This window comes from Phasianus colchicus, chromosome 5 (genome assembly GCF_987193195.1).
Source record: "Phasianus colchicus chromosome 5, bPhaCol1.hap1.1, whole genome shotgun sequence".
Classification (NCBI taxonomy): Eukaryota; Metazoa; Chordata; class Aves; order Galliformes; family Phasianidae; genus Phasianus; species Phasianus colchicus.
Window position 1 is genome coordinate 52,705,231 of NC_143440.1, and position 60,948 is coordinate 52,766,178.

The 60,948-nt window shown below is 44.7% G+C and overlaps 1 protein-coding gene across 7 annotated transcripts; it reads left to right on the forward strand.

Moving 5' to 3' along the window:
• Nucleotides 1–22,040: 22,040 nt before the first annotated feature.
• On the forward strand, nt 22,041–60,163 carry LOC116228803 (inverted formin-2-like). Of its 7 annotated transcripts, none has more exons than XM_090141722.1 (24): nt 22,053–22,165; nt 23,114–23,291; nt 37,142–37,550; nt 39,062–39,177; nt 39,660–39,819; nt 40,537–40,570; nt 41,553–41,694; nt 41,810–41,951; nt 42,424–43,320; nt 44,172–44,317; nt 44,405–44,466; nt 45,058–45,160; nt 45,245–45,330; nt 46,084–46,184; nt 47,413–47,483; nt 47,601–47,708; nt 48,332–48,402; nt 48,963–49,083; nt 49,575–49,739; nt 50,481–50,583; nt 51,123–51,281; nt 52,322–53,035; nt 54,007–54,066; nt 57,712–60,163. In XM_090141722.1, the coding sequence occupies exons 1-23, from the start codon at nt 22,071–22,073 to the stop codon at nt 54,063–54,065; spliced, it is 4,242 nt and encodes a 1,413-aa protein (XP_089997848.1). In that variant the 5' UTR covers nt 22,053–22,070; the 3' UTR covers nt 54,066; nt 57,712–60,163. The 7 variants fall into 7 exon arrangements, with proteins under 7 accessions (XP_089997853.1, XP_089997848.1, XP_089997849.1 ...); XM_090141723.1 differs by having other exon boundaries at nt 22,054–22,165; nt 54,010–54,066; XM_090141727.1 differs by lacking the exon at nt 23,114–23,291 and having other exon boundaries at nt 22,041–22,165.
• The last annotated feature ends 785 nt before the right edge of the window (nt 60,164–60,948 follow it).

The following is a 60,948-nucleotide window of genomic DNA, read 5'->3' on the forward strand; positions in this document are numbered from 1 at the left end:
ACTAATGCAGCCTTCAGGTACTGACCAGCACTCCCACTCCAGTACCACCTGAGGACTCCCCCAGTCTGCTCCAAACCATTAGAGAAGATGTTCATCAGCATCAGTTCCAGTAACAAGTCCTGAGGAATGATCAGTTGCTGGCTGGCTTTTCCCTTGCCCATCCCAGCCTTTTGCATCATCTATTAGGTGATGTCCACAACAGCTATGACATTTGCCATACTTTGTCTAAAGAGCAGAACAGGAGCCTCTGCCCAAGGTCTCAGTCTGTCCATAGGACAGTGCTATGCTGAGGAATTAAAAATCACCACCAGGGCCTGGTCCCAGGTAATTAGCTCACCCATATCTTGGGAAGATGGATGTTTCTTTGGGCAGCCCCTAACAGTCAAAATGAGCCCAGGTTGTCAGCATCGTATTTGCCATATTGAAGCGGCCAGCCCATTAGGCCAGTTCTCTGGCAGATCTGAACATCTATAATTCAGTTATCTTTTTTGGGAGTGGTGCAAAATGCCTCAGAAGGCAGGTCTCACATAGTTGTCTGTGCCTATCTGCATTCATGTGCCATCAGCCAGGTCTGCATCCTCCTGGACCCCACCAGCTGCAGGGGTTCAGCATTACCCAGCATCGTGCTCATTTGGTGTTCTGAATATTTTGTTCAGCTAAGAAAATGCTCTCTGATGGTCTCAGACACACACTGAATGGCATTTGGAGTAAACACCTGCAGCTGTCTTTTTTTTCCTGGTCTCCTTTTCCTGGTAACATTATGTTCTCTCAGGGAGGAAAAACATTATCTTGGTGCTGGGATGATTCAATTACTCAGCAGTAGGTCAGAGAAAAAAACAAACACTGAATGCTGCCTCTTACATCCTCTAAGAAAAGCCTTGTTAAAGGACAAGGGAACTGGAGTTTCAGACAATAACTTACTGGGAAGGAGCACAGAATCATAGAATAACCAAGGTTGGAAAAGACCTATCAGATTATCCAGTCCAACCGTCCATCTATGATCAATATTTCCCACTATATCATGTCCCTCAGTACAGCATCTAAATGTTCCTTAAAACACCTCCAGGGTCAGTGACTCCACCACCTCCCTGGGCAGCCCATTCTGGCACCTGACCACTTTGTTAGAGAAGAAAAATTTCCTTACATCCAACCTGAATCTCCTCTGGTGCAACTTGAGGCTATTCCCTCTAGTCCTATTGCTAGTTACATGGGAGGAGAGGCCAACCCCTACCTTAGAACCTATGCCAACCAAGTGGATTGTACCCTTCTTTAACACCTTTCACTGAAAAAAGAAGATTGACAAACAACCTGTGGCTGTGCATTTCTCTTCTCCAAAAACAGCTGCAATAATTAGCCTTATTACCAGTCCTAACTGTTTGTAACCCACCACCTGGAGGGAAGTGTGAAATTCAGTTAGCACTCACAAATCCCAAATTTCATGAATGACTGTATATACTTTTGGAGAATCTCATTCTTCCAGCTAATTTTGGATAAGGGAGAGGCAGCTACAGATGTCTCCTGCAACACCCTTCCTGGAGATTGACATAATCATCACTTCCCATGATTTCCTTCAAAGGAAGACTGTGGCAGCATTTGTTACCTCAGCTTTACACTTTCCCTGGATGTTGGCACACACAAAGAATTGCAAAAGCTGGTGAGAAATTGCTTTCATGGAAACTTTCATGCCAGACGTGTCCATGCTGTCATCACATTGTAATTGGAGACAAGAAGCAAGGAACAAAAGTGATGCCCAGATAATTAGTCAGAGTAGAGGAAAAATGAAGGGAAAATAACGCACTTGTAAGAAGCATGGCAGGTTGGATCTTGCTCGGGGCATGAGCACATGGAAGAATGTGGCCACCAAAAAACCCTTTTGCTGAAGTGTGCCTGCAAAGTGCACTGAGGGAATAGTCTGAACAGAATCCATCCTGACTGAAGCTGCTTCAGAGAAGTCTAGACTATTCTTATAAACCCCTAAACTGTCAGAGATAGTGACACCCCAAATATGTCTACCTGAGCTGTATCATAGAATCACTGAATCATTAAGGTTGGAAAAGATCACTAAGATCATCCAGTGCAACCCTAACCCATCCCTACCATACCCACTGACCACGTTCCTCTGTGCCATATCTCTGTTTCTTGAACACCTCCAGGGTCAGTGACTCCCCCAGTCCCCTGTGCAGCCTGTGCCAATGCATTGCCACTCTTTCTGAGAAGCAATTTTTCCTAATATCCAACCTGGACCTCCCCTGGTGCAACTTAAAACTATTACCTCTCATCCTGGTCCTGCGATCTGTAGCAAGTCTTCCCCAAAGTGTTCTTCCCATGGTTTAAAGTAGCTCAAGTGATGCCCAATCTGCCACAGCTCCAAGACCTTCTATTGTTCTGGCAGTACCAAGGATGATAATCTGTTCCTTCCCAGATCTCCTGCAAGGTGGGTTTCTGGGTGAGTTGTCCATTTGCTGCTGTTGTCCATCTGCTTTATAAGATGCACAAATCAGTCATTGCATTGGCTTATTTCCAGCACAGGCCCAGTATTGCAGTCCCTTTACTGATTTGTGTATGTACTTCTGGAGAAGGATAAGCTAAACTATCTGGAAGCTCCCAGATTGCAACCACCTCTCCTCTCCTTTTGCCATCATGCTCTGCTTACACAGGAAAAATACACCAATGCATTGTTCAAGGGACAAGTGTGGTCAAGAGGCCCAGGACCCTGGAGTAATGAAGCAGTGTCAGTGGATGTAGCCTTAGATATCTATACCAAATATTCATGTGTGCTTGTTTGTGATAAGCTGACTCTTGGACTGCTTTGATTTTCTGTATGGTGCCCAGATTGGATTCCCTTCAGGTCAACAGAAACCTTTTCAAAACTTTCAGTGGGAACTGAGTCAACTTCAGCAAAATTTTTCAACAGCAAAAAACACAGAGATCATCAGAAGTATGGTATTTTTAAGAAGATCCTAATTTCTACTTCCTTACTTGTAGTTTTAGAAGTGGAGAAAATATTTCCTAAGGGAGGAAACCAGCCTTTCAGGTTTCCTCAAGAATCACAGTGGAGAAGTGATAGTAATGTTGAAATTCAGCAACTGGTGGCTTATTTTGCTGCTATCACATCTTAAATCAATTGAGATAAGAACAGAGGGAAAAATATTGTCTGAGAACTGAGATAGCTCCTTCTGTTTGTCTGCCAGCTGTTTCAGTGTGTGCTTTGTAGGATTTGCAGAGATGGACTATAATCACATCAGTGGGCTGGTGTCTATCTGCAAGAACTGGCTTCTGAATATTGAGCAACACTGTGCTGTGAACTGAAGCGGTTTGGCAAGATGGTTCAAGGAAGGTTGTTCTGTGATAACCTTGGGTTTTTTTTCCTTTAAACTTTTCAGATGGCTGCTGTTTGGGCTAAAGTTTTATCCACTGTATACAAAGGCCAAACACACGGAGAGCTTGTCTGGTTTTCAGAAACGTGTCAGAAAGGAATTTACCCAGCAAGGCAAAGGTGAAGGAGATGTTGCTTTGCTCATGCAAAAATCAAATCAAATAAAATAAAATTCTTTCTCACTTGGTTTAGGAGCAAGACCCAGAGTTAAATGGTGAATAAACTTTTAGGTCATGACCATGGGTTATCTCAGGCCTTGAAAACAAGTCTAGGTTTACTCTGGCTTTACTGGTGCTTGCAGAGGGACAAGGAGATAGAAGGAGGAGAGAGAACATCCACTCATTAGGAATTTGAGCACAGTTCCAATTAGCTTTATCTCTGCCTGAGCCATGCTGTACCATATAAATAATGCTTTCAATGAGTAGTCACTGAGTGCACAGTCCTTGTCCCCCAGGAGCTGCCTGGGGACCTTGGAGCCCGATGGGCAGAAGAGCAGAACGCTGCCAGCTGTGCCACCACTTGGAGAACTGACATGCTTTCAGCAGCTGAGCTTTTGCAGACAGTTGCCTCTGAGCATCTTTTACTGGAAACCCAAAAATGAGAGGAAGACAATGGTTTTAATCTGAGTACCCCCAGTTAGGTTTGCCCTGCTTTGCTAATCATTGCACTCCCTCATCCCAAGCAATCTGAGGAATCTCCCAACCCCAAGCTGCCCAGAGGAATTTTCAACCTAAATTAAACTTCTGGATGCACAAGATGACTGTGGAGTTGGCCTAGTTTATTTGGGGGAAAAGAGCGAGGGAAGGAGCATTGTGCTGACCTTGCAGCGCAATGGCAGCAAAGTCTTGCTCAGCCACTCAGTGGTATTCTCCATGGGAAAGACCTCAAGGTCTCTGGCCTCAATTAACATTGTTCTTTGCTTACCCTCAGAGTTCCTTAAACCCTACTTGAAGCTGTAGTGGTGAAACCCAAGATCCTGACAAAAAACACCTGAAGAGACAGGAGAATACATGGAAAGGAAATCTGGAAGAAAGGGAGAAGATGGAAAACCTGAAACATTTTCACCTTAGGAGGTATTTCTGTTCCAAGAGGGGACATGGCACAAAGCTGGGAAGAATCTGAACCCATTGCCCAAGCATTCAAGATGAGTTGTCTCCTTCATCTAAGGAAGCTTTGGGAGTCTTGGGGTGCCAAAGAGGCAAAGAGACAGGAATGTTTCCAAAGCAGAAGCCATTAGCAAAAACAAAGCAAACTATGAGATTTTATTAATCCACATTTCAGAGCAGAACAAATTACCTCCTTAAGCACCTGCAAATTTAATTTGCCCAAGCTGGACTCCTGATTTTGTTAGAAATCTTGTCTAAATCTGAGCTCATGCCTTGTTGCTGCCAATCAAGTGTGTAGGACTTGATCTTGTAAAAAAGATAGAAACAGAAGGAGATATATGCATGTAAAACACCTCTCTGCTGAAGTACATTTGTTTGTTGTACTAACAGCACAAACACCCAGATGGGGAAGAGCACCACATGTCACCACCTGATCCAGGGTGGGTACTCTATACTGAGGGGCTAGAAGTTTGGAGGATGTATTTGGGTAATATAGGGAGGACTGACTGCTATAGTTCCTCTTCCTAAGTTCATAGTAGTGCAAAGCAGGTCTGATTCATGCTCATTTCAGGTCAACTGCCTGTTGCCCATGATGCTGTCTACAACCAGGCCAGCCTGCACAGGAAGAGCATTTAGTATGCAAGTATCACTTCTCTAAAACCCTACAAGAATCCAGAACTAAAAATGTGATTCACAAAACCAAAACAGAGCAAAACAGAGCAAAACAAAACCCTATGCACAACCACAGAACCATACCCACATGATAGGAAGGTGGTGTGCTGTCACCAAGCTGCCTCTCAGCAACTGTTGGCCATGGGCCCAGAGCAGAACCCTGCACAGGTCTGCAGTCTTTGCCCATATAAAGAGTGTTTGCATTGACAACGCCCAAACATACAGAAGTCTGAAGTTTTAGCAGCAAGATATGAGGACTCATTGGGTAGACGTGGAATACACCTATCCTCATGTTCTGGGATGGGGAGCTGGTGTTCCAAAGCCTGTGTCTCAGTGAATTTCATTTAGAGCTCCTGGATAAATGCAAAGTGACAGCAAGCACATCTCTTGCCCTGGTTGGGGCACATCCTTTGTATCTGACAGACATTGAAAGGCTCTTACAAAGCATCCTCCTCTGAACGTTTGGTCTTCTGCCAGTGTAATGTTCTTCAGTGCAGCCTGATTTGTTTCCATTCAGGTGGTTTGGGTTGGTGAAATCCAGAAACAAGACACAGGACAGAAAAGGCAGACACTGACAGCAGTGGTTGGGCAAAGTAATGTGAAGGAGTACTGCCCTGGTCAGTATAAGGAGTTAATGATCTTGCCATGGTTGTGGTGAATTCATTGGCACCCCAATAACTGATACAAGGCAAAACAAGAGTTACAGGCTTGGTTTAGAAGATCTCAGCTGGGGATGCAGACACTGAGCATTGCAGGCTGCCTAAAGGAATGCAGCAGCGACAGGGAAAGCTCACCTAACACTAATAAATCAGCCCCTGCAAGCCAGACTTGCAAAGATTAGAACTTCACTGCAGCATCTCCATGGAATTCAAAGGAAGCCACAGAAACCTGTTCAGTGCAGGATGATGCAGTGTGCTACAGATCGTTTCACAGTCAGGGTGAGGTGATCTGGGACAGAGCTGTGCCCACATGGCCATGGTATTGTTTTCAGGTAAAGAGCAAAGAACACACGGCAGCTAGGAAACGCGAATCAATTATAAGCCAGAAGATCAAACAGCAGTTCCATCTGGTATGATCAGTGTCATTCACTCCCTGTGCACAAACCAGGTGTAAAGGACAGGGAAGTCAAACATCTCTTACATTATATCCCCATTTTAAACAAGCTATGACTAAGAAGGGAAGAGGTCGTTGTCACCTCCTCTCCAGTAACTTGGAAAAGGAGAGGGTTTGAAGGGGAAAGTACATTTGCTTCTTTTTCTGAAGCAGCTTGAATGATCAGCCAGCCCAACCTGGGACACTTCTGTAATACATCTCATAGCCCAAGAAAGCATCTTCTTGTCTGATGTCAGTACTCCCTTACAAGAGTAGTTTGAGTAACCAGCTAGACCTCCATTCATTGCTTTAACAGAGCTGACTTCAGTGGAGCAGGGCCAAATATGAGGGGCTGCAGTCTTATACTGAGCAAATACATTGCAAGCAAAACCTGAATAAGCCTCTATCTATTTGACATATCAGGCACTTGCTGTTTAATTATACAGATGAGTAACACCAATGAAAGGGTGTTTTTTCTTTGCAAATTTGTTACAGGGGAATGAACATGAATTAGGTTGTAAAACAAAACTGTGGTGTAAACAGTGTAATTGCTGTCTTCTCATCTGTGGCAATCAATGATCTGTAAGCCACTTTACATGGCTGCCCCCAGCCATTTCACCATCTTGCAGTCTGGGGTCAATAAATAACATCTTTAAAATGAGAGAGAGAAGAATATGTACTCCAGAGCAGCACCCAGAGAGAGCTGTGCTACATCAACAGAGACCTCAGCCACATGGAAAACCATGTGGGAAATCTCTTACAGAGGAAAGATGGGCAGAGTGAGGTGCTTTTGGTAGAGGCAGGCCTTCATTCTCAACCTTATTAATTAAAGCCACAATCTGTGCCAAACTGCCATTTATTAGAAGTATACTTAACTGGGTCTTACTCATAGTTAGAAAAACACTCTAGCTCTTATGTATGTCAATTAGGCAAGAACTTTAAGCGCAATAGGACTCAGGGACCACAAAGAGGTTTAGGTGATTTGCAGGGAATATTTTGGAAGTGGGGATGTTTCTTGATGGCAGAAAAACATCTAAGGATACAACTGTAAACCCCCCCCGGTACAATGTCCTTCCATGCATCACTCCCTCCTCACGGAAGTTGTGCCTTATATACATTTATAACAATGTATGTGTTTTAGATCCTGATTGCATAACTTTCTTAATCAAGTAGTCTTCTCAACCACTGCTGAAAGAGTCATCCCCCAACCCTCATTCCTCCTTCCCTTGGGTGCAGCCATGTTGCACCTCACTGGTGCCCAAGTGTCCCCATACCTATGCAGCCATATTGCACAGTTGTTGAGGAGGATGGCCAAAATGAAACCTAGTGTGCTGAGCAGAGCTGTCCCAGCAGGTCAGAAGCTGAGAAAATGTTTTTTCAGTTGCTGCTCCATAGCTAGGGACCTAGCTTGAACCTTTCCCAGAAAACAGAGAAATGAAATAGGGCTCTGGCTCTGACACAGAGTAGCACTGAAGCAGACCTAATCTTTCCTCTTACTCAGCTGAATGTCTGAGCTTCTCCATGCAGATCCATTGCCCCACACAGCTTGCCAGCGTCCATCTACAGCATGACTGGCTCCAGCACCATGACCATGGTAATGTTGGGATGTCCCTGGAGCCTGAGATCCTTCAGACAGAGGGTGGCTGAGGATAGCAAGCTGGACTGGATGCTGGGAGGTGTTCCTATAAGACACTGATAATATATTCACAAATGAGCAGCAAATGCAGCATGTAGCAGTGTAAATCTCTGACCTTCTAAGAGGACATTATCTAAAATATCTGACTTATGGCAGAGCGGGGGCTGATTTAGGAGCTCTCTATATCAAAGTGTCAGGAGGAGACCGACCCTCATTGTAAGAAGCACCAGAGGCTCTCACCCACCTATAGCCCTGGTGCCTTGTGAGACCTGCAGTAAAAAAATCATGTCAACGATTATTTGTTTCCCCTGGGGCCTCTGTGTGAATGCAGAGCTCAGTGTCAGCCAGATTTTATCGGAGAAAAACAACAGACAAGAGTCTCTAGGACACCTCCTCTTCCCAAAGAAATGGCTCTCCTTTCCAACTGCATTTGCCATGTGGTTACTGGAACATGTTTTGAGCAACAGCCAATCTGATGGCACATATCCAGCTGCCCAGCCAGAGTGCTGGAGCAAAACTGCAGGAGAGAAGGGGAGATTTGGTTTCTCAAACCCCAATTATGCTTTTTAGCATTCCAGACCTCTGTGGGGCAACTGATCAATTTCATCACCTTGTTTAAAAACAAAAGTAAGAAGATGAGGTGGGACAGGCTACAGGGCTGCAAGTGTGAGAGGGTCAGGGCTTGAGCTAACAGTGCAAAGCAGCAGCTCTGCAGCAAGCCACTGCAAAAACAACCACAATCAATGCAGAGCAGGAGGACAGATCTCCACTTGTAACACTGTGGCCCAGTCACAAAACCTCCTTACTTTCATCTTCCCTTTGTAACTACGCTTTCTGCACTGTGGCCACCGCTGTGGTGCCACCAAGAAAGCCACCAAGATGAAAGGTGCCTGGCAGGCAGTCTCACCTCTTTCCTCACAATCCCAGCATAGGCAGCCCTCTCCTAATTTTAGCAATTTATTTAGCAATGGCCAGAAACCCTTTTATATCTTCCTGAAAATTCAGGTGTCCAGTTACCGAATGGACTCTGAAAACAGCCCCACCACCATCCAGGTGCAGAAATGTGGCCAGATGTTGGGTCTCCTGGTTGTCAGCGTGGCTGCACCGCATTAACACCTTCTACTAGATAGAGTTAGATAGTGCTTCCTCCCTGAAAGGTGAAAACCTTGAAAACCTTCATAGACGTCTCTGCTTGTGATCTCTATCAGCATCTTCCTGTGCTAGCAGTGCTCCAGTTTCAGCAGCACTCTGTCCCCCTGCTGTGGTGCATAGCTCAGTGTTTGCATGATTCCCTTCTCCCAGCAGTTCTGCTGTTCTCTGGTTTTAACTAGAGCCCACATTTACTCCCTCCACACTCATTCCTAATTCTATAAGTGGCCAAGATTCATATATTCCTCTTTGCCTTCTTGGAGTGTAATCTCAACTACAGCAGAGAAAGTATAAACCTCATCATCCTCCATGCAAGACACTGCTTTTACCCACACAGAACTTCTAACAGTGACTGCCCATTCATTTCACACCGTTTCAGACATTCTGCATACATGCTGGTTTCTGCTTCCTTTTCTTCATTTGACACAAATTATTCTCTTTTCTATATCCTGTTCTCACCAAACGATCAGTTTCAGTAATAAAATTCTACAGGGAACTTCTCTTCTGCTGTATTCTCTTGCTGTGTGTTCAATTCCTTCTCTCCTCCCACCCTACAGGTGACCTGGGCCTTTCCACACTTCAACTTTTTCCAGTCAGAAATCTGAAGGCAGCTGTCCTGCTCCATCCTGGTCTGCTATCAAGCTCCATCCATGCAAAGAGATTGGAAATTTTTGCATGTTCATAATGGTTCTAGTTTTGATTAAGTGAAATAAAATTTATATTCCTCCTCTTTGTCTCAGGCCCACAGGAGTCTGAGCTCAGAGCAGAAGCAGTTTTTCTCCTCTACTTATGAGTAATGCAGGTTTGAACTCAGTTCTCAAAATACATGTCTCACCATCTCGGATCTGCTTGATTCCAGTTATTCTTAGCCCCCAGGTCGCTGTGATAAGAAGCAAAATTAAACTGATTTCCAACACAACAGCAACAAAAATCATACTGAAATGAAAATATTTACCATAACTGTTTCTGGAAATGAGAAAGCTTTCTTCATTTTCAGGGCAAACAACATGATGATCCTTTAAGAAATCACTTCAAGGCTGATACTTTACTGGTCTGGACCTTCTGGAGTAAAAGATGAGTGCAAAGTGTTTGCAAGAGACCCTGCCTCCATACTCTCTTCTCCATGATGGAGAACTCACACATCAGGCACGTGGGATCCCAGAGGGCTACTGCAGTGACTGCCCATGAGCAAGCTGTGGGTTCAGGGAGACGATGGAAAGAAGAAGTCAAATGGGTAAATCCCATGTCCAGCATGTGAGATGTGACAAACCTGCTGTTCTGACCTGGGAGTGTCTTATGCAGCCATAGACATCTCCAGCAGGGTGAGATCAGTGGAGAAGCAGCCTCTCTTCTGGAAGAGCTGTTGGTGCGGGTTGGAGATGTGAGCTATGTATTTCCCATTCATTTTCAGCTCCATTCATGGCACTGGAAAACATTGCTCAGCTCCTACACCTCTCTCCAGCTTTTGTCTTGCAAATTTTTCAGATAATGCCACGCTGAAGCTTTAGGTTTTGTCTTTTTAAAAGCTGACAGCTTTAAAGACCAGTTTTCCTAAGCTCTTTGTGAATGTTGTAATAAATAAACAAAAATTGAAGTTAGTATTAAAAGCACAAAGATCTCTCTCCCTGCCTATCTCATGCTGTTAATGTCCTTACATCATTGCTTTTGCTACATGAATATTCAAGGAGTTCATGGCAGCATTCAGCAGCACCTGCAGGATTTGGTCTGACCTCCTATGGAACAGCCTTTGGGATTCAGGTCTTCTTGATCCCCTCCATCCCTGTCTGCTGGACATTCACTTAACGTTTAATTTAGAAGAGAGTGGGAGAACTGGACCAACAGATCTGTAACACAGACCTACAGACTTGTCACATCTGTGATGAGTTTCTCTGGACCACACAAGTGTCGGCACTGCCTTGGCTTTGCAGCTGCCAAAAAAAAATCCCATTGCAATGACATATTTCTCACTTTGGGTCTGGCCTTGTGGGGAGAGGACTGATTTGTCCAGCCCCAAGGCAATTCACTGCACAAAGCCAGGGTCACAACCACGATTTTCAGTGTTCATCTAAACAAATGAAACAAGCACATAGCAGCACTGATAGCAGGGAAATGAGAGTTAGAAAGTGATTTGAAGGCTCACCAACAAGCAAGGTATATCCTGCCCTACCCTAAAACCGTCCTTTCAAGCGTTATGACTCAGATGCTCACCATGAATCACTCGCTTTTTAGTTTCCTCCTGCAACCAAGGGAAGCTCTTAATGCTATCCCGGGGAAATGTGCCACGAGAACCAAGTGTGGGCTGGGCCAGCTGTGGGCTGAGGAGTCATCAACACAGGGCAGACATGCAGCTCACCCGAGGGGACACGCAAGCTTCTGTGCTGCCCAAAGCCCAGGCTGCAGGACTAAACTGCTGCTTCCTGATGTGAATACAAAGCGCTGGGGCTACTGAAGCTGTTACAAGGCTGAAAGGAATAAGGGGTTAGGAATGTGGAGGCTCATACTGCGCCAAGCAGTGCGATGGGGAAAGCTGTTGATCCTCCTTATCACACCCTCCCAATAACTCCAGCTCTGCCTCAGCTCCACTTATTCAAATTCAGCTCAAAATTAGTCTTTTCTTTGAGTAGTTTTCTGATGAGTAACTCGGTTACATCAGTGGCTGAGTCACAAAAAGCAAACCTTTATGCAGCAGGAGAAGCTATGGAAACTCCCTGTCGCATCAGCTTTATGACTGCATTGTTCAGATGGTTCAGAGAAAGCAGCTTCTCTATACCAAATTAGCTCAAAACTTGCCAGTGGATGGGAATGAATGTTTTGAATACGTTAGCAAGTGATTAAATGGTACCTTAATTGAAAACAACAGAGCCAGAACTGCGCACAGGAGAGGACACTGGTTTGCCTGGTCTCATGGGATGTAATATCATGGGGAACAGATCTATGTGCATTTGCAGATTCTGTTGCCATCTTCCTCTTTTACCTTGGGAAAACTGGAGTTTCAAGACTTAGTACTAATCTGAAAGAAACTTAGCACCCAATTTACCCAATTTTTCAGCTAGGGGGAGAAAAAAACACTGAACACTGGGACCATTTACATCCTATACACAATATGGGACTGCATCCTACCTTTGAAAGTAATGAATGTTTAGGCAACAAGGACGTGGCATACTAATCCTACTACTTTCCTAATCCACTTGCAGTTTATGGGCTTTCTGATCATTGCATCAAATCTTCATAATTAATATCCCCAATTAACTTTTTTCCCTTGAATTTGCCTAACCACTTTCCAAAGCCATTTATTCTTCAGCATCTACACCAGAACAAGGAGTTCTACAGTTTACAGCCAGACTGTGTAAAGAAGTAATTTCTTCTTTCTCTTTGTTTAAAAGCTGGGTTGTCAGGAAAAAAAAAAAAATCATTTTGAGAAAACAAACAAACAAACAAACAGGGCTCTATCATTTTTTTCTTTATTCATCTTCTCCATCGCACTCATGACAACACAGCCCCTACCACAGCCCCTTTCAGTCATTTCCCTTGCCAGCCATTACAAAGCATTCTCAAATAGGAGCAGTCCTATTGCTTCTGCCATTCTTGTTGTCATTCTCCATATCCTTTCTACTTCATCTTAATTGTTTTCAGCAAGAGAGTTAAGAACTGCATGCACCATGTGTGCAGCATCCCAGGTGTGAAGGCAAAACGTTTCTAGAGGAGCTTGTTTTTTCCCCTTTTGTGCCTTCTTCCTGTTTGAACAATACCTACCATCTGATTTGCCATTTTCTCTCTGCTGAACATTGAGTTGACATTTTCATAGGGTTATATGTGATGAGTCTAAGCTTTTCTTTCTGAGTGGCAATATCTAATTTTAGACCTCACTGCTGTGCATGGTTAGGATTGTTTTTTTCCTTAAGTACATGAATTGCATTTGCTATTTACCATTCAGCCAATAAGCATTATGAGATCCTTCTGTTATTCTCTCCTGTCAGTTTTAATTTTTATTATTCTCTGTAAACTCTGTATCATCAGGAAGTGCTGTCATTTCCTTACTCACTTCTCTCCCAGATCATTTATGAACACACTGAAAAGGAGCCCAGCACATACATCTACAGCAGTTTATTTGTCCGTTCTCTCTCAGTTGTGAAAAGTTTTTCCTTAGTATGCTTTAACCAGTCATTAGTCCACGAATGTGGCTTCCTTTTATAGGTTGAGTGATGGTTCCTTTTATATCTGGCCTTTTGACCACACTGTTATCCTCACCTACCAATTTTCCCAGGACAGTCTGAAGCTACCCAATCTTCCATACCCCCACCCTGAAGGACTTGGCTGTTGAGTTCTCCAAAATAAAAACAAGCCAATTTATAGGAACACCACAAAGCCTCAGCACTTGTGGTAGTCAAGTATTTATGTATTTAGAGGCAGTGCAATATACTGAGTCATATATGCCACCACTCTCCTGCTAGAACAGATCTCCGTGTTCTTGGCCCAAACAGTGAAACATACAAAATTCTCAAGTTGTTAGAGAATGTTTACGTGTGGTTATGCCTTGTGATGTACATAAGAGACAAGTCATTCATGCCAAGCACTGACAACTGCCACTGTGAAAACCCTTGCCTAATGATAATCAGTGGGCTGAATGTGATCAGAACGTCCAGGGAAAAAATTTTTCACCCATTAAAACAACTTCTGATTTTGAAAGAGTCTAATTTGGATTGCTTCCTTCTCAGTTACATTCAGTTATCTGAACAAAATCTCAGATGCTTACACTGCAAACACACTGTGCCTTACGCCAGCAATTTTCTGTGCTTCCAATACAGCAGCCTAAATATTCTTGGCATTATGGGCATAAATCACAAAATGAACTGAGCAAATAAGTTACATCCCCACAAAGCTTTGTGGACAACTTATCACAAACAAATCTGCAGGCAACCACTGCCATAAATGATTAAGCAGGTGCTGCTGTTCTATTGTTGGAACAGCTTAGGCATCTAAGGATGGGCTTGGGAAGCTGTATCTTCCCCTGTCTACACAAGAAACAGAAGTGTAAGAGTCTATCCATTTACTGTAACACGGAGTTCAAGTAACCTATAAAGATGAATTTCTTCTTTGGCTACTTGTTGTTGGCTATAAGGAGAACAGGAATTCAGTCATGAAAAGGTCCTAAGAAGTTACAGGGACAAGAAAGACAAGTTTAGAACTAATACAGAGCTTTCCTCTACAATGATGGCAAAATCTTTCATTTCTTTGTTGATGCACTTGAAATGGAAATCCTGCTCCCTCAGAGTGGACATTAGTTTGGCCAGGGGAACAGAGACTCAAAATAAACATTTCCTTGCTGTCAGAATGGTAGCAGACTGGTTACATCCTCACACTGGATCCAACTATGACCCTTTCTATTTACACCCAAGCATGATGTATGCATGTACAATAGCCAAATTAACAAATATTCCAAGCTATTGTTCAGTACAGATTATGGAGTCAGCTTTTGTTCTGCTGCATGCACCAACTTTGAAAGAGAGCCTTTGTAAAAAAAAATGGCCTGCTGTTTGTGTCAGTTTCCCTACCCAAAATGAATTCTGCATTTCTCCCAAAAACACACACTAGGCTTAAGTCTCCCTCTCACAAAGGCGCTCTGTCTGGGTGCCTTCACTTAGAACACAGATTTTATTTATTAAAACTGAGCATGAAATTCAGTGCCATGTTGATACTTACCATGCAGAATATGCTGCTTCTCAGCAAGGTAGGATGGTGGAAATAGTGATGGCAGGCTTCCTTCTCCTGCCATGGAGAAGGTATTGCAATGGTATTTTCATTCTTCCACCACCTTAGGTAACTCACCACCATCTTAGCACCTAAGTGCCTCTGAAAATGAACAAAAAAGGACCCTTCTATGCTCAAAATCAGAACAAAGACTTTCTGGGGGGGCAGAAAGGGGGGCAGTAGGACAGTCTATTGAAACATCATATCAAAAAATAGATAGTGAAATGGGATTTGCAGATGGTGGGGGGCTACCTGCAGCTCAAAGAGCAGGTGGGAAGAAAGCTCAGAGGAATAAGAGTAGATGTACTAGGATTCACCAAAGTCTCCATCCAACTAGCCCCACATTTAGTCTCTTAAGTGGCCAAACCAGATGCCCCACACTTGCTAGTCCTGTCTTAGTACAGCATATAGTGATACACACCCAAATACCTCCCTAGCCTGCAGCATTTTGCATCTTAGAGACTTCCAGATCCACTGGTAATGTCTTAAGCCCTCGGTCTTTTTTTATTCCATGAATTGGTCTTCAGTGATTTTTAACATCCACAACATCCTGCAGCAAGACATTTTACAACTTAATCTCATTTTATGGAAGAATCATCTCCTGCTATCAACTCCTGTCTCAAACTTCTCTTCTACTAGTTTTCTCTGAGGATTTTAATTCTTTTATTGGAAAAGACAGTAAATAATTGCATTATGCTGAACTGGATCCAGCCAGAACACCCAGCCATTTGTAGGTACCAACTATTTCCAAAAATCTTTTTCCAGAAACATAAAACTATTTTTGCTATAACTACACCTCCAGTATTTTGAGCAGGGCAAAGAGTTCAAAGCCATGGCATTTAATGCAGTAATTTGGCAATAATTAGTTCCTGCAACACACACCTTAAGATAGTTGCTTTTTATTCATATGGCTGTGTATTGTCCTCCAAAGGCTGATGGAGTTTCCATCACAAGAGATGATCAAACCTGCAGAGCCCACAAACCTTCACCTTTTGTCTCAATGTGCATGAAGTACACTATTCATACACACACTGAGAAACAAGGAGGGAACCATAGTGAGGGTGACCTAGGTACAGGTACATCAACCAGAAAAGGAAAGTCCAAGAAGGTGGACAGGCCCTCTCCTGATGAGCAATACAGGCAGGCTGGTAACAATGGACAAGGAGAAAAATGAGGTACTCAACAACTATTTTACCTTAGTCTTCACTGGCAATTGCTCTTCACACAGCCCTCAAGTGGATGGGGTGGAAGGTGGGGACTGGAGGAGCAGTGTTGCTCCCACTGTAAGCATGGATCGGGTTCACAACCACCTGAGGAATTTAAATATTTATAAGCCTAGACTTAGTAAAGCTTTTTATTCTGTCTCCCACAGAGTTCTCCTGGAGAAGCTGGCAGCCCATGGCTTGAATGGATACACTCTTAGCTGAGTAAAGGACTGGCTGGGGGGCCTGGCCCAGAGGGTAGTGGTGAATGGAATTAAATCCAGCTAGTTACTCATCACAAGTGGTGTTCCCCAGGGGTCAATACTGAGGCCTGTCCTCTTCAATATCTTCATTGATGACCTGGATGAGGGCATTGATGCACCCTCAGTAAGTTTGCAGATGACATTAAGCTGGGAGGAAGTGTCAATTTGCCTGAAGGTAGGAAGGCCCTACAAAGGAATCAGGACAGGCTGGATCGATGGGATAAAGCCAATTGTATGAGCTTCAACAATACCAAATGCCAGCTCCTGCACTTTAGTCATAACAACCCCATGCATTGCTACAGGGTTGGGGAAGAGTCTGGCAAGCTATATGGAGGAAAAGGATCTGGGGGTCAACATCTGGCTGAACATGAGCCAGCAGTGTGCTCAGGTGCCCAAGAAGGCCAGCCACATCCTAGCTTGTATCAGACAGTGCAGTCAGCAGGACAAGGGAGGTGATCATCCCTCTGTGCTTGGCATTGCTGAAGCCACACCTCAAGTGGTGTATTTCAGCTGTGACACCACCATAGCAGCTGTGAAACAGAGGGTCACCTCTGCTGGTGCAGATTTTTATGGTCATCACTTGTGAAAATGCATAGCTTATGGTGGTGATTATATTGAAAACCAGTGTTTTTTTTTTAGCTGAGAATTTTCTCTATCAAATAGTGTTATTGCATTGTTTGTAGCTGTTGCAGTTCCCATGAAAATAAATAGAAGGCATTACTTTTGGATCAATCTACATAAGAGCAGCTCTCCTTGGTCACCACCCAAAATGGGAGGGCAAAAATGTGTATCACAGACTTTCTTCATTTCTTCAGATTACAAAGGGATCTGTGAGTAAAAGGAAAGAATAATATGAGACCAAAGCCATGAGTGGTTGCTGAAATTGGCTTCTGCTATTGCAAGCAAACCTCTCATCAATTGCTTTTCATACAGCAATGAAGCTCCCTTTTAACTTAGCCTAGTTTTTTTTTTTCTTTCATCTCCTGACAGAAATATCACTTTTCTGACTACTAAAGAACCTCTTCCTATCTCCAGAGTGACTGTGTTCGTTCCTCATGAACACCCATTTGTTCCTGTGCCAGCACAGTTCACAAGCTTCAGGAGGTGGGGGGATTTTGTTCCTGCATGGCACAGACACCTTTCCTGAAATGCTTTTAGATGATCACATCCCCTCTAAACCTTCACTTTGTTACAGTCCATCAGCCAAGCTCTTCTAATCTCACACTGCAAAACACCACTGTCATTCCTGTTCTCTTCATCTATTTCACTTTACACTGACCATTCTGAGAATCACTGAGAACTACCCACAGCATTACAAAGGATGCTCCTAGCTGAGTTATTAGCAGTGGGGACATGAACTCCAGCGAGCTGGAGATAAAAGCAGAAGGCTCTCCTTCCAGAGCTGGAAACATTTCCAGGCTGATGAATCTTAATGCAACCATCCTATAAGTTAGGGATAGGGAGCTCACATTGCCTGCACCCACAGTTTGGTGAAAGATATCCCACCAGTGGATAAAATGGGTGTATAGACCATCTGTGAATGTCCTCTTCTGGGTTTGTAACCAGTCCCCTTACCCAAAGCAAATGACAGAAAGAGTGGCTTTGTTGTACTTGTACAAGTATCAGGCACTCAGAGTTAGACAGATTTATAGGGCAGCCAGAGCACTGACTCAGTACAAAATGATCATAGAATCACTAAGGCTCGAAAGACCATTGAAATCATCTTGTCCAACCATCAACCCATCATGACCTGTTGGCCCATATTTTGAGAAGACTGTTGTGGCTGAATGCATCAGTGCCAGGACCATGGCACTATAAAGTCCCATTGCACAGGAAACATATCTATTAGTCCTATACAATGCACTAGGTTGAGATCATGTGTATTATGTGGGAATCAGGAGGCTTTAATCATCTTGTTAAGTGCAGTGGACTTGTGTTCTGGAAGCTTTTAGCCTCTCTATAATCACAATCGAGATGTAATCATTGTTGCTGTGGAAATAAACAAGATGGCACATAGAGAAAGTAATGCTATCAAGTGGAGATGAGGCAATGGGAGCAGATGAGCCCTTATGGAACAAAGGGCTCTCGTTCTCCTAGCATCGTGTCTAACAGAACAAAATATGAGGCAGTGACTAAAAACACCTTAGAAAAATTGACTGTGCTTAGCTACATTATATAATAGGACATCAGCAAGTCTTTATCTAAATTACACAATCGGAGGCATATCAACCATTCTGTGTCTCCAGCCTTCATAAGTGTTCTTTTTCTTTTTAATCTGCCTCCCATTACAGCATCTGAAAACGTCTGCCTAAATCCTCGTGTTTATGTGCACCATTATTGACTTACAAACACTAGATTGCTCCCCAGTGTTCTTCCTTAATCTCCTGTGGCTCAGGGAACACGAAAACACAGAGATTATCGTGTATTTGATATTACAGATAATGTCTTCATCTTCAAGGCTCTAAACCCTCCCATGGCCTCTCTGTCAGGAAAACTCAACACTTCACAACTCAAAACCAGAAAGCACTTCTCTTCTGCGTCCTGACCTTTGCTGTAACCATTGCAAATGCATGGAGTGGAGAGACAAAAAGATCCCAACTCCCTCCGTGCAGCACATACTCTTAACCTCGACCGCTGCTGGAAACAAGTTCTGCTTTAATCCAAGCAGGGACAAACACAAAAACAGCTCTCGTCATGAGACCTTGGGACGACAATTCCTGCAGCTGTGCAGTGATGACGTTCTCAGCACAGCAGATCTCTATTTAAATCCAGCTAATTGCCACAAAGAAGAAAGAAGAATGTCTGCAGAAACATTCACTTATCACAGGCATTCCTGAGCTCTTCTGCAGCTCTGTCTCCATGTCAGGAGCCCTAAATGTTTCTGCTCTCCTGAGGATGGGGCATAACCATAAGTAAAACATGAGGAACTTGATGTGGGTCCCAGAACAACAGGAAGCAACAGCTCAGGGGAAAAAAGATCCAAATTTTGATGTAGATAGTGCAAACACAGAGGAGGGAAGGCCAATCACTATTGGGCAGTAGCTTGCTCCACTGAATTATTTACTTTTTAAGAGCTCAGTCATGCTGCAGCCATGTTTCTCTTAACCCTTTCAACCTTTTTTGATGTGGCAATGAGCAACAAGGGGCAGCTCTACTACAGGGATGGGAGCATAGGCCACTCCCCACCAAGATCAGGTACTTGACTCAGGCCATCAATTTTTGGCCTGAGTCAAAGGAAAAAAAATGACCAGTAGTGGATTGCAAGAGAAAAAGCAGCTCACAGTCACAGCAGTTTTGATGTAACCGAAGGGAGACGATGCACATAGTGGACTTCACATGTTTAGGACAGAGTTGGAGTGATAGGGCTAAATGGAAATGCCAATACAGACACGTAAAGCACCTTTGCTGCTCACACCCCCTCTAGGCAGTGTTGAGGAGCCCAAGGTCATGCTGCTTTTTGAGGATATGAGATTTCAAGGTGCAAAACACATTGAGATCCACAGAGCCTGCATTCCCTCGGCCACACCACGCCTACACCCAGCCCTGGACACACATGCACAATGTGGCTTTATCCCCACAAAGGAGCATTTTTGTGCTCGCTGTTCGCCCCCGTGCTCATATCTGCTGCGGTCATGTTGGTGGAAACAAGGAGCTTTTCCACAGAGTACTATTTTATCTCCTTGCCTTGTCTTTGCTCTTCACTCCTGCACAGTGGTTGTTATCTTCCACAAGCAAGTTCTAGGATGATGATCACCGTCCATTTCATGTCTAGATGAGGAAGCCTAAGTGACAGATGTCAAGCATGAGAGTAAGGGTTAGTTAAGCAGCAACATACGGGGAGAGTCAGACTGGATATAAAGAAAAAGTTGTTTATGATAAGGGTGCTGAGGCACCGGCACAGGTTGCCCAGAGAGGTGGTGGATTCCCATCCCTGGAGACAGCCAAGGTCAGGCTGGACGGGGTTCTGAGCACCTGATGGAGCTGTAGGTGTCCCTGCTCATTGCAGGGGAGTTGATCTAGATGAGCTTTAAGGGTCCCTTCCAACTCAAATGATTCTACGATTCTATGAAAGAAAACAAGCTGTCTTGTTGACTTTTATCTACCCTGGGTATAAGGCCATGAAGAGATGGTTTCCTGCACACAGCACTGAAGCCTCCCTGCTTCCCCATGGTCATAAGGACGAAGCTGATAAACAGAGTAAATGATCCCCTGCCCAGCACATGCAGACACTGGGTAGGAGACCAGCCTCCAACCTGATGCTGAAAATGCCCTAAGTGGTCTCATGCAGGAGGAAAAAGGAGGAGAAAGATTCATGGGTCCCACCACAATGTGAGCAAGGCATCCTGCCTGCTCCCTGTGCAGCCAACCCCAGCTGTGTGCCAGGGCAGTCCCAGGAGGAAAAAGGCAGAGCAGAAGAAAAGTGAGCTCAACTATGAAAGATCTGTGGTCCCTATTTTTCTTCATGCACTGAAGTAGCAAAAACATAAAGAAGAGAGATGTTGGCTAAAGCAAAGACAACAGAAGCAGCAAAAGATAATCAGTATTTCCTAAACAAAAAATAACTCTTTTAAAATCAGGATAAATCCTCAGAGAAAGATTCCAGGGAACACATCCATTTTTTCTGCAATGCAGATTTGTAAAACAAATTATGTGCCTGAGTATCACATAAGATACTGGTTGGAAACATTTCTTTTAAGTAGAATAACTGATGAGCTGTATGTGCTAACTGCCATCCTCAATAGATGCAGCCTTTTCCCATTTCTCTCCTCTCTCGCTAGAAACAAAGCAGCATTTAAGAGTAAAATCTTTGGTGTCATTTTCCAATCTGAAGACTCCGAGGCGCTCATCACTGTGTTCTTCCCCTGTAACTATCCTCCAGCCTCCCGTAATTGCACTCAGCAGTCTGAGGCTTGGCACTCACCAGCTTGCAGCAGCTCTCTGCAGCACACTGATCAGGATTTTCATGTCAACTCTCCCTTTCTTCCCATCCATGATTTTTCCTGCTGGATTTCTGTCTGGATGGCAAAGCCACCCCCGCATGGCTGCCCCAAACCAGCACAGAGACAATATGAGAGGCAGCATCCTGACCCACAAAGGGAAAGGATCTTTGCCACCAAACTCTCCCTACTTGCCTGATAACATGTAGGCTTAGCTCCAGCGTTACACTGCTCATCTGTAGAGCTGGAGCACTTTGTAAAGGCTGAGGGAGCTGGGGCTGTTCAGCCCCAGAAAAAGAGAGGGCTCCAGGAAGATCTGAGAGCAGCATTTCAGTGTCTAAAAGGGGGGCTGTAAGAAAGAAAGGGACAGACTCTTCAGCAGGATCTGTTGAGATGGAACAAGGGGGAAAGGTTTCTAACTTAAAGAGAGAGACTTAGACTGGATATAGGGAAAAAGTTTTTTACAGTAAGGGTGCTGAGGCAGGGGCATAGGTTGCCCAGAGTGGTGGTGGATGCCCCAATCCCTGGAGGCACCCAGGGTCAGGCTGGATGAGGCCCTGGGCATCCTCCCCTGAGGTGGGGGGCAAACAGTCCATGCAAGAGGGTTGGGGCTGGGTGGGCTTTAAGATCCCTTCCAACCCAAATCATTCTATGATTCCATGATTCTCAACGCAAAGCCACCCCTCTACTCTGTACAACCATAGCAAGGAAGCAGCCCAGCAGCACATACCGGCACGCACGCTCCCTACCCGAGGTCCCGGCCGTGAGCAGGGCCAGGATGGAGGAGCTCAGCCTCCACAAACTTCCCCACCAGGACCGGAGCGGACCCTCCCTCGTCGCACCACCTCCGCCCCGCCTCTAAACCGGGCGCGGCCGCCGCGGCGGGCGGATGGGCAGAGCCCGGCGGGTTCGTGCTCTGGCGGAGGTTGGTTGTCCGCTGCAGGCTGCGCGACCGCCGCCCCCCGTCCGCAGGAGACCGCCGCGGTAAGAGCATCGGGACCGGGGGGGGGGGGGGGATGCTCGGTAGGAGCCAGTGAGAGGAGTTGAGCTGAAATTCCTATCCGTGTGTCGCAGCCCGGTCGGGAGTCCTCTCCCTGAACCAGATGGGCTGTGAGCAAGGCGGTGTGAGGGGAAATCCCTCCGTGCCCAGTCGGAGGCATCGCTCAGCCGCGGGGGAGCTGCAGGTGCGATGGCTCTGCGCGGGGATGGGACGCGGCGCGGGGTGCGGGTGCTCCGTTCCACGTACCGCCGGTGATGGAGCGGGGAGGTGGCGGCACGGGCCGGTCGCAGTGCTGCGGTGGGTTGGTCCGGATTGCAGCAGGTGTGAGATGAGGTCCGCTGGGGCTGCGGACAGCCGCTGTCTGTCCCGGCTTTCGGCTTTTATTTTGAAGCATTCTTCGGATTTTGGGCAGGGTTTCCCAAGTCCTGCATACTTCCCTCGTTCCACGTCCTCCCTTTTGCTCAACAGCTCTGCGCTGATGAAGTGTTTTCTTGCAACATCAGCACTGGGAACTAAATTCCGGCGAGCTGGGGGCGGAGTAGGCGTGCTGGGGTACTCTGATCTGCGAGAAGTACCCCAAAATCGTGCCCAAAAACGGTGCTGCGAGCTGTGCATCAGCCTGCTGGGGCTGGGAATTGCTTTGAGCATACATTGCAGGCTGTACTACTCCCCCGGCTGTCTGTGGGGGAACTTCTAACTGGAGTCGGTTATAAAGAAAAGTTGGAGTCAGCCGAGTTGCAGTAAGGTCGCAGCCATCCAACGGAGCACAGCCTAAGCTCCCTCATTGCTAATCTCATTTTCTCTTCCATCCACATCAGTTTGGTTTTCCACTACGCAGCTGCCAAAGTTGAGGTGGCGTCAGGGAGCTGCAGGCAGCTGGGAGCCTGGGTAATGCCTTTTGGTGCTGTTGTAAGTGAATAATCCCCCTCCAGGCTGCTGTCCAAGAATTTTGCTTCAAAAAATGCGAGCACTGTACAAGAGCCATTGTGTAACAGATCGTCTGAATGTGGGACAGGAAGGGACCTGGCAGGTCAGCAGATTGAGCACCGAATGATATTACACCTTATTGCACACCGCTGTGATTCGTTTCTCCCTGCTCTCCTGGGAAGGGCATGTTTCAGAACTTTGCTGAACAGATAATATAACATTTCTTCCAATATCTTTCTCTCACTTTATATTGGCACTGTGATTATTTAGTTCTCCTTACTGTGCTCTTTTCCTCTCTTATCAGTATAGAAATAGTTGCTTGCTTTGCGTTGTACAGTGGCAGACAAGCTAGGACTTGCTGTCTGCTCCCATAAAACAGGCTTCAGCTACTGCGGGTCCCCAGCAGCCCCATGCTGTGTGTCTGGCTTCTGAAAGGATGTGAGTGAACTGCAGGGTGAGTCGGGTACCACTCGTGCCATGACTCCTAATCTGGAGATAAATCCCTCTCCAGTAGGCGTTGCAATAAACTTCCTCCTTGGGCTCTTTCAGTCCTGTAATGGGAATGGGAAGCTGAGATTGCCATCCCCAGGTGTTCCCCTGACCTGTGTGTTCTGCACGCAGATCTTTTACTCCAGCCCTCTTATCAATCCAACTTTTATGGCATATCCCCATGCTCTGCACTGCTCTCCTCCAGCTCTTTCCTGCTTTCCTGCTTCTTCCCATGACAGTGCTGTAAAGGAAGGTAGGACAGGGTCTCTCCCACTTTCAGTGCTGACCTCCCCACTGCTTCCTTCCACATGAGTGGCTGTCTGTTCCCTGCAGATATGTACTGTACTTATTGCAATTGTTCACCTTCCGTGTCTTGGCTCCCAGCTTTGCTGCAAGCTGTGCAGCAGGTGGCTGTGCTTCAGAGGTGTTGGAAACTGAACCCTACCCCTTCCTTGTGTGCCAGCTACGCATGATAGATTTCTCAGAGTGACCATGTAGAAAATTTTTCTTATCAGAGCAAACTCAGTTGCATATTGTCCCTCTTTCCCCACCATTTACTTCCATATCTCCAATTATATACTTTCTCTGCAACAATTATTCTGCTGATGAAGGATTATTAATCCATCATTGCAGAGTAACCAGCCATGAGATGGAAGGAGCTGGGCAGTGGATAGCAATGCAGTGCAATAGGTTAGGCAGCAAACATAGAGTCACTAAGGTTGGAAAAGGTCTCCAAAATCATCTAGTCCAACTGCCAACCCATCACCACCATGCCCACTAACCTGTCTCATAGAGCTGGAGCAAGTCATGCAACTTCAGACAGTCTCAGGGCTTGTATCCGAGCTCAGATTGAGTTCCCAGTTAAATCCTTGCCCTTACTATTTGCAGTAAGATCTATCAATAATGATTCAGTGGAAGTAGCACCCGCTGAATCAACACAGTTAACTCATAGGATTGCCCAGCGGCGCCGAGTAAATCCAGCTCCACACAGTGCAAAATGCCACAGTGGGCAGATGCAAACAAGCCCATCATAAAGAGATATCTGCATTCCATTTGCTAACACTGTAACATTGTGTGCACTGTTTTATTTAACTAGGTGAAAATGGACTAAATGTGCAGCAGCTCGGTGCAGCCTTACAGCCCAATGCCCCTTGTGCAGGAGGAAGGCTCCCCAGAATGCTCAGTGCCTCAGGATGAGTGTGACTAGGTGCTTCTGACCTAATCCATTCTATCCTTCTGTATTATCTGCCAAACTCAAGATTATTGCAGTGTTTCTCAGCGTTGCACCTTCAACAAAGCAAGCGGGCAATTCCCTATTTCATTGAGAGCTCTTGGGTCCCAGGCTTGCTAAGACCAAATTGGGAGAAGGAAGAAAATGAGGTTAAGTTGTGAGCCTCGGCTTTGTCCTTCTTCCAGCAGGTAGGCACCTTGCTGGTAGGGCTGTTGTGAGCTCAGGTGTGGGTCTTGTCACAGCATTCCCATTCCAGCTGTGAGGGAGTGATGGAAGGAGGGGAACAAAAAAGCAGCAAGGAGGGGAACAAAAAGCAACACTTTGCAAAAAGGGGTCACCGCATTTGTGTGAGGAAGGTTCCTAGTCAAGGCTGCGTATCGCCTGGATCTCTATTCCTAGGAAAAAAATAACCACTGAGCAACAGACAAGCCTTGTCATTGCTACCAGATGTCATTGGCGGTAGACAAGGAGCCGATTTTGTGGAACTGAATGTAGAAACAAATAGGGTGTGTGGAATTCATGAGCTACTGAGTCATCGCCTGTGGCGTGCAGGAGTGGCTGCAGTTAGAAGGGATTGTACATTGTGGCAGGTTTGCTGCTGTTTTGTCAATGTATCCCTTCTGATTTGCAGAGAGCTTTGAGAGAGGGTTTGTGCTTAACAGTTTAGTGATTTTTCTGTTTGATGTAACCAACGGTGTTCAGCTGTTTCTGGTAGTTTGATACCTGTGCTGACATTTCACAGTGCTGGAAAAACTGAAGCTACAAATCGATGAGAATCTTAAGTAAGCAATGTGTTTGCAGAAAGCTCTGTAGCATTTTTTGGTGTATTGCTCTGGGAAACCTGCTGAGCTGATAAAGGGCTGCCGGCAAAGCCAGCAGGACTGGGACTCAGTGGGTGACACTTGAGCTGCAGGATTGAGGCATTCAATGGACTCCAGGGTGTTTTAAGCACCCAGAAAGTAGCAGCTCACTTCCGAGGGGTCCTTGTGCCAGCACTGTGTCCAATAAAAAAATAAAGGCAAGTGAAGATCTGCCAGCTCTTGGCATAGTGACACAACCAACTTGGTATGGGTATAGTGGGTGTCACCAGGTGGTGCTATTTAGCATTGACTTCTTGTTTACTCTTACCATGACCATTATTTTGACTCATCTGAGTGTTATGTGATATTAATTTGGGAACATGCTTAAAGGCAAAGAAACCACTTGCTTTTTGCAGTGCTGCTTCATTGGAGCCTGTAGTACAGGTGTCCTTGGTCAGTCCTGTGTGCTAGGAGAACTTTCCCAAAAGGGATGCAAGAGAAACTCCAGCTGACAGGTTGTATAGCTGCTTAGAGCACACACACCTTCAGTGACACTCACGTCCCCCCCATCCAAAGCCTTCTGCTACCTTCAAGATAATGGTGAATGCAGCAGTGAAGATGGGATGCTGCTGATGGCCAAAATGGGACTGCGTGGGTCTCTGTGCTTCCAGCTGGGAGAGCTGAGTCACATTTTAACGAGAGAGGAGAGCTGGGGAACTTGAGCTGTACTGGGATAGCTCCAGGAAACTGTGGGAAAGGAGGTACCCTGACACTATAAAAACCTAAATTTAGTTCTCGTTTAAATGGAAAATGTTTATGATTTTACCCTGGCGTGGGTCAAGCAAAGCAGGAGCCATGGGGTCTGCTCCTGTCCAGCCCTGGGAGCAGTGGGCACATGGGCATCAGCCCCATCAGCCCCATTCCCCCTGCTTGAAGCAACGGAAGAGGATGGCATCAATTCTGTTTACCTATTTATTTTCAGTTTGGCCCTGTTTCTGTTGACGCAGCTAAGGAATAACTTTGTTACCCCCTGCTCTGGCAGTAAAATCACATTATTTTCAATAAGGCAGCTATCTATGCACTGCTTCTGTTGTGCTGGTTTCTTCTATCTGGAAACTATCTGCCTCTCATCATCCTGCTTTTGCGCTCAGCCATCGCAACGCGTGCTCTGAAAGCAGTGAGCGAAGCGTTGGCGTGAGGTCCTGATGGAAGCCCCAGGTAGTAACACAAGTCCTTGCCCTTTAGATATTTATAAGCATTGACAAGATCCCGTCTCCGTCTTCTTTTCTCCAGGCTGAACAGTCCCAAGGCTCTGAGCTTTTTCTCGTACAGGAGAGGTTCCAGGCCCCGGTAATCTTAGTAACCTTCTGCTGGACTCTTTTCAGCAGTTCCCTGTCTTTCTTGAACTGGGGAGCCCAGAATTGCACACAGTACTCCAGATGTGTCCCAACCAGAGCAAAGGGTCAGGAGGATCTCCCTCACCCTGTTGGCTATGCTCTATTTAATGTACCCCAGGGTGCCAATCTCCTCCGTGTGCTTCTAGCTCAGGAAGAGTTGATTCATTTTCTGAAGCAGATTAATTATTTCTGCTATTTAAAAGAAAAGAAATCCTTTAGAGTAGTCAGCTTAACACCACGTGCAGAGTGTTGTAAAGAAAAGCATTCCTAGCCCAAGTAAAAAGGTCTGCGTGGAATAAGTGAGTGTGGGTTGCAGTGTTTACCAGCAGTGGGCTCTGTAATTTGTGAAGTGAGCATGTCTTGCTCCTGACTTACATGACAAACAGCGTGAACTTGAGCCTGCCACGGAGGTGAGGCTGGGAGCAAATGTTTTTATTCGCTGATGGACGTTAATGACTTGTTTCCTTTCTGCTTTACATCACAGTGATGTGGCACTCTGCTCCCCAGCAGCCAAAGCCTGGTTGAGCTGCACTGCCACTTCCTCAGCTGGCTGCTCCCCAGCCTGCTTGGCTCCATGTGCTGTTTATGCACTGATGCACTGTAGCTCCAAATTTCAGCACAAGCTGTCCAATATTCATGAGTTATTTTGTGTTTTTCCAGTTCCTGAGGTTTCTTTTAGAAGCCTGGGGATAAATTCTGGGTTTTGTTATTTCTATTACTGGGAGTGCACTGAACTCACACAGCTATTCCCAAGCCCTAAACATGGCCTCTGTTTAGCTGGGAGGAAGGTAGGGCAAAAGACTGTGGCAACACTGAATTGATTTACAAGCCTGCAATTCCTAAATTTCCATTCTGGTAACACCTGTAAGCAAATGTGAGAGCAAGCCTTGTAGAGATTAATTGCATATAAAATGATATCCTAACATTTGTTGTGTACTTATCTATCAGAAAGAGTGGTAATACAGTGGCACAGCTGCCCAGGGAGGTGGAGGAGTCACTGTCCATGGAAGTGTTGAAGAACTGTGGAGATGTGGCACTGAGGGATGTGGTCAGTGGGCATGGTGAGGAAGAGATGGGGTTGGACTGGGTGATCTTATTGATCTTTTTCAACTATAATGATTCTGTAATTTATTTTCAAAGAAAAAAAGCAACAGTATCAACACCTTGTTGCTAAAGCGTTTTAAATGATTTCATTAGAAACACTGAAAGAGATCATAGAATATCCCAACTTGGAAGGGACCTATAAGGATCATTGACGAAAGTGTTAGTGTAAGATACCCTACATTTATGTTACGACTGGTTATGTTATTATGTTAAAATATATCATGGGACCATTTTGTCCCCATCATGAGAGTATCTCACCACAAACCTCCAGGTGGTTGGAGCATGTTAAAATCCCTTCACATTAATTACAGGAATGAGGATTAGAACTGGTATAAGAGCTTTTAGGAGGGATAGCTTTAGTTCCTCTCAAAACAGTGCAATAAGGGGTTAAGCTATTCAGTACACTGGGATTACTGCTTATAAAAGAGACGTCAAACTTTTTCACCTAGCAATGGAGAAAATAGTCTGAAGGGATGTTTGGAGTGATTAGCTTTGAAATAATGCTAAGCCAGTCTCCTGCTCTATTCACAGATTTGTTTCAAATGCTTAAGTTTTGGAATTAGCACCAGGGCATGTTCTCTAGTTGCTCTTAGTAACATCCACAGCCATATGGCTCCCAGGCAGGCACCTGGGGCCAGTCTCCTTAATGTGTGTGGTGTGTGCCTCTGCTGTGCAGTTAGGAATCCTGGCTGAGATCAGCCTTATCAAAACAAAAGCACTCAGGATGTTTGCTCTTGGACTGATGGCTCACTGCAATGCCAGCCACATGGATCATGAGCTGTTCAAATGGAAAAGCCAGTCTCCATAGGAAGGAGTCACGTTTGCAATCTGTGTGGGGAACACCTGGAAAAACGCAGCCTCCTTAAGGACCCTTCTGGTGTCCCCATAGCTTTTTTTAGTGGATGTCCTCAGACCTTGACATGGATCCAAGCAGCTCTTTGGCTCAGAAGTGCATGCAACCTCCTGCTGAGCTCTTCCCTTCCTTCTCATGCACTGCAATGTATGTATGCAAGATAAAGTAGCTGAAAATGTAGCCAATGTGAGCGCATGCATCCTTTAGAGACACATGCATGGGTCTGTGCCATTTGCTCTGGGTAAAACTGCTGATGCAGGGTTATTTATTTATTTATTTATTTATTTATTTGCAGAAAATGTGGTCATCTCCTGCTCAGTGAAGCGTGGAATTCATGGTGCTTCCCCAGCTGAAAGCACCATCCCCAAAACAGGATGTGTGTTGTTATAGGAACTTCCTAGAAGAACTGTGGACTGAATGTTTTTGACATTTAAAATAGATCTACCCCATTAGATACTATGTTCCAGGAAATATGCACGTGCTGGCAGCAGAATGGTCCTTAATTTTCATTATCTGAAGTATCCATCAGATAGATACTTACTTCAAAAGGCCTTTTTTTTTTTTTTTTTTTCCTCTTTACCATCAACTTCAGCTAATGTATTTCGCAGAAAGGCAGCCAGAGGTCAGTGTCTTGAGGGCTGGAGGTATAATCTGTTCAGTTTCTGAGGAGAGAATTCAGCCAGCAGAAGAGAGGGCAGCTCCTTGTGAGGGTGCTGAGATGTCCTCCCCAACATCTCCCCCACAGCTCCTCTGGACCTGCCTGCCCCATGGCAGAGGATCACCATACACAGGACAGGCGCTGACATCAAATTATCTGCATTTCTTACTGGCACCTTCATTTTCCCCCAGAGACCCCACAGGCACATGCCCATTCACCTGCCTTTGCTGTGGCACCCAATAAGTGGTCGCAGAGAGCTGCTCCCCATTGCCAGATCTGGGGATCAGTGCTGGGGGCTTGCAGAAGGCCTGTAGTTCTGCAGCTGCTTTTCTGCTTTTGTAGCCTGATTTCACTGCTTCTGCTCTTTGTTATTATTATTGTTCTTTTCTTACATGGGAGTGAGTGCAGCCTTTCAGAGAGCAAACATTTCTGGCATATCTTGCAGGTCCAGAGTTCAGATGAAACCTGATGGCAGCTGATAGCCCTTTAAATTCCTTCCCTTGGCTGCCAGAACAGGATTTTGTAACACCAGTGAGCCTTTCCTGCAGGATTTTGTCTTTTGATTCTTCTCTGCAGTCCTGCTGTGTATCCATCTCCTCCCAGTAGCTGGGGCAGTGACTGATCGAAGGGCTGGGAGCTGCACCTCAGGAGTGCACAGCAAAGTGAAACTCGTGTGCTGATGTAAAATCCATCACGGAGGAATGTTTATCTTAGACTGTAATGCTTCCTACAGCAGGACGGAGAACTGTGCTAAGTCATTTCCTCAGCATTGAATTGTTATGGCGAAACTGCCTTAGTTAGAAAACACAGGGCAAAGGCTTCCCTTAAAGCAAGCTGGATGTGAGCCTAGGGACAGGTGGATTGGTGTATTCCAGGGATAGGTTGGATAGGGCCCTGGGCAGCCTGATCTGGTGCCTGACTTAGTGGATGGCAGCCTGCCTATGGCAAAGGGTTGGAACGAGGTGGTCTTTGAGGTCCCTTCCAACTCAAACTGCTCTGTGATTCATTTCTGATGCAGCCAGAACTGGTGCAGTGGTGCTCCTGGACACAAGCACTGAGTTTCTTCATTAAAGCAGGGAGCTTCATCCTGGGGGTGATTTATTCTGGTTGGAGGACCCGTGGAGGGAAAGAAAACAGCTTTTGAAGTATAATGGCTGCCACGAGCCAGGCATCAGGCCACTGCCTACATGGGCCGTGCTGAAATATTCACTACTCAATAACAGCCAGCTCTCAGCGAGCACCTCCCAAGAGAGTGAATGCAGCCATTTCACAGCTTTGTGAAAACCTGACCAGAAGCACAACAGAAAAGGTTTTCTATTAAAATGAGTTATTAAAATCCTCAGAGTCTTCTTGAGCTCTGACCAAGCTGATGCATAGGGATGTAGGAGAGCTCAGAACAAGTAGCATTCCTAAAGCCACAACCCTGACATGGAATAATGTCTGCTGGGTGGGCAGCTCCAGAGGAGACATCACCCCTGAGTTATGCACCTCCAACACTTTGCTGACTTTGCAGTGCTATAGGACCCAATGTCACAAAGCCTTGCAGCCAACAAGGGTGGAGACAAGGATGGCTCTCTATCTATCCCACCCTAGCCAATTCCATCCCACCTTGGCCAACTTTTTTCTTCTTTTCTGGTTTTATATATATATTTTTTCACCATTTGCCAGATCATTTTCCTGCTCTGAGTCACCCCATGTCTTTTGTTTAGAGCCCAGAGACTGTGCACAGATCCCCTTCTCCAGCACAGACTGAATGAAGGGGGTGACAAACGACATGCAAATGCCTTTCCTGAAGGCTACAGGAAAATTATTTGCCTGCACCATTTGGCAGACTGATATTTACATATTATTAAACGCCAACATCCTGTTGAACTTTTTTTGCAGTGTGTGATTTGCAGACAGTTGCTAGTTTGGGGATTTAGACCTTAATGACTGAGGGCTGGTTGGCAGAGAACACGAGCTGGATTGGGAAGTGTGGACTCACAGGGCTGTTTGGAGAGGATCCTTTTAGGTGAGAGAGACTGGAGAATAATTTGGCTTGAGCTCCAAGGTAGGAATTCATTTTTTTGTCCTCTTGGCTTCCTGTGGAGGTGCTTAAAAGGAGAAAAAAAAAAAAAAAAAAAGCAATTGCAGAAGGTTTTTGGCTCTTGTAGTATCTGTTTGGTTGACAGCTTCCCGCTGTGAGCAAACCGTGAGAATCTTAGAAAGTTATGACTGCGCTTTGCATGTTGCTGGGTAACAGTTTCTGCCTCTCATGTGGCCACCAAATCATCCTCATGAATTGCATCCTAAAATGCCAAATGGTGCTGGTACTGCTGGGACAGGAGCTGTGGTGGCTCCAGACATGCCATAGAGCCCAGCAGAGTTTCCTTGGGACCTGGAAAAGAGCCGGGATGCCATGAGGAAGCCCTGGTGATGGGATACAGCATCATGCTGTGGGTTGTGTTCAGCACAGGTGGGAGTGCATCCCCAGTGTGCATGGAATGGGTGCTGGCTGCCATGTGGCATCACTGACCCAAAACCTGCGGTAGCAGGTGAGGATGCTGCAGGGCTCTCATCTGCCAGGAAAAGCTTTTAAAATTGGTTTGGCAGACAGGGGAGGATCAGGTGTTGATTCTGGCTCTGTTTACTCAGTAGCAGTGGCCATTTCTGACTGTTGCACTGATTTCTTTTAAACCTTGCTTGCCAGGAGAAGGGATATAGGTTACTGAGCATCTTCAGACCGTGTTACTGTTGTAACTCTTTCTAAACCCATTTAAATCTAAGCAAGAGCAAGCTTTAAATATAAATAAGAATTTCAGTGTCTCTGAAGATACTATCACAAACATCCTTGAGCATCTTACTCCAGTGTGATTTGTGCATGGTTCCTGCAGCAGACTAATGATTTATTTACTTGTTTGTTTGCTGGGAAAGAAGCAGGAACAGGTGATTATTTTTTAGTAGTGTAGTTAATCCTGGCTTAACTCCATCATTGCCAATCCATTCTGAGTGGACACAGTAACCACTTGTTTCTGCAAGCTATCACGTGATACTGTAGCTTATAGCTGGCCAGGAGAGAGAATCATAGAATCATTGAGTTGGAAGGAACCCTTAAAGGTCGTCTAGGGTGCAATCAACAGGGACACCTACAGCTCCATCAGGTACTCAGAGCCCCCTCCAGCCTGACCAGAGTGCCTCCAAGGACAGGGCATCCACCACCTCTGTTGTGCAGATCTTGTCTCTGGCTGGCATGGCTGACCTTCCCACCAGATTCTTAACGTGAGCTCCCCTTGTTCCTACTGACAGCAATTGGTCCTCTCCAGGGGTCAAACTGTGCCTAAAATAGAGGTGCCCCACTCTTTCAGCATGTGGGAGGATGATTTCATTAGTTGGCGTGCACCGAGCTGCTCAGACACCGCACAGGAAAACACAATAGTGCAAATGAAAGCAGGAGGAGGAACAAACCCATCAGGCTTTCTGAAGTGTTTGTAGAAAGTGCAGAGCTGGGATGTTGTTTCTTTATACTGACTGAGTAGACTGACATGTTGCAAAATACAAAGGCTCTGCATATTCCCAGCAGTGGTGTGAAAACTGGAACTACCCAGAAGCAAAACCTATCATTAGCAGGCAGCCAAGCACAGCAGCTTCTCCAGCACCAGGAACAGGCACAGAAGGGAGGGAGGGCCTGAGCAGCCCCAAAAGAGCTTTTCTTATGGCCAAGAGTGTGCAGCAGTCTCGTTGAGAGAAGTAAAGAGCTGTGATTTAACGAAGGCAGTGCATGGAGTCTGCCCTCCTCAAAGGACATTCTCATCCCAGTAGCATCTCTCTGTCGAGCAGTATGGGCATTGGGTCTGCTCCCAAAAAATGAGTGATTCTGAAACTGTTACTTTTCTCACTTTCCTTCCCACCCAGTCCTATCAAGCTGTCCTGAAAAATTGTCCTTTTCTTGTCCTCCTGGGTCCTTGCTGTGATCCATGACATCCTGGAGGCGTGTAATAATCGAAACTGAAATCTGTGCTGTGCACTCTGTTCTCTCCAGCAACCCAGGGTGGAGAAAGTATTGACATGCCCTGATTTATCCCCTACAGATGTCATCTCCCTAGGAGCTGGCTTTTATTTGGAGGAAAGAGGGGCACACAGTGTTGCAGAAAAGCATCTGATTCAGAAGGAAAGGAAGAAGACAGTTTAAAGGACTAGGCTGAATGGATGTGCGGAGCATCACAGCTTTCCAAACCCAATGATCTAAGCAGTTAGCACCAATGTTTCTGTTGCCAGGAGCAAGAGGATGAGCATTTCATTTATGACGACTCTCCTCAAATTTGACTGCTCAGGAGGACTTTTGCATTCAGACTTCTGCAGATGTCATTCCCCACCACCAGGTCTAGCCCAGATCCAAAGATGAGAAGCAAGATCAGCAGGTCACTGCGTTTATCCCAGTGTGAGCTGTGGGTGTCCCAATGCAGGGAGCAGGGATGGCACCAGGACATGTCTGAGGGAGCAGCAATGATGCTGTCCTGAGAGTGGAGATGGGGAGGGCACTGTGCTGCCAGCCAAAACTTGGGGACATCACTTCCACCACTGCACTGCAATGCATTTTAATCTCGTATCTATCTCCACTACACAACCATCATTTACCTGCTGGTAAGCTCCTGTGATCAGAAATAAAAGGTGAAGCCAGCAGCCCTCTGAGGATAGAGCTGTGCAGCTTCACAATACTGTGCTTCATGGAAAACAGGGGAAAATGCTGCATTCATAATATATCACTCATATCCTTGTTTGTAAACAGATTTATCACACCATCTGCAGAATGGTGTTGCAGACTCCATATTTATTTTCTTTCCATTTATATAGCACAGCTCCTGCCTAATTAATTTCATTTTTACAGTTATATACATTAGCAGTCTCTTTTTTTTGTCTTTCCCAAAAAAAAAAAAGAAAAGGGAATACACTCTCTTTGTATCAATCAAATTTGTTCAGCTCAGTGCAAAATAGCTCAGGCCTTTACTGCTCTGAGATTTACCTGCCTGGGTTTGCTTCTCATCTCTTCACATCTGTGTGGGGCAGCTGGGGGGGAAAGGATGATTTAGGACAACTCTGCTGGTAAACAGGATGCGCTGTTGGTATTTCCTATCTCCTGTTGCACTGGGCTAGCTTAATTTTCAGAAATCAGCAAAGCTTAAGGTCAGTGATCCTATTATAATCTCTCTGACTTTCTGTAACTGATACTGTATATAAAGATGTATTTGTCCAACTGGGAGAAAAAAACCAGTCTGTTACGTTATCTGGTTTGATAAGAAAGGTTTAGTCATATGCAAATAAAAAGGTGATTTATTGAGTATAAAAAGAAGTCACTGAAAGAGAGAAGAAGCTTGCAGTCAGCAGCTGTGCAACCAGATTCTCTGCTTGGTGTAGGTGCATACTTTCACTCTGGGGAGAGCAAAGAGCTGGGGCTTCAGCTGAGCCAAGAATAGGGACAGGTCTCACTCAGGGCATTGGGGTGGTGATGGGGCTAGCACATGATTTCATGCTGATTGCTTTTATAGGAACAAAAATGCCTGGAGTCCCAATTGCCTGAGTCAAAGGGAAGGCAAAGGACCTTGAGTTGTGGGAGCCCACCAAAGGAGGGTCTGGAGTGGATAGGCTGTGCTTTGCCTCATGCAGATGCAGCCTTGGGCTGTGGATCCGTCTTGACAAACAGAAACTGGAAGAGGACCCCTGGGGGCAGGAGGCTTTGATTCCCTCCCTCTGGACAGGGAGGATTTCTGTTCTTCTTTGCATTGTGCCTAGCCCAAATTCCTGAGCTGGAGTAGAGAAGGAGCTGGAGGTGACTAACTCCAATGAGACTTTTGCCAAGAATGAAAAGTGAGTAGGCTCTGGTCTGCAGACACCGATGACAAATCTTAGAAACTCAAGCCAATTCTTTGGCAGGAGAGTTGTTATTTTTTTGTTTCTTTTTTCCTTTAGTGGCCCTTTTTATTAGTTTTTAGCTGTACAGTATGTTCTCAGATGGTATATTCACAACTTCACGTTTTCCAGTCATGGCCATTGCCAACTGGGTGCTTGGACAAGAAAGTGTTTCTCCACAGCTCCAGAAGTGTGTTAGAATTTTCTGTGACCATATCCAGCCAACTCTAAAACCCTCCAACCCTACTTCTACACAGCCTTTAATGCTGTGAGCTGTTTTTTGAGGTGTCCTGCCAAGAAGTGCTTCCCAACCCTTTGCCCTGAGGGAACTGTTTGAGCTATCTCAGATATCCCATCCCACCACACTTTGCATCCATCCAAAACCATGTTTAAGTCCATAATCATGCTCTCGAGCCTCTTGTGGATGAGTAAGCAAACATTTTGGCTGCAGAGCTAGAAGCTCTTGTGCTGCATTTGGTAATGAAGGGCAAGATTCTCCTGGAATCCTTCAGTCTAGCAGGTGCTGGGTTTGGGGGATAAATGGCACCTAGGTCATTTTGGTCTCCATGTGGGCTCACCAACCCAGAGAAGCAAAGCTGCTGGTGGCATAGTAGGGAAAGAAGAAGCATTAATGGCTGGCTTTGGGAGCACACAGGCCAGCCCCAGCTTTGTCTTCCTTCTGTGGAAGAACTGTCCCCTCTGAGAGTAATTCATTTTTAAAACTATTGCATTTAGTTTTGAAAATTATTTGCATTGGATAACTAACCTAAATCATTGAGGATCTGAGAAATGAGCACCTGGTTCAAACATAAAATCTAGTGTAAAGGGTTAATTTGGCTTGGCTTTGATCCTTCGCTGTGATGAATCAACTCCTCGCTCTCCTTGCTGCTGAGACAGACCATAGGAGATGGACCTTGAAAGGATGTCCTTCATCTCCAAAAAGCTGTACTGCTGTTTTAATAGCCTTTCCCTGCAGTCCCTCTGCTTGCAACTTGTTGGGGTCTCACATTAGCACACATAAGCACCACATTTAGCAAACATATTTGCTGCTACAGCAGATGGGAAGAGATTGAGTGAGTGTTATAAAATTAACCTCTGCATCATTCAAAAGAAACAAAAGCAAGAAAGAAATGACAGGGTAATTGGATGCTTATATGAACAGGATATGCTCAAATGACTTCTACATCCCATTACAAATACTTAGAAACTGCACAGCATTTCCACTGCAGTGAGATTTCAAAGTGGTTTAATGGGCGTAAGGAGTTCAGAGCTGATAATGCTGCTTCCAACGTTATCCTTTCACTGCACAGAAATAGGTAGTAGCTATTGACTGGTGGAAATTGACTACTTTTAAAGCTGTATTTACTGACTTAGAGGTGCTAAGAGTTGCAGGGTTTTCAGGGCCTGAATATAATGTGTGTTGTAAGGAGGGGAAGTATTTAGTTTCTTCAAAAGAGGACTGGTTCCAGTGTGTGCTGGGCGTGCAGGAGAGCTGGTATAGGAGCAGGAACCTTCTGCGGTTGTGCTTTAAGTTCTGACCCTAGGAGAACCATTGCTGGTGTGGGGTTGGTACTCAGCCCAACTGGACTTCTCATGTTGTCTTTTCTTTTTCTTTCAGGACAAGCAGTTCATGATGTCAATCAAAAAGGAAGGTGCCCACAGGAAATGGGCTGCCCTGAAGGAGAAACTCGGGCCCCAGGATACTGACCAGTCGGAGGCCAACCTGGAAAATGCAGAGCCGGAGCTGTGCATCCGTCTCCTGCAAATGCCATCAGTGGTGAACTACTCTGGGCTGAAGAAGCGTCTGGAGAGCAGTGACGATGCTTGGATGGTCCAGTTCCTGGAGCTGTGTGGACTGGACCTCCTCCTGGAGGCTTTGGACAGGCTGTCTGGCAGAGGGGTGGCCAGGATTTCTGACGCCTTGCTACAGCTCACCTGCATTAACTGTGTTAGAGCAGTCATGAATTCCCACAGAGGCATTGAATACATTGTGAGCAATGAGGGCTATGTCAGAAAACTCTTCCAAGGTAAGGAGACATCTTCCTGCCACACAGTGTGGGCTTTTTCTGTTGCTTATCCTCTTGCCCTGCACCAGGCTTCTTGGAAGTTGTTGATTGCAACTGATTAATGGAATTAATTTCTCTTAAAAATAGTCTGTTCTGAAATGACATTGCTTTTGCCACTTAATACCATTTAGATGCACTCATTTTTGCAAAGATGTCTTCACAGTTCATGAGAAGCTGGGAATAAGCACTGCCTTGGCTATACATGGTTATGAGAAGTCCAGTGCCCAGCTTCTCAGCAGGTATTTGCTATTAGTCTTTGTGAGGCCCAAGAGCATAAAGAGAGGTGTTAAAAGAGTTTGGAGACCTGTAGCCTCTAATGAGGAGGAAGAGTGAAACTGTTTAGACTCAAGAGGTTTTTTAGACTCAAGGTTGCCCATAGAGGTGTTGGATGCCCCATCCCTGGAGACATTCAATGTCAGGCTAGATGGGGCTCTGAGCATCTGATTGATCTGTAGATGTCTTTGTTCACTGCAGGGAGGCTGGACTAGATGGCCTTCAAAGGTCTGTTTCAACTCAAACTATTCTATGTTAATAGAGTCCATTTTCCATGCTGCCCAGTCTTTTCCTTCTAGGAAATGGGATATAACATCATTCGATGTTTCCTGCCATTCATTTGGTAGAAAACTTCTCAGGGCATCTCCTCAAGCTTGCTTGTATGGCACTTCTTGGCAGTGGGGCTGGAATGATAACTTCTGTGTTGTTCCACAGAGCTGAGATCACAGCTGTACCTGGATACCCTTATTAGTAGCTCATTAAAATGCATCTAATCTGAAAGATGGCTTGTTCCTCTCTATAGTTTTCAAGTCCTCTTTTCTTCCACGCTCTATTTTCTTAACCAGTGTGAAATACAGAATTGGCATTATTGTACTGTGAAAGACAATGGGATATCCTGGGCTTCTCAGCAGTCTGGCTTCTTTGTGCACCAATAAACACAAAAATAAGATAACCTAATCCATTCCCTCTCACCTCCAAGGGCTCATAGAGAGAGAGTAATGGAAGAAAAGGGAATGTATGGGGACTGGAGAGAACAAATGGCCTATTTGATATGCATGTTGAGTGATTCTGCACTAAAAATAAGATTCATTAATTGGGGAAAATGGTTCATCTGCTGTTCTAGAAAACATTTACATGTGAAAATTGGAAATAAAACGCATAACAGCAAGTGCTGAGATCTTGGCTGCTGTTATAGCATTTCCACTGGTACTTGGAAGAGGTGAACAGCTACATGCAGCACCAAAAAGCCAGTGGGGTAACTGAGCTAGTTACTAACTAGAAGTTACTACACATACTGCTATTGGAGTGGAACATCTATAAATAAGGATATTTTTCTTCCTGCATTCCATGTATTGGCTGCACTCTTTCAGGTTTTCTTCTGCCCTATCCATGAGCCTTATAGCAGAAGACACTGAGATTCAGAATTTTGTGCTCTTAAAAATCTTTTTTTCATTTTGTTTTGTTTCATTCTCCTCCAGCACTTGACACAACTAATGTCATGGTGAAAAAACAAGTATTTGAACTCCTGGCTGCACTGTGCATTTACTCATCAGATGGCCATGGTTTGGCTTTGGATGCCCTGGACCATTACAAGGCAAGTTTTGAGCTGCAGGAGGAGAAAAGGGTTTGGAGTGAAGGTCACTTTGCATCATTTTAGATGCATCATTTAGATCATCAGTAAGAGAAGTAGGGATTTACAAAGAAATTTGTAGGAATTTTGGCCTGGTCAGCAGAAGCCCAGAGGCGTTGCTCTGTGATTTGTCTCTGGGGAAAGGACTACCAATAAGAATGTTCTTTCTGCCAGGAAAAGTACCAAGGTAGATGGTGCCACATCCATGGGTTTCACTGGTCACAAGACCTGGTACATAAGTTAGCAGAAAGCAGGAGGAGTTTCACAGATGTCCCCTGCTGACCAGACATTGTTCCATGAGTGCTACTTTTACCTGTATTTTCCTGTATTGTGCTCTGAGGCATAAATTGAGAGTAGTTTTAAGATGGTGTCCCTAATTGAGAGCCTGCACTAAAGAAGTTGTTACTGAACTGTCTAAACAGAAATGTCACTTGTGTCACTAACAGAACGTGAAGAACCAGCAGTATCGATTCAGTGTCATAATGAATGAGCTGTCGAACACAGATAATGTGCCATACATGGTGACACTGCTGAGTGCTATCAATGCCATCATACTTGGGAAAGAAGACCTAAGAACAAGAACACAGATCCGAAATGAGTTCATAGGTAAGGATATTTGTGGGACCTAAGTTTCTCATGGCCAAGCACAGGGCAGTTTTATGACTTTATCTTTATCAGATGTACCTGTAAGGTAATTAAAGAGGGCCTGGGACAAAAACTGCAAATAATACAGCTGGACTCCTGTTTTTGTGTGTGTCTGTGTGTTCTTTATTCTCTTCATCAACATTTCTTTAGCCAGATGTATTTAATGCTCTTCCATACCTTTGATTTTTTTCTACCATCCCACAACCCCCCTGATATTCTCAAATGCATTTTTATAACCAGCCATCTTTTGTGGGCACTTTTCATTATATTACAATTCATCACAAAAGGAGATGAAGTTTGGATTCACCTCATATAATGTGCACGTCTGTGCTGGTGAGCCTAGGCTCTGTTTCCTTCTGTGGAGAAAAAAGGAACATTTGATCACACAGTTCATCTGACTTGCTTTAGACATCTACTTTAGAATGAGAAGACTTGTGCCCTAGAAGTGCCAGTGTCCCTCTGTAACCCCAGAGGGACGATCAGTAGTAGATCAGCTGCAGATGTGAGCTGCAGGTCTCTTCAGTTGTTGAATGAATCTTGAATGAATCTACATTGATAGATCCAGGATAGCTTCACTTTTTGTTTCTGCAAAAAGTGTTTATAAGAGTAAAGATCATAGTAGATCAGTGCCAAGTAGATCATAAAGCCAATATGTATACATTTTTTTTGTTCTCCCAGGTCTTCAGTTGTTGGATATTTTAGACAAGCTAAGGTAAGGATCACTGTTTAAATTTTCTTAAACAAACGAGATTCACAGTAACATAGCTGTGGAAGTTTAATACTTGGCAGTCTTCAGTTGTGTGAGGTATACATGGGTGGAGTGGACCACACAGGTATGCACCCATTACATGGAACTGGAGACATCAGGCCAATGTTAAGGTGCTCTCATCGACCACAGTGTCATGAGAACAGCTGTTGTTGCAGATGCCAATGACAGAGGCTTTGGCACAGATGGAGCACAGATCAGCAATGCCCTTGTTGAGGCTACATTTCAGACTTAACCTGAAGTGATGCTGTGGGCTCACCGAGCAGTTGATGAATACTATGACACCTTTCTAATGCATATCTGCACGCATCTGACTTCAGGGTTTCATAATTTTAAAATGATGTTCTATCAGGAAAACCCGTGATAAATTTTAGAACATTTTATGTAATTGGAATTGCTCTATCCAAACCCTTAAAAGTTAGCAAGAGAAGGTCTGACATTACTGACAGCAAGCATAAGCAGGGTTCTCCTGCACCGAGACTCTCAAGAGTCCTAGAAAACTTGGCTTTAGAACACTTTTGGTTTTTTGTTCAAGTTTTGAACAGCAGAGAAGGAAGTTTTTTAAAAAGCAATGTTTATGTTGACTATAAGAAAAAAAAAAGGTGCCAGCCCAATTTCAGAAAAGGTAGAAATGCCACTCTGTTATTACTTCTCCAAGGAGAAGTACATACAAAGCATACTCTGGGCCAGATTATTCCATGAGTAGTCCCATTGATTTCTATGTGTTGGCTATACAAAGAGGTATATTCAGTTTGAGAAAAGATATGCTGATGGCAATTGATCTTCTATAAATAAGGTAGAGTTGGGCACTTCCAGCATGAACCAGCTGAGTCTGAGAGGCAAAGAACTAAAAGCCATTTAAAGAAAAATAATTATCTGAAAATCAGTGAAGGGCTCTCCAGTGAAAGTGAGTTCTGTAATATTTTAGAGACATAGAGGAGGAGGATCTGCTTATCCAGTGTGATACATTTGAAGAGTTCAAGATTGAAGATGATGAGGAATTATTAAAGATATGTGATGGGATAAACATGAATGATCACCATGAGGTCTTTTCATCTCTCTTCAATAAGGTAAGTAGGCCCTCATGTGGGTTGCAAAGACCTGCAATGGCAAAGTTAACAGACTTTGCTTGCAACCAGTCTGGTACATAGTCTTGGTGTGATGGAAAGCTGCCCTGTTTTCCAGGTGAGCCGCTCCCCAGTCTCCATCCAGCTGCTGTCCATCCTGCAGAGCTTGCTCCACTTGGAACCATCTCATCACTCCAGCCTCCTGCTGTGGGAGTCCTTGGATGCGGTAGTGAACAGAGCCCTTTTGCTCGCCAATGACAGTAAGAATGACATACATCTAGCCTTGTAGTCAGTTCTCTTTTTTCCTCATCCAACCCAGTGCCCACAAAAGTTGTTCCGTGGGAAGGAAGCAGAGACAAAACTATACCTGCTGTACAGGGTCATGTATTGATGGGAAGCTCCAGCTATACGGGTGCCAGTTTTGTGTTGGGCTCGGGATTCACCATCTTGCTTTGATGGCTAATCCCTGGCATTGTAGTGAGCTCTGGGTCAACGAGAATCTGTTTGCATTGGCATCCTGCCACTGGGGCTGCCTGACTTTGCTGGCAGACATGCTCAAAACAGTGTGTATGAGCCAGTAGCATGAGAAAGAATTTCCCTATTAGATGAAAGTACCACTGGGTAAAATTACTCCAGGCAGTGGGATTTGTAGCTCCAGGTCTGTGGGAGCTGGATAGCATGAACGACTCATTGAGCGTCATCCTCTTCTCTGACCTCGACATGTTTTTCTAGTCCAAGGAAACACAGTTGAAGAAGTAATCGAGAGGCTGTTATCTGTCAAGAAGCATCCAAACGAGCAAAAACGAGCTGAAAAACATCTTTCTGGGAATGCAAATGGAGGCATCCAGACTGAACTAGAACCATGCACGAGTGCAGTTCAGAGCCTGGTGGGATCACCAAACCCCTGCAAGACAACAGAAGCTCCCTCAGGGCCAAAAGCCTGTGAAGAGAAGACCACATCCTCGCAGCTCTCAGCCTGCTTCACCTCACCACAAACTTCTAACCCTCCACCCAACGCTGTTCCTGCCCCTCCACCCCCACCGCCTCCACCCCCACCACCTCCACCCCTGCCCTCTAGCCCAGCAGCCTCCATGAATTCACCACCAGCCCCACCACTCCCTGGCATCCCTCCTCCTCCACCTCCATTACCTGGTATGGCAGTCATCCCTCCTCCACCTCCATTGCCTGGCATGGGGGGCATCCCTCCTCCACCTCCATTGCCTGGCATAGGGGGTATCCCACCTCCACCCCCATTGCCTGGCATGGGGGGAATCCCACCTCCACCTCCATTGCCTGGCTTGGGGGGAATCCCACCTCCACCTCCATTGCCTGGCTTGGGGGGAATCCCTCCTCCACCCCCACTGCCTGGCATGGGGGGAATCCCTCCTCCACCCCCACTGCCTGGCATGGGAGGCATTCTACCACCACCCCCACTGCCTGGCATGGGGGGCATCCCACCCCCTCCACCACCATTGCCTGGCATGGCAGGAGATCACATAGAAGCTGTTGTAGCCTCCCAGATCAGCTGCCCTCTCAGCTCCATCAGGCCTCCATACAAGGCAGTGAAGACACCAACGTTGAGAATGAAGAAGCTAAACTGGCAGAAGCTGCCCTCCAACGTTGTGAGAGGTGGGTGCTTCTAGCATGAAGTCACAACTACTTTATAGGAGGGGAAAAACTGCTATTTGTCAGGTTTAGCTGATACCATTTAGACACAGAACTTTCCTGATTTCCATTACATGCTGAGCTTAAATAAATAGAAGCAGGATGGAACCACTGATATAATAACCATTCCAACTAAATAACTTGGAATAGCTCATTTATAAATGAAATTGTTTGAAATTGAAGAAGGGGGAAGAATGGGAAGATTGCCCTAAGCCACCTTGACATGCCTTGAGTTCTCAACAGACTCTTAAGTATATAAAAGTCATATGTAACAGTACGGATCAGAATCAGCTCATAGATCAGGAAGGACATTGAAATAATTGGTGAGACATGAGAAGTATTGAATTGTTTCTTGATTTTTGGGTCACATTTCCCTCTCCTAGCGGATCCAAAAATGGAACATGAAATATGAGAAGAAGCAAGGACAAACGAGGTCGGTTTTGCCCCAAACAAGCAAGGCATAGTTGAAGTCTAAATAAAGCATGTTTTAACCCATGGGACATTTAATTGTTGGGATTATTTCAGTAGAGCTTTCTGCATCTTGTTTAGGTGATGTTTTTTGTTTTTTAATGAAAAGAAGACGTTTAAGAAAGTGCAGTGGAGATTAATTCAATGCTTAAGAGAATGCAATAGGGATTTATTTAAGCAGTCCTATTGCCAGCATAACACAAGGAGACTTGATTACAAAATCAAAAATATGTCTCTTCTTATTTAATTCACCTTCTGAGGAATTTCCCTTCTAGCAACTCAGACTATCCAAAAAACTGGGAGCTTTCAGCTCTGCAGCCACTCTTAATCCCTTGTCTTTTTTTCAGAAAGTCATTCAATGTGGGCTTCAGTGAGCAGCAGCAGCGAGGAAACCATAGAGCCTAATTACACAAGCATAGAGCAGCTGTTTTGCTTTCCACAACCAACCCCTAAGGAGAAAACAGCCGCACCAGTGAAGGCAGAGCCAAAGGAGGTGAGGGGGCCACTCTCATTCTTTTGAGTAAAGATTGCTTGCAGACAGCTCATCTAATAAGTGATATCTTCTTTTTCTTTAATGAAGATCACATTTTTGGACTCCAAGAAAAGTCTCAATTTGAACATATTTTTGAAGCAATTTAAATGGTAAGATATAGTTGATTTTCATGACAGTTGACAAAACTTTGAGTAGGTTGTGCATAGTGCCTGTAAGGTCCTCAAGAAATCTATTCTTGCCAATGTTCTTTTTGTAGTCTGTGTTGCTGTAAAATCTGATTACTTCACAGCTTGTCAAATACTCTCTCTAAAATATTGGGCTTGGGTATTTAACTGTTTTTTCATGAAGTGTTACAACTCCATGTTACAGATAGAGTTACAGCACAGACTCTTAGGGTGGCTTTGGCTGTGAATGCCCCTGGAAGTGAAACTCTTCCTCAAAGCAGGACCAAAAAGGAAGATAAGAATTCATTTATTTTAAGGCAGTCACATACCCAGAGACAGACAACTGAGTTGGAACATTGATCCTTAGTCTTAAGTCATTTGACCGGGGCCAGAAGCAAATTTTGTGCATAGCAAGTACTTGAATCTGAGTTAATCACTGGGATGTATCTTTCCTTTCCTATCTCTGTGACCCTCACTAGGGAAAACACAGAACGCTTGTGCAAGTACATCTCTCAGTAGGATGTGGTTGTGAAAGGGGGACCTTTGGGTGATTGCTACCTGTGCTTCTCTCTGCAGCTCCAATGAAGAGGTGGCTGCCATGGTCCAGAATGGAGATCGGACCAAGTTTGACGTTGAGGTTCTAAAGCAGCTGCTGAAGCTGCTGCCTGAAAAACATGAGGTCAGGAGAGAAAAATTGTGTCTTGATTCACAGAGCTGAATGTGCAGTGAAGTCCTGCAGTTTTAATTCTTTATTTTTCATTAGATAGAAAACCTGAAGGCCTTCAAAGAAGATAAGTCGAAGCTAGCAAACGCAGATCAGTTTTATCTTCTCCTCCTTCAGATTCCCAGGTAAGGATGCTCATCGTGAACATCAGCCCAATATTTTCTTGGGTTTATCTATGGGAAGTTCAAGTTTCTATATTAGTCTCACAGATAAATACCAACAGATACAGTTGGTCAGTCTCCAATTCCATCTTAGCCATCCCTTCCCCTTTTTCTTGCATGAAAGGGTGTCACTTCTGCAGCACCTCTTCTCCTTCTGAAGTATATAATTAAAGGATCATAAAAGATGGAAAAGACCACTAAGACTACCTAGTCCAACCCCAACCCATCCCCTCCGTGCCCCTCAGTGCCACATCTCCAAGCTTCTTGTGGACTTCCAGGAATGGTGACTCCACCACCTACCTGGGAAGCCTGTTCTAATGCGCAACCACTCCTACACAGAAGAATTTTTCCTAATATTCATGCTGAAAGTAGAAGAAGCTGGACCAGACCCAGGGTCAGACCTGTCCAAGGAGGCCATGTAACCTACTGAAAGTCACTTGGGAAGCCAAATACAGTGCCAAGAAGGGGGAAGCCATATCTTAGACCACTGTCAGCCTTCTCTTTGTTGATCACAGTGCACCTGCAGAAACTATATCCCCATGTGGCTAAGGATTGGTCCCTGCTAAAGTAGTAGCCCTCCACAAGCACTTGTCTGATATGGATATGGGAGGCAGCAATGTTGTGGGGTTGCCAGCCTTAGAGGTGATGTGGGAAGAGAGCTGATGTGTTGGCCAAGATTGTGATGCCTTTAAGCTTTTAATCAATCTCCATCCTTAGCTATCAGCTACGGATTGAATGTATGCTGATCTGTGAAGAGACTACTGTTGTTCTGGACATGATTCAGCCAAAAGCTGAAGCCATCCGGAAAGCCTGCGAAGGTAAACACCTGACCTTAATTCTGGATCTTGTTTAAGACAGTCAGCTGAAAAGCCCCAATAAACCTTCTAGAGCTCTGCAGTGAGTCTCCCCAGCACCACAGCTTTCCTGCAGCCTCTTCACTGGTTTGCTGCAGAGTACAGGATGCAGCTCTGGGTATCTCTGATGATTATCAAAGCTTTTAATATGACTGGAGACCATTTTCCCTCAGCCTCAGACCTCTTTTTCTGCAGCAGCTTTGTTCTTCTGAACCACTTTCAACAATGAAGTGTTGGAAGCTTGTCAGAATTTCCAAAACAGCTGAATCTAGAGCTAATTCATTACATTAAGATCTTCACACAGCAATTTTCTCTGCTTCCAGAAAAGCATACCCAAACTTCCCCCAGAAAGCAGTGATACTTTAGTTTTTTCCCTGCCTACAAAAGTAATCAGAAGAGAGTTTGTTATTTTGGGCTTTGAATTGCTGATGGTCAAGTTTGTGAATACAGAGAGAAATTATGCAATAGGTCTTTTTTTTTTTCTGTGGCAGAAATCTCAGGTCTCACTGCTGAAAGCACTTCTTGTCAGTGCTGCTTGTCTTAAAGAGCTCCTGCTCTAGGCTTCTCCGGCTGAAATTACAGCTGCCTGCTGGGATAAAGGTCCCCTCCAAAATTCCCTGCAGCCAACTTTTCCTTTTAAATATGTTCCTGCCTCAAAACTGAGTGCTTCAGAAAGCACATCTCTGCAGCACCTTGTTGTAAGGGCAAGGACAGGGACTGTACCCTTCATGCCTGAGAAGCACCCTCACCATGCGAGACCAGGAAAAGATGGAGTGTGTCTGGTTTTAGCAGCTGGCAGGTAGTTAGAGCACTGTCAGAACTGGCTTTGCTGCACAGCTGAATGGAGTCTGCAGGATTAAAGCTGGAGCCCTCCTACCCTCCCCCACGGCAGTTTAAATCTGGGCACTTCCAATTGATCAGAGTCCAGCTCCACATCATTTTCCATTAGGAATGAGAGACCAGATGTGAATAAAGAAACACAAGTGAGCAGAAACTTCATTAAGGCCAGCTACTGGGATTGAGTCTACTTACAATCAGTTAGAATCAGTTTCTCTGCAGGTTGGGCCATTGGGCTGCAAACCTGAAAAATCAAATTTGGTTTGCTGGAATTCAGAATCCCACTTTTTATCCAGTTTAGAAAGTGTTCTGGTTTATCTGAGGCTTTTGCTTAAAAGCCCTTTATATTTTTCAGATCTTCTGACCAGTCACCGTCTGCCGCTCTTTTGTAAACTGATTCTCAAAGTTGGAAACTTTCTGAACTACGTAAGGACTTTGTTTGCTTGTCCTCCACCTATCAACAGAATATGTGTATGATCTTCACATCTAAGGCTGTAATTTGGACACAAGATTACATCTGTCTTTTTTTTTTTTATCTTGTAGGGAAGTCACACAGGCGATGCTGATGGGTTTAAAATCAGCACTTTACTCAAACTAACAGAAACCAAAGCAAACCAAACCCGCATTACGCTGCTCCACCATATCCTGGAGGTACTACAGTCCTGGGCAGAAAGGAAAGGGAGGCTTTTTACCTTAGTGAACCATCCCTCCTACTCTAGATTCAGTTAATGTAATGCACACTTATTCATTATCCTCCCCATATAGCCGCAATTAAAAGCATTGGCTCTCTTAGGCTGGTTGTGAATGCTTGTGGGCACTACTCGGCTCTCAGGCAACTCCTTTTAGTTTTGTCCTGCTTTCCTCCAGCATCTTTCCCTGCAGTTGCTGGAACTTCCTTTGTTCATGTCTGCACAATCTCTGCTCATCATCAGCTGCAAGCCACGGAGCTTGTGGCCACCAAAGCCACCGTGGCAGCTCTGTACCCATTCATCCTTTCTGCCTTTTCATGGCCATTCTCTTCTTCATCAGGCTGTGTTCGAGCTTTTCAAACTTCACACTAAGTCCCCATGACCTTCTTATTCCATGCATTACTGTTTGTTGTTTCTTTTTTTCCATATTCTGCTCTGCCACTCTCATTCATCAGTTACACATGGTTAAGCTCTGCAGAAAGGAGGCCAGATGAGGGGCATAGTGCAGTTGTCCTTCTGAGTGCTGCCTCCTCTCCCAGCTTGCACCACTCAGTAAACAGTGCTTATTTCTCTTTTCTGCTTCAGGAAGTAGAAAACAGCCACACAGACCTACTGGAACTGCCGGAGGACCTTGAATATGTTTCAAAAGCAGCAGGGTAAGATTGCGTGTCACTTCCTTCAAATGAAAAACAAAAATAAATCCCATGCATGCATCAGAAATTACAATACCCACAGCTGGTACAGCATGTTAACAAGATGCCATTTTACTTATCTTTAACCAAAAGGTTTGTTGATGAGTGCTTACACCTATTTAATATATTATAGTTCTTCTACAGCTAGTACTACTGAGGTCTGACATTTGCAGAGCATTTAATACTGCCTTATGGGCCATTCCACAATCTGCACTGCATTTGCAGTAGCAAGAGCTTCTGAAGTGTCCTTGACCAGGGAAACTGAGCAAATGCTGAGCAATGAGGGTGGAGATAACCCTGGGTGGACTTTCTGGGTGCTCATCTACTCTATGCATGATGTTGCAGTGGGACTGAGCATCTTTCCGTAAGTGCTGAACTTTTTCATGAGTTCAGACTGTACAGGGTTGAGGGCTCAAGCTCACATGGGAAACAGAGGGACAACCAAACCAGCTAGCCCTGCCCTCTCTTTTGTAAGTGCATGATACTGTAATGAGAACTAACACAGGACATCTGTGTGATTTCAGAATTAATCTTGATATTATACGCTCAGAGTCCAGTGCCAATTTTAAAAAGCTGCTGGAGCTCCAGCGAAAGGTCTCATCAGCAAATGACGATGTGAAACAGCAGTATGAGAAACCTATCCAGGTCAGTCTTGGAATTCCCTTATAGCTTCTACCTTACACACACAAAGCCAGCATGCTGCACATAGCTGAGGACGCTCACAAGAGGGTGAAAAATATTGCCACAAGATGCACTCTCAGATTTGGAAACAGGCTGTAATGCCACAGAACTCAGTGGTGTTTGCTTGCCCTTTGGTGAGGCTTTCTTAAAGGCTTGCTTCAATGGCTCTCCCTATTCTGCCTCTCCTCACTATGTCTGAGTCAATGTGTTCACCCTCTGTGCAGGTTGCCAAAGTAAATCCCTTCTCTTGGGATGAAACTTTGCATTGAGCTTTCTGTGTGTTGCTAAAGTCACCCCTGCACAGTGGCACAACACAGTCACCAGAGCCATGTGCTGTTTCTTCCCACCCCAAAAGCTCTGCTCCAAGTTCTTATGTTGGCATCCTTTTTCTTTATGTACACTTCACTTGTTATCCTCTGGATGGTGTCGCACTGTCCATACTAAATGCATTTCAGGATAGCATTGATGCCTCCAGAAAACTGGAAGAAGATTTTGAAACCATTGACAGGAAGAGAGAAGAACTTGCAAACTATCTCTGTGAGGACCCAAGCAAGTTGTCCTTAGAGGATGTATTTAGCACCATGAAGACTTTCAGAGATCTCTTCATCCGAGCCCTAAAGGTTAGTGATTGCACACAAAGATGAACACATCATAGTGCTTCGTATTTCTACTCCAACAGAGCTGGGTGGGGCAGGAGTCGGGAAGACAGGCTGCTGGTTATGGACCCCTTCTCATAGTACTTGGCTTGAGGTCACCTGGTGAATGGGTATCTGGTCCCTGCTCCATTTCATCCTCATGTACTGCCATTGCTCCTGGCCTGACCCAGACCCTAGTGACTTAGGATTTCAGTGCAAATTCAGCTGCATATTCACAGAGATGCTTTCATAGACTCATGGAATATCCCAAGTTGGAAGGAACCCGTAAGGATCATCGAGTCCAATTCCTTCAGAGCTGAATGCATAAATTTTAGAAGAACAGAATTATGAAACTTAATTCTTCACTTCAGTTTGAGCAAATACGATCAGAAGGGAGATGTACAATCAAAAGGCCACTAGTTTGAAAGAAATTGCAGCTTCAGTACCTTCCACGTTTGCCTCAGATGACTGTCAGTGAGAGAAGCTGCGCATGGGTAGCTGTGTTAAGCAAATGAGTGCTGCCACTATGTACTGAGACTGGGCAAAGTCCTGCACTAACCAGCAGTGTCCCTTTCACTCTCTTGGCAAAACAGTCCTCAGAATAAATAAAATGAGCATAGTGAGGATTTCTTTTCTGTCTTTGCAACCATCTGCATATTGTCTTTCTCTTCAATCGTTCTCCTAGCGGATATTTAGCCAACCTTTTCATGCCCCTGTTACTTGCAGGAAAACAAAGACAGAAAGGAACAAGCTGCAAAAGCAGAGAAGAGGAAGAAACAGCTGGAAGAAGAAGAGGGGAAGAGACAGAAGGGGGAAAATGGAAAAGTCAGTGAGTATCTGAAACAGCATCAAAAAAGAAATGGGAGACTTGCAATCCCCAAAAAGACTGGAAGAGCTGATGAAAGCTCTTTGCTGGTCCTGCTTTAATGACCAGTAGAGGTAATTTATTCTCTGAATTTCCAAGTGCTGACTGACTAAAGGCTTTTAGGTATCTTATTGGCCATAGATAGAAATTGACTTTTCACAGTGGCACCTGGGCAGAGAAGTTAATTTTATTTTTGCTGACAGAGCAGGAGAGAGACAAAAATAAAACTGAAACATTTCAGTTATTTCAAATATTTCAATTTCTAAACAAACTCTTTGAATCCTAAATCGAACAACAGACATTTGACTTTCCCCTAAAAAGTCTCTTCCTACTCTTGAATAGTCTCCCTCCAGTTTACCACAGGCTGCAGACATCTCAAAAATCTTGCAGATGCCCTGTTTGTACCAGGGAAGCAGTACCAACCCCAAGTGATAGCACTGCTGTGCAGTCTGCATCCTTCCTCTCTCAGGAGCACATTTACCACCTGTCTCTCTCTATCCCAGTTAAGAAGGGGTTGGTGAAGCAGGAGGATGTTTGCGTCATTGATGCACTGCTGGCTGACATAAGGAAAGGGTTCACACTGAGAAAGACGAAGAACAGACACGAGTCAGATGCAGTTCCTAAAACCTTGCCTGCGGAGATCCCAGAGGAGAGCCGGTCTGGTAAGGACACATACCCAACTGTACCTGCAGCTATTTCTTCCCATCTGTCTCTGAGTCTGAGCCAAGCACGCAAGCAAGTAGCCTTCCAGCGTTTGGGGCATCCTATTTAAGGAGGATCTGCAGCAGAGCTGTGGACAGGAGCAAATAGCCCTGAGCTGCTGACAGCCAGGTGTGCCTCAGACCATCAGCATGGCCTCGTGCCCACACTGATGAACTGTCTGAGAGTCACAGCCCATGGCTCAGCCACAGGACTCTTCTGGTGGGGCACTAATGTCATCCCCACCTGTCCCCCCATGCAATCAAATCTCACTAGCATAGCTTATCTTCATCTTGTAGTCTGCTGTACCCTCTGACTACATTTGGGAGTCTAAAGCAGCACTTAAAATAGGACTAGAAAGCCCTATCTGCAGAAGGACCCTATTCACCCAGGTGTTTTTTAGGAGATAGCCTATGGTTTTAGCCTTTTTTTTTGGCTTGTGACCTGAATACCAACGCACATTTACAGTCCAAGGGCACTGGTGTGTGGTAAAGCCTGACTTTGTGGCTTTAGAAGGGCCAGCAGGAAATTTTTAAGTGCTTGTGCCAACCGAGTCATTCCCAGCTGCTTCAGGACCTCTTCTTGAGATAGGTTTTCAGATACCCTTTGTAAGTCCAAAGACTTTCATGGGCATCAACCAGAGCACCTGCTGAAAACATGCCATGATCATGCTTTGCTGATCTAGAGCCTTGGAGTCCCATTGGAGTGACCACATGGGGTACTGGGAAAGGAGGTGGGAATGCTAATGAAGACGTTCTTCCTTAGCTATAGGATGAAAGCATGCTGCCTATATAGAATCACAGGATCATTAACGTTGGAAAAGACCACTCAAATAATCTAGTTCAATCACCACATAATCAACCCATCACCATGGCTGCTTTAGGGGTAGTGCAACCACTGTAGGCAGCAGGAAGCTCGTAGCCTCTCCGAATACCAGAAACACCATAGTTGATCTTGGATGCAACTTTGCATATATGGCTGATCTCATGCTTTTTGTTTGAAGGAAAGAGCATTAAGGATCCGCAAGCAGGACAGCAGATGGATGATAAAGCCAAGCAAAACAACGGTCATCCTTCAGAAAGCACTCTGTCCTTGGCCGCTGCCCTACCAGAGATGGGTAGAGATGTTGGAGATGTCTCAGCTCCAAACCAGGCATTACCTGAAAATAATGCTGAAGGAAATTTGCCGCCAGGGTCTAGGACAGAAGGCCCTTTGGTAAACTTAGTGGAAGCTGATGGAGATGGGCAGGGTGCTGGGATGGCAAGCCTCCAGCCAGGCCTGGGTAGCGGTGCCATTTCCTTCTCTACTACTAACATAGGTGCCAATATAACATTTGTCAGCAGCAGCTCTGGTGCTGCTCTAAAAGAGCAGCTCAATGGGTCCATCTCTGAAGAGCAGGACAACAAATGCAGCTTGGAGAGCTGCAGGCCAGCTCAGGACATCCAGCTGAGCCAGAATGGAGGCAATCCCAGCACTCCATCCATTCCCTGTGATGGTGCACATCAGGCTGAGTTGAAAGAGATGGCAAAGGAAAACGAAGACCCTGGTACAGACTCACTGTTGGACACTTCCCAAGAGAAATCCTTTTCAGAGGAGCCAGCCACCGACTCTTCTTGTTCGGCAACACTGCCTCCAGGGGAAACACACACTGACAGGGAAAAGCAGAGGACATCTGGGAAACGGAGAAAGAAGAAGAGGCACAGCAAAAGCTACTCAGGTAGCCTATATAGCCCTCGGGCGCTGAGTTAAATGGGGGGGGGGACCTTCTAGTACATTTGTAGGCATTCTTTCCTCCCAGGTCCAAGGTCTGATGCTAGCCCTAGAAAGCCCTTTGTCCCTGTGTTTAATGGAGCTATTATTTTTCTAACCTGAAAAAGATGTAAAAAAGAAAAACATAAGCATCATTCATTCTTCTGACATTTACAAGTAGTTTATAAATGGGTAAAGATGAATAAATAATTAAAAGCCCATTATGCATAGTAAAGATGGCAATAAGCACATCTGTCAAGCATGCTAAAGACAGCTATGATGCACAGTTATGTGCAAACAAGAGCTCCATTAGACTCCAGAGCTGTGATTAAGAGCAGTTAATAGTGGATACTTAATCAGCAATCACCCCTTTCAAATACTTATAAATGCATAAGCAGCACTTAAAGATACAATATGCTGTCCAAAGCTTGTTTTTTGTGGTCAAGCAGATGAGCAGGAAAGTAGTGGAGAGATCTCCTTATTAGTGTTGATGTTTTTACTGTCAAGGAAGGCAGAGCAGAAAGTAAAGGAGAATTTGAATACTCACTACAGAGAGAGATAGCATGGGCTGACCATCTACCATGGAGAAACTTACTTTCGTAGTCCCAGCATAGCCTGGGGCTTTAAGTATTTATGTTTCAAACATGCACCTTCCCTTAGCTAAAACCAAGGCACGAAACAGAGGTGTTTGCCCAGAACAGTGGTTCCCAAACTTGCCTTCCTGGTAGAGCTGCAACAAAGACAGCTCCCAGCCATCACCATGCTTCCCTTGTATCTGTAATGAACCCCACAACACCCATAGAGTTCCCTGATCATCCAGTGGTGGCATCCTAGGAACCTCTCTACTGCTGAACAGTGTTTTCATTGTAAGAAGTTCCCTGTTGTTACATTTACCTTGCCATGATCAGATATATTTAGTGTGTCTCTTTTGTTTAAAAGCAGAGGTTGAGACTGATTCTGGAGATTATAAAACAAAAAAAGGTTGTGTGGTACAATGAGGTATGTAAACTTGCAAAGGCATTTATATGTGAACTAACCTCAGTTCCTTCGGGACTTTACAGACCTAATCAATATTTAGCATATCAGCTAAGCTTTTTGTCTTTTGTCTAATCACAAATACATTTAAAACAAATTTGCTACTCTGATTTTCACTGACTAGGGTGTTGATCTTGTGCTGAGTGGAGTCAGTGCCGATCTCCCCACAACACTGGGTCACATCCCACATGTCCGTCCTCTGTGTCAGCAGCAGCCAATCGCCTTTCCCTGCAGATAATTAAAAGACAGTATTCTAACCACGTGAATCCAGCTTCATGTGATAAACAAAGTCCTTGCTTTGATCCCATTGTTTTTCTCAAAAAAAATGTAAAAATGCAATTTCAGTACCTACCTCCTGCAAATAACGATGTTTGGTTTGCTTGTGGGTAGCCACTTACTATAGCACCATATACATACAGGCATCTGGATAAGGAAGTAAAACACTGGGCCCAGGGAGAAATACATGCTGGGACAAGATGCCAGCTCCAACTCAAAGCCAAGTTCAATTTCTCAAGATACTGCACACAAGCAGTGCATTGGAGCAAACAGACCATCCACACTTCTCCTCTGCACTCATGCATCTTTATGGGACAAGGTAGAGGAGGGGATTCGGCTTTTGTCACTGAAAAAAATAACACGCAGGGATCTTGGTACATACAAGTTCCCTCCAATGGGCAGTCTACTTGCCCACTGTGAGAAAACTTCAGGAGCTTCAGGCCAAAACTTTCATAAATAAAAGCTTGCACGATTATTGCAAATGCAAAGAAAAGCAGCAGGAAAAATAAACAATCAAAACATCCACTGTACTGAAATTGCATAGTTACTTGTCCTTTCCATCCTGATGAGCACCTCTTGTGAATTGAATCAATGATGCCAAATCTCTCACTCTCTCATTTCCTGAAAGGAATGTGTTTATTCTTCAGCATCCCCTGTGCATAGGGGGGCAGGAACCCCTAGCCCTGAGGGCATGGAGCAGAGGAAGCTCTGCAGGATTCCCACGTAGGGTTGCTTTTGTTTCTGCACCTGAAGCATCACTGCTAGCAAGAGAAAATAAGAGATATTGGGTAGTTATGCTCCTGACTACTGCTGTCCTCTCCTCTTGGCCCTTCTGTACCATGCTTCATGATTATGCTGAGAGCAAAAGGGGAGTAGTAATGTCAGTTTAAAAATCCTAATGAAGATTTACATCAAGAGCAGAAAATAGTAGAAAAGAGTAGAAAATAGCAGCAGAGAAGACTTGTGATTATGCTGCACAGGGAGGGCAGCTGGAACCAAGAATTGTGTAACTCAAATTATATGTTTTAAGCACAAGGATTCTTGCATGCAGGTTTGAAAAAAAGGTTAATTTTAACAAACGGAGATGCAGACAGCTTCAAATTCTCCTCTGAAGACATAGGAAAGTAATGTAGAGGAAAGCATGGAAAACCAGTACCACTAGGGAGTGACTGAGTCAGGCACATCCTTGAGATGCCACCAGCGCCCACAAGTGCTCACAGCTGCAAGGGCAGTGGAAAAGCAGCACTTGAAATCTTCAGCTCCCCTTTTCCCCTCATTCCTGTGTCATTTGGGAAAGTCATAGCAAACAAAATCTGTTTGCTTTTCGTAGTCTGTAGCCATGGTGTTTCCTCCCCTAAATGCAACTCAAGCCTATTCCTCTTAACAGCCTTAGCAAACCTGAAGTGCTCCCCATCGCAAAAATGGGAGACCCCAGGAAAAGAAGTTCAGTACTTTTTTTCCAGGGTGATTCACCTGACTTATAACCCTATCTTTTTTTCTTCAGAGACCACCTTTAAGTTCTTGTCACACTCCTGGTACTCTCTGGCTGGAGCTAGAATTTGCCAGGTTGAAGTGAAGCTGTAGGAATTTTCTTTCTTATACAAATGCACTTGTAGTGATAAAGGCTACACCTCCTTATTCCCCACACCCCAAAATCCTTTAGAGTCTCTATAAAAGCAACAGAGAAAGAACAGGATCTGACCCACAGGAACAGCCTGTGATTCTGTGAAATAATATTTCAGAGCTGTATAAGGACTTAGGTAATCAGCTATTCAGTTCTCTCCTTTTGACATAACTTGTTATGTAGCAGTTTCTGTATTAACATCATTATTCTTTTATACCCAAAGAGTGGTCTCTCATGTTATCTCCAATATACTGGGGGTCACCTTGTGTTTTCGTGTGTCCTGGCAACAGCTAAACAAATTTCCAAACAAATTTTAAAAAGCTTGAAGAAGGAATGTTTTACAAAAACTGACAGTTAGAGGGCACTGTATGAAGGATTGGACACACGAGGAGGTGCTTGAGTTCCCTTGTATTAAGCCCTACGGAATCTCTCCAGACAAATGTTCATGTCTGTAGCACAGTACAGGAGGTCTCCAGTCCAACCAGTCCCCCAGTAAGAATGGCAACAGCACAACATCTGCGAGCAGCCAGATTCCCTCCTTGGTACTGAGAAAGTTTTCCCTCATACAAACTCCCTGTAAGAAGAGGTTCAGTCAGAGTCAAACAGAAACACAACTCAACTTGAAAGCACAAAAGTTCATAAGCAACCAGACTCTGGCAGTTCTGCTCACAAACCTACTTGATTTGTTTGGTAGAAAATAAAGGATAAACCAAACAGCAAGCATAGGCCAAGTGTTCTTGCAGCCTGGTGAGGCTCAGAGGGAAAAGGCAAAAGTCCACAGTTTGCCAGCAGCTATGACACATATGTGGGCACAATGGGAGTTCAGCCTATCTCACAAAGGAACAAAGTTTTGGAATCAAGGTTTTCCTTTGTTGTTGGTTTTTTTTTTTTTTAACTTAATTAATGTTTTAATTTTAGACAACTAGATGCTTCACCTCACCCCCTGCAGACTCGGTGTCTGTGGGCTGATTTCTAAAGAACCAAAGCAATGCAATCAAGCTAATGGCTGTCTTCCTGTGCAGCCTTTGCCATCATGTCTGTCATTAGAAATGGTATTTCCTTCAGCTGTTGAGTGGGACTGGTGTTTAAAATTGACAACAGACAGTTCTTTCCTTCTGACATCCCTAACTCCCTCAAGAAACACTCCCAGATGGGAGCCTACCCCTGGGTCAGGCAGTGAAGGCACAATACACGCATTTTGCTCTGTCACGCTGTGACAGAAAGTTTGTTTGTGCCCTCTGAAGTCCCACGCTCATGGCTGTGACCCAGCTCTGTTCCCCAGTAGCACTTCTCACACAAGGTGGGAAGATGTTCTTCAGCTGCATGAAGTGCCACACACAGGCTTCATTTGACACCAGCTGATAGTGACACTCGGGCCTAAAGCACCAGCTGAAATGTCCCCTGGACAAAACAAAATGGGTGTCCAGATTTATTAATTCAGCAATTTAACATGTAGAGCCATATACCAACATTCTGCTTGGAAAACACAAGATTCACATTGTTGCCCAGCTCAAGAACAGAGCTGCCCAAACTCTTCAACATCATTATCAGTCCTAGAAACATGAGCAAGGTTGTTAGCAAATATATAAAAACTGGCAGTGCTAGAAGTTTAAGTTACCTGAGTTAGAACCACAGCCAATACACACAACAAACCAGACCACTCTCACTTCAGAGCTGTGAACAGTTTGTATTTTCCCCACCTCCTGCAGGCATTACAGCAAGGCAGAAGAAATAACGGAGGCCCGGAGACATGCTAACTCATCCCCAGAGCACTGCCAGCCTCTCGGAAGCCAGGCTCTGCATCACCAGAAGGCCTCCTGCCCTGACTGGACATCACACTCCTCCTGATGCAGCCTTCCACCCTTTGCCCAAAGGCCCAATGAGCCACCATGGAGGCTTCAGCACCCTCAGCCCGTGCCTTATGTGACCTGCGTTGTGCCCCAAGGGTGTCTGTGTGGTCATGGTCCAGATTGATGCAGCAGCAGGGAAGGCACAGGCCTCTAAGCCTCCATCCTAATGCCCAACGTCCCTTCCTGCTCTTAGGCCAAACTTCTCTTAACACAATGGCAAAACATGGCCCAGCATTCAACCCTCGGGAAATTTTAAAAATAGCAGTGCCTCAAATAAATTGAGGGTATGAATCCAGCAGTGGCTGTACCCTCACAGGGGGAACTGTTATCCCTCATTTTATCACCCGCACTCAGTTCATATTTGGCCAGGACCAAGACCTAAAATGTATTTGTGTTCTCTATCATTGAAAGCAAGCAAAATCAATTACAAGAACAACAACAGAAGTATGCATTTTGGTCAACATATGGCTGTGTAAACAGCACCTGGCTCCCAGGTAACGCTTATGTGCAATTAAGTTGAAGCATGGCTGTGGTCCTGCAGCAATCTCACACGCACAGCTACATACATAAAATTTGGTGAAGTAGGGCCCCAGTTCCTGCAAAAGAAGAAAGTTTTCCAGGGTACTGTGTTAAACACATTTTCAGCTCATCCTTTAGTAAGTCTCTGGGTTTAAATCCCATTCTCAGCTGCTTGCACTCTTTAGTCTTTGCATTCAAGCTGCAGAACGTGTATTTTCACATTACTTTTGCTTTGAAACTGGGAACGTGCAGTATTGTGTTTTTAAAGATTCAGAGCTTTATTTCTCAAGTTTTGTAATAACGTTGTACCATAGTTTTGTACATAGCTGTCAATTTAAAATGATCTATGCTTGTTGAATCTGTGGTGTGATACTGTGCTGAAACAGGAATCAAGCAGAAGAGATTATTATATTTAAGAACTACGCCTTTATATGGTAACCTGCTCTGTCTAGACTAATGTTCAGGATAAACCTTATTTTGCTTTGCTCGATAGGAATAGCAACATCCTCACAACGTTGAAGACTTTGCTGGACTGAGGTAAAGGTTATGCCAAGAATTAAATCAATGGTTTATTTTAACCAAAGCATTGTTACTGAGAATTGTTAACAAAAGCAAAGATGTGTTTGGAGTAGGTGCATGGACAGACTCAGCTCAGGAAGCCTTGCAGAGCAGCACAACTGTGTTGCAGCTGAATTCACGTTCCTGGCTGGCAGAAGCAAGCTGCAAAACCAAATAACCCACCCCAGGTTTGACGTGCGAGACCACTGTGTCACATGGAAAATGTTTTCTCCTTTTTTCTCCTCTATTCCAGTCTCTGAGTGTATCACCCAAGAATCAGTTCTTCTTGCAGTCATTAATCAAGTTTCTCTGTTCTCAGATTAGACTCCAGCCTACAAAAGTCCAATTAGAAAACATTTTCCCAGCAGCTTTGCCTCCTCTGTGTTGCCAGCAGGAGCCTGCAGCCCAGGTTTGCAGTGAGCAGCCAGCCTCCTTCAGCCCACCCTGCTGATTTATCGATAGGAATGAAATTGCTGTCAGTATTTGGGAACAAGCAAGGCTTTTTGGTGTTACCTGCCAAGGGCCTTCAAAGAGAGGGCATTTGGCATTATATTCCCAATGCCTTCAAGCGTTTATGGAGAAACTGGTATTTTGAGCCACTGCTGGTTCTTTGTTCTGCAGCCATTTTTGAAAACTATAATAAATTGTCTGTTAAAATCAAATCCCAATCAACAGATCAAAGCACAGTATTTATAATGTATTACTCCAAAGCAGCTCTGCTTCCATTACTGCGATTATTTAGCAAGAACAGGGGGATGGAGTCAGAGCAACTCAAAGAAAGATGCTCAACTGGGATGTGCAGTTTTGCTCTATTTGTCACTTTAGAAGTTCATTTTTCAGTGTTTGTAAGACCAAATCAGTTGTTGGTAAAAACAATGAAATTTGCAGCTATTTTAACAGGTATGCATTCATTTAAGCCAACAGTGAGTTTAAACCTCAGAAGAGAATTCCTGTGGTTATATTACAGCAAATGCACATGGAGTCGATTATGTAAACCAGCCTGTGAACACCACAAGTTCCTAGCCGTCAAATAACTGCATATTCCTCAAATAAGCATTGTCTGTATGATAAAAATGAAGCTGTGGATGAAATCTGCAGAAGTTTTTTCCAAGTACTTCGCATCAAAATGTGGATATGTTTTAAAGGCTGGAATTGGAATTTCAGGGCTTTTTTGTTTTGTTTTAATTTCATTACTGAAAATATTTCAAAATTTAAAATAAAAGAAGTCAAAGTACCTGACAAGTCTCTTTATTTTATGGAAATTGTTATTCACCAGAATTTTTCATGCCTACAAGTTTTGATATACAAGCTTACCATGTATACAAACTTATTGGTTTTTAATATAACCAGCACTGTACCAATCCTAGCTCACTCAGTCTATAAATACGGCAGCAGCAACTATACCAAAATATGAGGTAGCAAGGTAGTCACAGAACTCTATTCACCTAATTCTACTGAAAGCAAATACAGTCATGAATTAACTCCATCACGAACCACCATTTTGTTCAGTCACTTCACAATCACACTGTAGGCAGGATATGAAAAACAGCTTTGCCACATCTAGAAACTTGATTACAGAATATTTAAAATTGGGCAGCAATAGTGACAGGACCTCCCTGAGTCTCTTATTAGTGGTTATTCTATGTAGGGACAATCTTGCATTGCAGGATTTGCAATGGCAGTGTGGGTCTGTTGTAAAGAAAAAGGGTTCCACCTATTTAGTGTAGAGCATATGTCATACCAGATTCTCCACAGATCACTGCAAGTTCATCAGCATTTTCAGCACTAAGCAACTCACTCTTTCATCCATGCTGATCTAGCACTTAATTCATATTACAGACTCTTTGCTGCGGGATGTACAGTTCTGCAAGAACTCAGTGTGACAATTCACTCAGAGCCAGGTGGCAGCAGGAATTAACAGGAGATCTGCTCTTCTCTAATGGAGACTTCAAGCAGACTCAGCCTACGTTACTCAAAGTCGGCAAAATCACTTGTGACAGTCAGCCCCTATCAAGTCAG

Excerpts from the sequence above, each read along its gene's own strand:
- LOC116228803 (XM_090141722.1), top strand. The coding sequence starts at position 22,071 with ATGGGCAGAGCCCGGCGGGTTCGTGCTCTGGCGGAGGTTGGTTGTCCG. Across the intron at positions 45,331-46,083 it reads CTCCTCCTTCAGATTCCCAG|CTATCAGCTACGGATTGAAT; the intron begins GTAAGGATGCTC and ends CTCCATCCTTAG. Across the intron at positions 47,484-47,600 it reads TTGGAAACTTTCTGAACTAC|GGAAGTCACACAGGCGATGC; the intron begins GTAAGGACTTTG and ends TTTATCTTGTAG.